This window comes from Lampetra fluviatilis, chromosome 43 (assembly GCF_964198595.1).
Source record: "Lampetra fluviatilis chromosome 43, kcLamFluv1.1, whole genome shotgun sequence".
NCBI classification, from domain to species: Eukaryota; Metazoa; Chordata; class Hyperoartia; order Petromyzontiformes; family Petromyzontidae; genus Lampetra; species Lampetra fluviatilis.
The window spans coordinates 6174332-6246420 of NC_136317.1; the positions used below are offsets into that span (position 1 = coordinate 6174332).

General features: G+C 52.5%; 1 protein-coding gene across 1 annotated transcript; it reads right to left on the reverse strand.

Moving 5' to 3' along the window:
* Nucleotides 1-21724: 21724 nt before the first annotated feature.
* On the reverse strand, nt 21725-59480 carry SHOX2 (SHOX homeobox 2). Its single transcript, XM_078876009.1, has 5 exons — nt 59156-59480; nt 29121-29320; nt 27125-27182; nt 23273-23382; nt 21725-22320 (listed from the first exon to the last, which is right to left on the reverse strand). Exons 1-5 carry the CDS (start codon nt 59478-59480, stop codon nt 22069-22071), a joined length of 945 nt encoding a protein of 314 aa, XP_078732135.1. The 3' UTR covers nt 21725-22068.
* Nucleotides 59481-72089: the final 12609 nt, after the last annotated feature.

The following is a 72089-nucleotide window of genomic DNA, read 5'->3' on the forward strand; positions in this document are numbered from 1 at the left end:
GGCACGGTATATGGTAAGGGATGGTAAAGCGTGGCACGGTATGGTAAGGGATGGTAAAGTGTGGCACGGTATGGTAAGGGATGGTAAAGTGTGGCACGGTATGGTAAGGGATGGTAAAGTGTGGCACGGTATGGTAAGGGATGGTAAAGTGTGGCACGGTATGGTAAGGGCTGGTAAAGTGTGGCACGGTATGGTAAGGGCTGGTAAAGTATGGCACGGTATGGTAAGGGATGGTAAAGTATGGCACGGTATGGTAAGGGCTGGTAAAGTATGGCACGGTATGGTAAGGGCTAAAGTATGGCACGGTATGGTAAGGGCTGGTAAAGTGTGGCACGGTATGGTAAGTGATGGTAAAGTGTGGCACGGTATGGTAAGGGCTGGTAAAGTGTAGCACGGTATGGTAAAAGATGGTAAAGCGTGGCACGGTATGGTAAGGGCTGGTAAAGTATGGCACGGTATGGTAAGGGCTGGTAAAGTATGGCACGGTATGGTAAGGGCTGGTAAAGTATGGCACGGTATGATAAGGGCTGGTAAAGTATGGCACGGTATGGTAAGGGCTGGTAAAGTATGGCACGGTATGGTAAGGGCTGGTAAAGTGTGGCACAGTGGGGGGGGGGGGGGGGGTGTAGGAGTGGGGGGGGGGGGGTGGAGTAGTGGGGGGGGGGGGGTAGAGGAGTGGGGGGGGGTGTAGGAGTGAAGTGGGGGGGGGGGGTGTATGAGTGGGGGGGGGGGTCTAGGAGTGGGGGGGTCTAGGAGTGGGGGAAGGTGTAGGAGTGGGGGGGGGGGGTGTAGGAGTGGGGGGGGGTGCTGTAGGAGTGGGGGTGGGGGGGTGTAGGAGTGGGGGGGGGGGTGTAGGAGTGGGGCGGGGGTGTAGGAGTGAGTGGGGGGGGGGGTGTACGAGTGGGGGGGGGGGATGTAGGAGTGGAGTGGGGGGTGATGGTTATTTTATGGCTATCGTGGGTGGCGGGAACAAGGGCGGCGTTAAATCCAATTGGGGCGGCAGGGGTTAAAGATTGCAGGGCTAACGCGCAGCGGAGTGATGGATCAGCGAACGCTCTGTCACTTCTGTTAATGTAACCGCTGTGAATTATTCATACGGCCCGGTATGTTCTGACCGTCCGAGATATATACACATACACAGTTACACACACACATACACAGTGACACACACACATACACAGTCATATACACACACACATACACAGTTACACACACACACATACACAGTGACACACACAGTGATACACACACATACACAGTGACACACACACATACATACACAGTTACACACATACACAGTGACACACATACACAGTTACACACACACATACACAGTGACACACACACATACATACACAGTTACACACACACACATACACAGTGACACACACACATACACAGTCATATACACACACATACATACACAGTTACACATACACAGTGACACACACAGTGATACACACACATACACAGTGACACACACACATACATACACAGTTACACACACACATACACAGTGACACACATACACAGTTACACACACACATAAACAGTGACACACACACATACACAGTTACACACACACATACACAGTTACACACATACACAGTTACACACATAACAACAACAACAACAACCGCCATTCGCCACTAAGTGGAGTAGACGTCACCACGACGCTTGTGCCAGGCCAAGTGCACCTTGAGGCCACGTTAAGTGTCGAACGCCCGCTGGCAGGAGGTCACGCGTACATACAAAGATCCCCCGTGTAGGCTTCACAGACTGTTGGGGCAAGTGCTATTAGCGAGCACCTATGAAGGCCGTCACGGCACACGTGGTGGTGGGTGGCCAGCACCACGCCCGGCCGCCTTTGTCTCCCCAGTGGCGATGTTTACACGGTGCTCATTTAAGGCCGAGTCGACCTACGGGAGACCCAGGACAGCTTCAGATAATCGTCACTTGGGCCTTGGCCGTGAGCACATCGCGCTAACCGCTGCACCACCTCCACACAAATACAAAGATAAAGATCCCACCGTTATAGCCTTCGCAGACTGTGGGGGCAAGTGCTGTCAGCGAGCGCCTCTGAACAAGCGCGCTCGGGGACACGCGGCTGTGTGCAGGCAGGTTGCTGCTGCTGCTGGTGGTGGTGGTGGTGGCGAGGCGCGGGGAGCAGCAGGAGAAGCAGTAGAAGCAGGAGGAGGAGCAGGAGGAGGAGGAGAAGCAGGAGGAGGGAGGGGGGGGCATGAGCAGCAGGAGTATCATTAGGAGCAGGTTAAGCTGCAATCGCCGGCGCAACAACGGCGTCACGTGACATCCGTGCGCGAAATGAATTGCCTCGGGGGGGAGGGGGGGGGGTAATTTCATTCCAGCCCCTCCCCCCTTAGCCGGCCCGACCCTAATGACTCCTCACTTCTAATGAAATTGCGGGGTCACGAGCAATAGCCAAGCGCGGCGCGCTTCCCTCCCTTCTCCCCCCTCCTCCACCCTCCTCCTCCCCCCTCCTCCTCCCTCCTCCTCCTCCCGCCGCCTCCTCACTCCTCCTCCTTCCCCTCCCTCCACCTCACCCTCCCCCTCCTTCCCCCTCCTCCCCCCCCCCTCTCCCTCCTCCTCCCCCCTCCTCCCGCCGCCTCCTCACTCCTCCTCCTCCCCCTCCCTCCACCTCACCCTCCACCTCCTCCTCCTCCCTTCTCCTCCCCCCTCCTCCCCCCTCCCTCCACCTCCCCCTCCTTCCCCTTCCTCCTCCTCCCTCTCCTCCCTCCTCCTCCTCCCCCCTCCTCCCCCCCTCCCCCCCCTACCTCCACCTCAGCCTCCACCTCCTGCTGCTGATGCTGCTCCTGGGTGGATTGAATCACGGCGCGCTGTGCGGTAAAGTCGTCCCAATTGGTGGAGGACGACTGTCCCTACACCCCTCTCCCCTACACCCCCCTCCCCCTACACCCCCTCCCCCTACACCCCCTCCCCCTACACCCCCTCCCCCTACACCCCTACCCCCCTACACCCCCTCCCCCTACACCCCATCCCCCTACACCCCTACCCCCCTCTTTCTCAAAGTGTCCCTGGCGTCCTGTCACCCCCCCCCCACCGGCTCCCTCCGCCCGACTCCCTCGCACGGCCCAGGCAAACGCAGCCAGCCGAGCTCACGCCGCATTTCGTGAAATATTCACGATCAGCACAGGCCCCCACAATCGCTTACACGCGACCCGTTCATTTCATCTCTGGTCCCGTGAAAGACACGTGGAGAGGGGAGAAAGAGAGAGAGAGAGATGGCGTGGGAGAGAGTGGTGGTGTTGGTGGTGGTGGTTTCATGTGTGGATCACGATGCGACAACACTCAACGCGTCCTCCCGGCGATCTTACCCTCCCCGCATTCGCGTGCCCGTCTCTCTGGGTGGGTGCTCCAGTGCGCGCGCTGCGACCCAGCGCTTTGGAGGCGAGGGTTGGTGGATCACGCAAAGAAGGGGCTTCCCAAACTCGAGTCCTCGTCGTTACCCCACCGCCACCACGCTTCGTCTATCCACGTTTTTCAATTTTACTCCGCAAATCGAAAACAACTTCACTTGTTCGCGCGGCACGCGCCCGATGGTTGGTAAACACGTCCCGATGGTGCAGGTTTCTCAAATTCCAACACTCCCATTCCACCTGCCCAGCACCATAAATGAGTGCAGCAAAGTTAGTCTATCGGCAGCTCAAGACAAAGGGTGAGTGGGTGAGTGAGTGAGTGTGTGATGTGGTGAGCTGCAGTGTGGTGAGTGAGTGGGTGAGTGAGTGAGTGTGTGAGTGATTGTGATGATGTGAACTGCAGTGTGGTGAGTGTGGGTGAGTGAGTGAGTGGGTGAGTGAGTGATGTGACCTGCAGTGTGGTGAGTGAGTGAGTGAGTGTGACGTTGTGAGCTGCAGTGTGGTGAGTGAGTGAGTGAGTGTGATGTGAGCTGCAGGGTGGTGAGTGAGTGAGTGGGTGAGTGAGTGATGTGACCTGCAGTGTGGTGAGTAAGTGAGTGTGATGTCATGAGCTGCAGTGTGGTGAGTGAATGAGTGAGTGTGATGTGAGCTGCAGTATGGTGAGTGTGTGAGTGTGATGTTGTACACGTGTACTTGTACACATTGTATACAATGCATTACGAGTGTGTGTGTGTCAAGTGTGTGGACACGCGCGCGCACCGGGGGTATAACAGTGCATCAAAGACAAAGACCCCCCGTGTAGCCTTAGCAGACTGATTGGGGCAAGTGCTGTCAGCGAGTAAGCAGCATCTATGAAGGGCGGCACGGCACACGAGGGGAGCCCCATGTGGCTGTGTGGGTGTGCACGCATGCATTGGGAGCGGTGGTGCAGCGGTTAGCGCGCCGCGCTGCATTCCCGACAGAGGCCCGAGTTCGATTCCCGCTCGGGGCTCACCAACACCAGTGATGATTATCTACACCTCTCGTGGGCCTTCCTAGGTCGACTTGGCATGAAAGGAGTACCTGGTGCGGTGTGTAAACATCGCCACCGGGGAGACAAAGGCGGTCGGGCGTGGTGCTGGCCACCCCACCCCCCTCGCGTGCAGTTCCGGCCTTCATAGCTGCTCGCTAACAGCACTTGCCCCTACAGTCTGTTAAGGCTTTACGGGGGATCTTTGTCTTTGTGTGTGTGGAGGTTGAGTGGCGTAAATCGCTGTGAGCAATGCCCCCACCCCCCGCCTTAGCCCCCCCCCCGCCTTAGCCCCCCCCCCCCGCCTTAGCCCCCCCCCCGCCTTAGCCCCCCCCCCGCCATAGCCCCCCCCCCCGCGCTGTAACCCAACGCGCTCCTAGCGGTGTCGCTTCCCGCAGCCTCACCCCCCCCCCGCGTCCACCACGGACAGCTACGCCCACCCCCCTCCACTCGTAACTCGTACAGCCCCTCCCTCCTACCCCTCCCTCCTACCCCTCACTCCTACCCCTCTCACCTACCCCTCCCTTCTACCCCTCACTCCTACCCCTCCCTCCTACCCCTCCCTCCTACCCCCCCTCACTCCTACCCCTCACTCCTACCCCTCCCTCCTACCCCTCCCTCCTACCCCTCCCTCCTACCCCTCACTCCTACCCCTCCCTCCTACCCCTTCCTCCTACCCCCCCTCACTCCTACCCCTCACTCCTACCCCTCCCTCCTACCCCTCACTCCTACCCCTCCCTCCTACCCCTCCCTCCTACCCCCCCTCACTCCTACCCCTCACTCCTACCCCTCCCTTCTACCCCTCCCTCCTACCCCCCTCACTCCTATCCCTCACTCCTACCCCTCCCTCCTACCTCTCCCTCCTACCCCTCCCTCCTACCCCTCCCTCTTACCCCCCTCTCACCTACCCCTCCCTCCTACCCCCCTCACTTCTACCCCTCCCTCCTACCCCTCACTCCTACCCCTCCCTCCTACCCCTCCCTCTTACCCCCCTCTCACCTACCCCTCCCTCCTATCCCCCTCACTCCTATCCCTCACTTCTACCCCTCCCTCCTACCTCTCCCTCCTACCCCTCCCTCCTACCCCTCCCTCTTACCCCTCTCACCTACCCCTCCCTCCTACCCCCCTCACTTCTACCCCTCCCTCCTACCCCTCACTCCTACCCCTCCCTCCTACCCCTCCCTCCTACCCCCCTAACTCCTACCCCTCCCTCCTACCCCTCCCTCCTACCCCTCCCTCCTACCCCTCCCTCCTACCCCCCTCACTCCTACCCCTCCCTCCTACCCCTCCCTCCTACCCCTCACTCCTACCCCTCCCTCCTACCCCCCTCACTCCTACCCCTCCCTCCTACCCCTCTCACCTACCCCTCTCACCTACCCCTCCCTCCTACCTCCCTCACTCCTACCCCTCCCTCCTACCCCTCCCCTCCACCCTACCCCCTCCCTCCTACCCCCTCTCCTACCCCTCTCACCTACCCTCCCTCCTACCCCCTCACTCCTACCCCTCCCTCCTACCCCTCCCTCCTACCCCTCTCACCTACCCCTCCCTCCTACCCCTCCCTCCTACCCCTCTCACCTACCCCTCCCTCCTACCCCTCCCTCCTACCCCCCTCACTCCTACCCCTCCCTCCTACCCCCCTCACTCCTACCCCTCCCTCCTACCCCTCCCTCCTACCCCCCTCACTCCTACCCCTCACTCCTACCCCTCCCTCCTACCCCTTCTCCTACCACACGCAGCCCCTGTGTCCACCCACATCGCGTTCTCATCTCCAACCTCATCCCTCCCCCCAATGCCCTCTCCATCCCTCCATTCCTCTAAAGCCACGTGACTCCCTTACTCCCTCAATTCCCCCTCTCTCCCACTCGTCTCGTATCCCTCCCTCGCTCTCTCTCCACATACCCCCTCTGTCCATCCCTCTCTCCCCACATACCCCCTCTGTCCATCCACCCCTCTCTCCCTTTCGACCCGTATCCCTCCCTCTCTCCACATACCCCCTCTGTCCATCCCTCTCTCCCTCCCCACATACCCCCTCTGCCCATCCACCCCTCTCTCCCTCTCGTCCCGTATCCCTCCCTCCCTCTCTCCCCACATACCCCCTCTGCCCATCCACCAATCTCTCCCTCTCGTCCCGTATCCCTCCCTCCCTCCCTCTCTCCACATACCCCCTCTGTCCATCCCTCTCTCCCTCCCCACATACCCCCTCTGCCCATCCACCCCTCTCTCCCTCTCGTCCCGTATCCCTCCCTCTCTCCCCACATACCCTCTCTGCCCATCCACCCATCTCTCCCTCTCGTCCCGTATCCCTCCCTCCCTCCCTCTCTCCACATACCCCCTCTGTCCCTCCCTCTCTCCCTCCCCCGTGCGAGGAAGGAGGAGGCTGCTGCGATTAAGAGTGATGTTCTGACACGGCTGTCCCGGCAGCCCCTAATTGAAATCGTGTAGCCGGGCTTGTAGCAAATTGCCGACGTGACAGATCTATCAGAGGACGCGTCCGCTCCGCCCAGGGGTGGGAGACGCGCGCCGCGCGGGGCCACGAGCCGAGGCCGGGAGGGCGCAACACACACACAGCCACCTACCTACACACACCTACACACTCACACACACCTACACACACCTACACACACAGCCACCTACCTACACACACAGCCGCCTACCTACACACACACACAATCACCTACCTACACACACCTACACACACAGCCACCTACCTACACACACACACACAATCACCTACCTACACACACCTACACACACAGCCACCTACCTACACACACACACAATCACCTACCTACACACACCTACACACACAGCCACCTACCTACACACACAGCCGCCTACCTACACACACACACACAATCACCTACCTACACACACCTACACACACAGCCACCTACCTACACACACACACAATCACCTACCTACACACACAGCCACCTACCTACACACACACACAATCACCTACCTACACACACCTACACACACAGCCACCTACCTACACACACAGCCGCCTACCTACACACACACACACAATCACCTACCTCCACACACCTACACACACCTACACACACAGTCACCTACCTACACACACACACAGTCACCTACCTACACACACACACAATCACCTACCTACACACACACAGTCACCTACCTACACACACAGCCGCCTACCTACACACACACACACACAGCCGCCTACCTACACACACACAGTCACCTACCTACACACACACACACACCTACACACACACGCACACACCCACACACACACACCTACACACCCACACCCACACACACACACAGCCGCCTACCTACACACACACACACAGCCACCTACCTACACACACAGCCGCCTACCTACACACACACCTACACACACACACACACACCCACACACACACACAGCCACCTTCCTACACACACACACACACAGTCACCTACCTACACACACCTACACACACACACAATCACCTACCTCCACACACACACACACACAGCCACCTACCTACACACACACAGCCACACACACAGCCACCTACCAACCTATCTACACACACACCTACCTACACACACACCTATCTACACACACACCTGAACACTCACACACACACAGCCACCTACCCACCTACCTACACACCCACACACAGTCACCTACCCACCTACCTACACACCCACACACACACACACACAGTCACCTACACACCTACCTACACACAACAACCGCCATTCGCCACTAAGTGGCGGTGACGTCACCACGACGCTTGTGCCAGGCCATGTGCACCCTGAGGCCACGTGAAGTGTCGAACGCCCGCTGGCAGGAGGTCACGGGGCAGACCCAGGTGCCACGGGTCGACTGACCGAGATGACCGAGACGAGTGGCTGATGCACCACCTGTGCCCCCTACTGTGCCAACTTGCTGTGCTTTAGCCACCCGGCGCTCCGCTCGTTGTTGTGAGCGTCGCTCCTCCGCCCTCCGTTGTTGTTGGAGGGCGACTGCCTCCAACTGCCCAGTAGCGTCCTTCACGAGCCTCCTCCACTGAGGCCGATCTTGACACCGCTGGTACCAGTCATCGGCAAGTCCACTCAGCTCCACGTCCTCCTGTACCACATCACTCCATCTCTTCTCTAGCCCGTGCCGCGCCCGTTTAGCCCCCTCGATCCGGCCGAACAAAAGCTGTTTAGGCATGCGGTGGCTGGGCATGCGGGCTACATGACCCAGCCAACGCAGCCTTGCCTGCCGGAGGAGCTCACTGATAGGACTTTGCCCAGATCTTTCAAGGACTTGTGAGCTCCTCACACAATCCAGCCTGGTTAAACCCAGGATGGATCGTAGGCAGGCCAGCCTAAATGTTTCCAACCGGCGAAGATGCTCCACTAGGGGGGTCCACGTTTCGCAAGCGTAGAGAAGGGAGGGAATGACCGTGGCCGAGAAGACCTGAAGCTTCGTGCGGAGCGACAGACCAGGTAGTTTCCACACAGCGTTACGCAACCGATGAAAAGATATTGCCGCTCGACTGATTCGGAGTGAGACCTCTGCTGATAAACTGGAGCCGGTCATAAGCACACTGCCCAGGTATGGGAAACTCTCCACTCTCTCCACAACTGCCCCATCACCGATTGGGAGTTGTGGGGGTGGAGTGCCAGATGGTATAAAATACCCAGGTAGGTGCTTAGTTTTGGTGGGGCTGATGGTAAGGCCCCACCTCCTAGTGGCACGCTCCAGTCTCAGCAGCAGCGTCTCCAACTCCTCTTCTGAATGAGCAGCTATTACCAAATCATCGGCATACATAACGTGGTTGACCAATAGGGAGCCATCCCTTGATCGCACCCGGGCGTCGATCAGCCTCCCATTATATCTGTACCAAATGGTAATTCCCCTGGTACAGCTATTGAAGGCTTCACGAACTACGCAGTCGAAATAGATGTTAAATAATGTGGGAGCCAGAGGACATCCCTGTCGCACCCCAAGGTGTACAGGGAAAGGCTCCGACTCCCGGCCACGTAGTTTTACCCGGGCCCGCTCACCATCATGAAGGTCCTTACACACCCACACAGCCACACACACCTACACACACAGCCACCTACCTACACACACAGCCGCCTACCTACACACACACACACAATCACCTACCTACACACACCTACACACCCACACACATACAGTCACCTACCCACCTACCTACACACACCTGGACACACACAGTCACCTACCAACATACCTACACACACACACATAGCCACACGCAGTCACCTACCCACGTGCCTACTCACACACCTGCACACACACACACAGTCACCTACCTACACACACACCTACCTACACACACACACAGTCACCTACCCACCTACCTGCACACTCACACACACACACAGTCACCTACCACAGCACCTACTCACACACACACACACAGTCACCTACCACAGCACCTACTCACACACCTACCGACTGATATTCCACAACGGCCGGAAACTTCATTTCCCACCCGACAATTCTCGTTTCCGAGTCGCTGGCTGGCTAGACTAGGCCTGCAGTAGGCACGCGACTCGTAAAACAAATCCATTGCGAGAGATATGATGGATGTGGTGTGCCGGGTGATACAGGCTTGGGTGAAGCTGAGTGCCGGATTATCCTAGGAGCAAAAGTAGCATATGCTTTCAAGCTATCAATTCCGGTTTAGTGATTCTGCACTTGCTCTATTACGATAGTACTATACTGCCTTCAACTTTTACGAACGACTGGGTGTTTAAGGTTAGCGATTTGTCGTATTATTTGGCTGTATAGCAAATGAAAAAATACAATTACTTTACTTCCCCCCCCCCCAGTCCCCTCTCATCCCTCCCACCAACCCCACTCACCCCAACCACCCATCACCACCACCTGACCTCACACAAACGCCTGCGGGGGTCAGAGGTCAGTTGTCAACTCGTCGCGACCCCTCAACCCAATCCCGTCGTCTCACCCCTCTCACCTCCGTGCACATCATCTGAGCTCCACTCCTCACCACTCAGCCGCAATGCCCTCACCTCAGCTCCACATCCTCACGCACCAAACCCCTCACCATCCACACACACTCTCACCTCGCCACTCACCACCACCCACCCACATCCTCTCACCTTTCCCCTCCGCCCACTGTTATCATTTGAGGCTGAGTCGACCTAGGGGAGGCCCAGGACCGGTTCAGATAATCATCACCGGTGTTGGGCCGTGAGTGAGAATCGAACCCGGGTCGCCTGGTTCGTAGCGCGGCGCGCGAACCACTACAACTACCGCTCCCCAACAAAGACGCACACACACAAAGACAAAGATCCCCCGTATAGCCTGTAACAGATGTAGGGGCAAGTGCTGTTAGCGAGCACCTATGAAGGCCGGCACGGTACACGAGGGGGTGGGTGGCCAGCACCACGCCCGGCCGCCTTTGTCTCCCCAGCGGCGATGTTTACACACCGCAACAGGTACTAATTTGAGGCTCAGTCGACCTAGGGGAGGCCCAGGCCCGGCTCAGATAACCGTCAGCGGTGTTGGGCCGTCAGCGGGAATCGAACCCGGGTCGCCTGGTTCGTAGCGCAGCGTAGCGCTACCCGCTACACTACACACGCCGACTTCAACAATGCACACCTCTCACTCCCTCCCTCTCTCTCTCGCAACAACCCACCCCCCCGTCTCTCTTCCCCAGCCCCCGTCTCCCCCCCCACCTCTCCAGCGCGACCCCCTGCGATGACAGATCACCCATCCCATGCAGGGCAGCACACGAGCGGCGCAGGGCTCGCCGCTAATCTCTTCGCTAATTCTCAATTACAGCAAAATGGAGCCATACATCACCGCGACACCACGATCGATGCGAACGTTATTTCCAATGGTCCTGACACCCCCACTCGCCCCCCCCACCCCTACATAGTAGAATACCCCTCCCCCCCTTCATCCACCCCCCCCCCCCACCACCGTCTCCTCCTGTCAGATGTCTTCATTTTATTATTTTAATAATATTATTATAATTACTACTACTGCAGCATTGCTACCCTGGTTGTTGTGGATGTGTGTGTGTGTTAGTTACGCCAACGGCACTTGTCCGGTCAGCCTGCTCAAGGCTATATGGGGATCTTTGTATGTGCACGTGTGTGTGTGTCTGTGTGTAGTACGGGGAGGGGTGGTGCAGTGGTTAGCGCTACGCTGCGCTACGAAACCCGGCGATCCGAGTTCGATTCCCGCTCACGGCCTACTCCGGTGACGAAAGATCTGAACCGGTCCCGGGCCTCCTCTAGGTCGACTCAGCCTCACATGAGTACCTCGCTAACAGCACTTGGCCCAACAGTATGTTAAGGCTATATGGGGGATATTTGTATATGCGTGTTCATGTTGCAAGGCAATATGTCTGTGTTTAGAATGTATCTGTGTGTGTAGTGTGTAGAGCTCCCTCCAGTAGTTGAGGCCCTTCCGCCAACAGTGGCGTGAGCGAGCAGTTGCAGGACTGCGCCTCTACCACAACCACCACCACATATTATTAATTAGGTGCTGGTGGTGGTGCCGGATGGTTTGGGGTTTTGTGGATTTAGTGGTGGTGTTTAATTGTGGTGGTGATGGTGGTGGTGATGGTGGTGGTGGAGGTGGTGGCGGAGCTGGTATCAGTGGTGTCAGTGGTGTCAGTGGTAGTGGCGGTGATGGTGGCGGTGATGGTGGTGGTGGTGTCAGTGGTTGTGGTGGTGATGGTGGTGGAGGTGGTGGTGGGGATGGAGGTGGTGGTGGTGATGGTGGTGGTGGGGATGGTGGTGGTGGTGGGGATGGAGGTAGTGGCGGTGATGGTGGTGGTGGAGGTGGGGGTGGAGGTGGTGATGGTGGTGGAGGTGGTGGTGGTGATGGTGGTGATGGTGGTGGTGGAGGTGATGGTGGTGGTGGTGGTAGTGATGGTGGTGGAGGTGGGTATGGGGGTGGTAGTAGCGGCCGTGGTCGTGGCGGCGTCTCGACAAATCCCCTAGGATTTCGGGTTTCTTCATTTTTTTTCTCTCCCCCCCAAAAAAACGTTGCGCCGTGATTCTGCGGGGAAACGCGGCAATTTGGGTTTCTATCGCCTCTCGCATGCTCCCAATTTCCCTTCCCGTAATGCGAGCAGCTCAGAGGGCGCCCGCAAAACCCTCCCCCTCCTCCTCCTCCTCCTCCACCCCCCTAACCACATCGACAGCCCCCCCCCCACCACCCCTCCACCGCTCTCCTCCCATCCCTGCGTATTAGTTGACACAATAAAAAAATGCCCGACTGCACCAACCCCCCCCCCTCCAAACCCCATTCCCCAGAGGCCACCTGTGACAGCTAAACCCGCTCGCTGTGTGCGCGTCGTGCGGTGAGAGAGAGAGAGAGATGGGGATGTGGGGGGGGTCATTCTCTCTCCTGTTCCTGCGACTTTTGCTGCCATAACGGCCCTGAGAGTCGCGCACAGGAGTCCGAGTGCGATGCCCGTCTCGAACGAACACCCATGGCGCTCCTCTCCCCGTTCACGACCCTGAGCCGACGGTGGAAATTCCACGTTTCTATGGCGGGGGCGAGGAACAGCAACGTAGTGCTTCAGCATCTGGTGATGGTGTAGTCTTGTTTTTGCCGTTGCGTAATGGGCAGAAGCTGCGTGGTTGTGTTTGTTTACAGTGTGTTTCCGTGCGCGGTTGTGCGACATTTTTGGTTTTCACGGCCTTCGCTGCCCCGTATGTTCGTGTGATCGTACGTTGAACTTCTTTCCCACCGTACGTAGCCATCCGTGCTCATCGGAGGTGCGGGGGAAGGACACAAATGATGATGGTGATGGTCGTCGGTGTTCCGTCGTGATGATAATGAGTTTGTCTCGCCAACTACAGGTTTCAGTAACAACGCGCGTGCTGTCAGGAGAAGGATGACGTCACAGGACCACCTGTGACGTCATCTCTTTATCCCGACGACGTTCAAAGATAGCTGACGAAGGGAACGCGTAAAGCGGTGGCTGTTTTATCGTTTCGCGGAAGCGTAACCCTTTTACGTCAACTTTCATCATTTTATATTTCATATACGTATGTGTTCGAACTCTCTATACGTATAAAAAAATATTCGGTGTTTTGTGCAGCGATGATATTTCGCATCGCCACGATACCACGATATTTCGTTTGGCCACGATACCACGATATTTCGCATCGCCACGATACCACGATATTTTGTATCGCCACGATACCACGATATTTCGTATCACCACGATACCACGATATTTCGTATCGCCACGATACCACGATATTTCGTATCGCCACGATACCACTATATTTCGTTTCGCCACGATTCCACAATATTTCGTATCGCCACGATACCACGATATTTCGTTTGGCCACGATACCACGATATTTCGCATCGCCACGATACCACGATTTTTCGCATCGCCACGATACCACGATGTTGCGCAAAGACGGCCGAGACTGTTGATCCAGGAGGCTACATCCTTCCATCGCACTGTGCCACCACATCGCGCTAAGCCCACTCGCTACAAGATACGAGTTGCGGGGGGGGGTGGTGTTGTCCGGGTTTGGGGGGGCCGAGGGTGGTGAGGGTGGGGGCGAGAGCGAGGGCGGTGGGGGGGGGGGTTCGCTTCTTGTATTAATTCAAACAAAATCGTTGCGTGTGTCCTTCCTGTAAGAGAGAGAGAGAGACCTCACAGCATTTGACGGCGGAGGGCGATCGATGGAGAATTCACATTGATCGCTCAGCTTCTGAAGGCTTCTCTTATAATCACACACAAGTGATACCACTGCATGCCCCCGCTGTGATGTGTGAGTGTGTGCGCGGTGCTGTTGCCGCGTGTGTGTGAACCCGTGTAACTGTGCCGGCATTCGTAGGTGATCGCGAACAGCACTTGCCCCCAATGACTGTGAAGGCTATACGGGGGAACTTTGTCATTGTGCATCTGCGGGTGAGTGTTTGGGTGAGTGTTTGTGTGAATGTTTGGGCGAGTGTTTGGGTGAGTGTTTGGGTGAGTGTTTGGGTGAATGTTTGGGTGAGTGTTTGTGTGAGTGTTTGGGTGAGTGTTTGGGTGAGTGTTTGGGTGAGTGTTTGGGTGAGTGTTTGGGTGAGTGTTTGTGGGAGTGTTTGGGTGAGTGTTTGGGTGAGTGTTTGGGTGAGTGTGTCCGTCTGCTGCTGTGTATATTTGTGGTTGGATCTGTGTGTGAGTGTAGGGAGCGGTGGTGCAGCGGTTAGCGTTACGCTGCGCTACAAACCCGCTGACCCGAGTTCGATTCCCGCTCACGGCCAACACCAGTGACGAGCTGGTCCGGTGCCTCCCCTAGATCGACTCGGCCTCAAATGAGTACCTGGTGCGATGTGTAAACATCGCCACTAGGGAGACAAAGACGGTCGGACGTAGTGTTGGCCACCCACCCCTTCGTGTGCCGTGCCGGCCTTCATAGGTGCTCGCGAACAGCACTTGCCCCTACAGTCTGTTGACGGCGACACGGGGGATCTTTGTCGTTGTCTATGTGTGTGAGTCTTTCTCTTTTCCACGAGTTCGTCTTTGTCGTCTATCATTGTGTCTACACGTATCTGAGTTGGATTCCCGCTCAATGACGACCTCCCAGAGGTCGACTCAGCCTCAAATGAGGACCCTGTTGCCGGGTGTAAAGTGTGAACATCAAGCCCAAGGGGAGACAAAGGCGGCCGGGCGTGGTTGTTGATCATCTACTCCCTCTTGCTCTTTAACAGCACTTGCCCCAACAGTCGGTTAAAGGCTATGGGGGGCGGGGGGGGGGGTATCTGTCTTTGTTGTTGTGTGTGTGACCAATGTTGCAGTGTCGTGTGGTTCGCGCGCCACGCTACGAACCCGGCCACCCGATTCTCAAGCACCGGGCCTTCATCGTCCCGTGGCGACTGCATCGGGCCTTCATCCAGCCGTGGGCTGACGTATCATGCCGGTGGGCTATGAATGTAACATTTTGTATCGTTCTATTTGTTTATGCGTCTATGAAGAATTCTAGATTTGAAGGTTTCGTGACTGCAAGGATTCACACTCGTAGGTTTTTTCGGTAAAGTCACGAAGGTAAAATAATAATAAGAAGAAAATAATAAGAAATGAAAATAACAAAACATTTTTTTATTATTTTTATTATTTTACATACGTGACTTTACCGAAAAAACCTAAGAGTATCCATGAAGAATGTGCGGTTATTTAAAATAAAATTAAAATATTTCACTTTCACTACAATTAAAAAACAACGACCACGCCTTGTCCGCATTTCGCTCTCCATCGCCGTGAACCGTGATCTACCCACTTGCTGGATGAAGGCCTCTTGCAACCGTGTGGGCCGTTGCAGGCTGCTCGACCACACTTCACCACAGCGGGCATCGCTGGGGCTCGTAGAGGTGGGCCCTTCCCGCACGACCGGATCACACATCGCTCGCCACTGACGCTCCATCTCCGCGGTGTACGTCTCCTGGGACGTCGCCTTTCCTTCTCTCGTCGCTGTCACTCCGCCCTTAGCCTCGACCCCGCCGAGCACCGACTGCTGATCCGAATCACAATTCCGGCCTCGGAGAAATCGAAACGTCCATCGGGCTGCACCCTACGGCGAACATTGCCCCATCAACTTTGATCTCGCCGGGCACAGCGAGTGCCTGGGGGCACCGTGCTCTGGCGAGACACGTGGTGGTGGTGGATGGGGGGGGGGAGGTGTCACAGAATCTCAGCGGTAGCTCTGTGATGTCCACTTCCGCGGGCCGTTCTGTAACAACACGACGGCGGGCGCTTCGTGTCGCGACGAGACGCCGATGGGGGGGGGGGAGAGGAGGGGATAGAGGGGAGGAGGGGAGGCGGTGACGGCGGAAATGACAAAAAATAGAGGAGAGAGAGAGAAAAGAGACCGTCTTTATTGTACATGTAAAACATTGAAAACGCAGTCCAATTCCATGGGTCACGCAAACAGAACGCGATCATGACGGACGTAGAAAAACCCCTCTCGAGCGATGCGCTGCGTGGGCTCAGCGCGCACGGTCATTGGCACAGCGGCGTCCCTCCAACATTGATTGATTGATTAACTAATTAATTGATGTATTTATTTATTTAATGTTTAACCGGCCACGTGTCTCGGCGGTAAAGCGAGCGGATCGCGATCGGACGGATGCGGGCTCACATCCTGGTTTGGTGGTGGAGGAGGGGGGGGTGGATGGTTGACTCAGCACATCATCCCCTACGGGGTCGATAAAATCGATGGTACCACTTTGTGGGCGAGTGAGCGGCGAGTTGTTCCAATGGCGAGACTCGACCCCCCGGCCATATGAACGTGGAATGTCCACCACTGCCTCAGCGCTGTAAACAATGCCTCAATGCTCATGTGATGCCACTGACGATTTGAATTAATGACACCGTGCCTGATGCGTGAAACTGGTCCCGTGTTGAATATCTTCTGTGCGGTGTGATTCTTGTTTCATTTGTCACGTATTACTTTTAATATTTCCTCCAAAGACAATAATTTACAACGCGCGTTGTATCTTTCCGCAACTCGTATATAATGAACACAAATGATAACACGTATTTACAGACTCACTACAGTATATAAATTCAGTATACAGTACTCTTATCCTGAGAGTGCTAGGCATTATTGTAGAATGGTTTTCCTCTCTCGCAGTCCTTCTGCTACGGCTGCTGTTGGTTTATGACATCGATCGTTGTTGCCTCTGTACGTGTGTGTGTATGTGTGTGTGTATGTGTGTGTGTATGTGTGTGTATGTTTGTGTAGGTGTGTGTGTATGTGTGTGTATGTGTGTGAATGTTTATGTGTGTGTATGTTTGTGTGTATGTGTGTGTGTATGTGTGTGTGTATGTGTGTGTATGTTTGTGAATGTTTGTGTGTGTGTATGTTTGTGTGTGTATGTTTGTGTGTGTATGTGTGTGTGTATGTTTGTGTGTGTATGTTTGTGTGTGTATGTGTGTGTATGTTTGTGTGTGTATGTGTATGTGTGTGTATGTTTGTGAATGTTTGTGTGTGTATGATTGTGTGTGTATGTTTGTGTATGTTTGTGTATGTTTGTGTGTGTGTATGTTTGTGTGTGTATGTTTGTGTGTGTATGTGTGTGTATGTTTGTGAATGTTTGTGTGTGTGTATGTTTGTGTGTGTATGTGTGTGTGTATGTTTGTGTGTTTGTGTGTGTGTATGTGTGTGTATGCCTGTGTGTATGTACGTGTATGTGTGTTAATGTTTATGTGTACGCCTGTGTGTATGTACGTGTGTGTATGTTTGTGTGTATGTGTGTGTATGTTTGTGTGTATGTGTGTATGTGTTTGAGTGTATGTTTGTGTGTATGCCTGTATGTACGTGTATGTATGTGAATGTTTGTGCGTTTGTTTGTGTGTATGTTTGTGTGTATGTACGTGTGTGTATGTTTATGTGTGTGTATGTGTGTGTCTGTGTGTATGTGTATGTGTGTATGTCTGTGTGTAAGTACGTGTGTGTATGTCTGTGTGTATGTGTGAATGTTGGTGTGTATGTGTGTATGTTTGTGTGTGTGTATGTATGTGTATGTGTGTGCTCGCTAACAGCACTTGCCCCTACAGTCTGTTAAGGCTAGACGGGGGATCTTTGTTGGGAGCGGTAGTGTAGTGGTTTAGCACGCTGCGCTACGAACCCGTAAATCCGGGTTCGATTCCCGCTCACGGCCAACGCTGGTGACGATTATCTCACCCGGTCCTGGACCTCCCCTAGGTCGACTCAGCCTCAAATTAGCACTCGGTGCCATGTGTAAAGATCGCCACTGGGGAGACAAAGGCGGCCGGGCGTGGTGTTGGCCACCCACCCCCTCGTGTGTCGTTCCGGCCTTCATAGGTGCTCGCTAACAGCACTTACCCCAACAGTCTGTTAGAGGCTATGGGGGAATCATTGTGTATCTTTGTGTGTTTGCGTATGTCTATGCGTGCGTATCTGTTTGTGTGCGTGTATTTGTGTGTATATGTGTGTGTGTTTGTGTACGTGACTATGCTGTGTGTACGTACGTTTTGGTGTCTTTGTGTTATGTACATAAACAAGTCCTCGTGATGGCAGCGACTTGTCGGTTACACGTCACGACGGTGCGCGAACAGCTTGGGATAATGAATTTGCTACATCGCTGATATCATCATCATCATGGTCGTCGTTGTCATCATCATGCCACGACTCATCATCGTCACAGCCAGGCCACGTGGTTCAGCGGTCGTGCGAGTGGCTAGCAAAGTGGAAAGTGGCGAGTTCACATCCTGGCTGGGTGGGTTGGGTGGGTTGGGTGTGGATAGTGGTGGGGGTTGACTAGGCCCATAATCACTCCGGGGGTCGATAAAACGGTACCGCTTTGTGGGGAAGTCAACAGTGGTTGTCCTGTGGGATGGACTCACCCCGTCATAGAAACGTGGAATTTATACCACTGCCTGGGGGCTGTGTAAACAGGAGATGAGCACCAAATGCCGCAATGCAAGGAGATCACTTTGACATCATCAATGAAATCGCACATGTTGACGTGTAGTGCTTTAAGCTTTTTATATATCAAACAAGAACAAAACTAAATTACTGGCAGTACTGAATTTCCTATGACGCATCATTTCTTTTTCAATATCATCATCATTATTATTTTCATGATCATCATAAAGAGTATTGTGGGCTTCATCCCCACAATGCATGATGCACATCATCATCATCACGATCATTATAAGGATCATCATCACCACCACGATGATTATCATCTCGACTGTCCTTACCGTCCGCTCTGTACGCGTTAAGTGCCACTGCCGTGTGCGCTAATTCCACAGTAGATTCGTACAACCGCACACGCGTTCAGAACGCTCGCGTGAACCGCGTTAACGATGTCCATTTCCCACGTATCTCTCAACACCACCCCCCCTCCCTCCCTCCTCCTCCGCGCGGGCCGCGAACTCGATGCGAGAGTGGAGAGGGTGACAATAACATCAGAGGCGCGATGAACGGTGTCCTTACCGAGGTCCGAATAAAGATCTCCATCCGATTGTTTTTGGGTGGTGGCGGATATCCGCGCAAGGACCGCACGCAGCGGGCTGCTGCTTCAGTGATTAGAATCTTTCCGCGGGCACAACACGTTTGGAGCGCGGCGTTGTTGGTGTTGTTGTTGTTGTTGTTGTCGACAAGGTTACAAACCAACCCCCCTCTAGTTCCCGATCAGCGCGGCCGCAGCAGGGGTCGACAACTGACGTCTCCGCAGACGCACGCGGCTCTTTGAGGAGCGGCATCGTGTCAAGGTCATTTATTGAGGACCACGCGCCGTCTCGTATTCACGTACATTGCGGCTCTTGACATTTTTTTTTACCGGATTTTAAAATAAATAAATACAAAACGGGCTCTTCTTGTTGTTATTTCGGTTGCCAACCCCTGGGCTAGAGGATGCTCGCAGTGACCGCGGAGCAAATCGCGTTTAGCGGTGCCGTCTCGAAGTGGTCGGGCCGTGTGAATGGAAGTCGCGGCCAGCCCACAATGTGTGGCTTTCCGCAACCCCCACCCCGATCACAGAGGGCATTGAGAGAGAGAGAGATAGTGGATCAGAGTGGGGTGGGGGTGGGCATCTGAATTCTGTAGACACATTCTTAACCCCGAAATCATCTCTCTACAGCCTCGTGCCAGGACAAACGTTAATCGCCATTGTCCGTAATTCATGAACAAGTCGTTGTATTGTTACGACCCTGAAATATATAATTGAGCAAGTTACAGTACAGTTAACAGGCGCTTTTGAGAGATATATTTGTATCTATACCCGCACATGATGTATGATGTAAATGCGTTTTTAGGTTCATATCACGACCACCCAATGGGGTGGGCAGGGGGTCTCGACATCCAGCAGTGGATTTGCAAAGGATCTGTACACTGTAGTTGTGCAGAGGGTCGTTGTCTGTGCTGAGCGCGGCAATCTCCCTCTGCCTGCTGTCAGCAGAGAAACCCAACGGAACGTAACATCTGCAATAAGCCGTGACATGTGTTTTGATTCTCACATCTCAAATAAATACGTGGCTTATGAAACAACAATGCTATTTTGACTTAAAGCTTTCGTGACTGCGGGGATTCATATTCTTTGGGTCTTTCGGTAAAGTCACGTAGATAGGTTCAAATTAATAAAAACATTTTTTTAACGAAAAGCTGTCTGCTTTTAGCAGCTTTCCCCCTAATGTTTTCCTCCCGATGACTATCGCTTGTGTTGTGATCGAAACGTCGTAGTTTTTTTTGTTTATTTTACTTGTATTCATTTGAACCTATTTACGTGACTTTACCAAAAGGCCCAAAGAAAACAATATTTTTATTAAAAAATGGAACGACAATTAGACACGTTTTAAAAAAAAGAGGAATATCTCGAAACGGTTACGGTAATAAACTAGCAACAATGTGATGAACTTTTTTTTGTCTATATATAGAAAAAAATATATATTATGGTCCTATCTGATGTTCAGTTTCATTCTGATTTGTGGCGAAATTTCCCACCTCCCCCACACCCCCCCCCCTTGACCCCCTCTTGACCCCCCCCTGCTCCCCCCGAGCCCCGCCCCCAGGAATGCGGCGCCATTATTGCGCAATAGCCGCAATATTTCGCCAAAATCAGAAAGGAACCCTCGCTCAGTAAACTTTCTGTGTTTCTAAAGAGAAAGAGAGCACAGTTTGACGTGAAAGCCACGATAAATATACATATTTTAAACAAAATAAAAAATAAATTTGGACCAAGATAAATTAACGGCGTTTGAGAGGCGCTGCTGGTCAGACTGTGTGGATGACATGCGTCACGGCCTACTGCTGCTGATGCTGCTGCTTAGAAAAAAAGTGTTCTTTAAATTATTAATCGACGCCGAACACGTACAACGAATTCAATAACTTAAAGTCATTCATACAGCGCTTATTTAATCGACGATCCGTCTCACTTCAATTTAATTGAACTAAGAAAGATAACAATGCGACAGCGAAGTGACATTAATTGTAGTCATTAGAGTAATAGTACAGATAAAAGTGCGTCGAGGCTTGGATAAAGTCTGAACTGCTTCGCGCGCGTCACGATCACCCCCCTCCCTCCCTCGTCACCCTCCCCTCCACCTCCCTCCCCTCCACTTCCTCCTCCCCATGCAGTCACTCTTGGGCAAGAAAGATCGAGATCACCATCACCATCATCATCCCGTGGATCAGAGTCGGGCTCAAAGTGGAAACGCGATAACCCTCTTGAGTCGAACGACACGTGGTACGTGTTCCGCACGACTTTGTCTGCGTGCAATGCATCGTAGGGGATATCGCACCGAATATCGTGAATGGAGTCCAACGTTTGTCCTTCGATTTGTGCCGTTCGTTACGCGTTCAACCTTTTGCGCATTCAACGGGGAGGTTGGGGGGGGGGCAGGGGTGACGTCGGAGTCAGCGACAAAATCACATTTGTGCCGAGTTCAGCCGGAGCGGAAATGTTCCTGACCACCTCATTCTACCTCCTCCATCATCACCACCACCACCACCACCTCATCTCCATCGCTACAAACGAACTCCAGCACGACTACTCCTGGCGTTCGGTGGCAGAACTCGGTGGGCGGTTGATCGGTGGCCCTTGATTGGTGACGGCTGATTGGTGGCCGTTGATCGGTGGGTGACGGCTGATTGGTGACGGCTGATTGGTGGGTGGCCGCTGAATCGTTGGTGGCCGAGGTCTGTCGTGCCGGCGGCCTCTTAGAGACCCAGGGCGGCCGCGTGCTTGCGAGCTTTGAGTCGCAGGTCGGCGATGCTCGAGTTCTTGGTACTCGTTTTAGCGGCCGCAGCGGCGGCGGCCACGGCCGAGGCGGAGTCGGCGATGCTGGCGAGGGAGGGCAGCCCGAAGGGAGGCGGCGGGAACATCATGTAGGGAGCGTGTGCGGCCAGGTGCGAGTGGAGGTGGTGGTGGGCATGGGCAGCCACTCCCTCCAATTGCAATTGCGCCTGTACCTTCATCAGGGGGGGGGGAGGGAGGAGGGAGAGAAGCGGTGGCAACGTTGTTGTTGTTGGCAGGCTGTAACTTTCGCACTGCTGTTCAAAGGAGGAAAATAAACCAAACTTCCTCCCTCCACGGTGATCTTTCATTCCCGTCGCGATGTCATCGCTGGAGGCGGCTGGATCGCTCGCACGCGGTCGCCTCCGCAACCCGTTGCGGAGCAATTGCGCGGTGCAACGTGGAACGACTTTTAATTTCAATTGTAAGAACGAGGGCGATAGCTTCCGCCAGCAGGGGCGTGAGCGAGCTATTGCAGGGCTGCGCCCTCACCTTGATGCGTGTCGATGTGTGTGAGTGTGGGGAGCGGTGGGTATAGTGGTTAGCGCCACGCTGCGCTACGAAACCGGCGTCCCGAGTTCGATTCCCGCTCACGGCGAACACCGGTGATGATTATTTGAACCGGTACTGGGCTTTCCTCAAGGTCGACTCAGCCTCAAATGAGTACCCGGTGTGGTTGTGTAAATATCGCCAATAGGGAGACAAAGGCGGTCGGGCGCGGTGCTGGCCACCCACCTCCTCGTGTGCCGTGCCGGCCTTCATAGGCGCTCGCTAACAGCACTTGCCCCAACAGTCTGTCAAGGCCACACGGGGGATCCTTGTCTTTGTGTTCCGTGTGTGTGTACACCTGTTCCGTGTGTGTGTACACGTGTTCTGTGTGTGTGTACACGTGTTCTGTGTGTGTGTGTACACGTGTTCTGTGTGTGTGTACACATGTTCTGTGTGTGTGTGATCCGTGTTCTGTGTGTGTGTGTGTACACGTGTGTGTGTACACGTGTTCTGTGTGTGTGTCTGTGTACACGTGTGTGTGTGTGTGTGTACACGTGTCACTGTGTGTGTACACGTGTTGTGTGTGTGTACACGTGTTCCGTGTGTGTGTGTACACGTGTTCCGTGTGTGTAGGGTTACCTGTTGGAAGGGCATTCTCAGAGCGCCCATGTTGACGTAGGGGGCCACGCGGCACGCCTCCAGGTGACTCGTGGTGCCGATCAGGACTCCTGGGCGACAGGCGGTAAACACTAATAATAATAAACAAATATATCACACACACACGCTCCCATTTGTTCATGCACGAGAACGTGGGTTCGGGCAGTAAACACGAATAATAATAAACAAATATATCACACACACACTCCCGTTTGTTCATGCAGGAGAACGTGGGTTCGATCCCGACGCCTGCTATATATTGGGAGTTTGTGTGTCTCTCTCTCTCGTCATCATCATCATCATCATCACGGTAAGTAGGAGATGTTAACTGCCTCTCCTGGTATACAGGAGGGTCGTGGGTTCGCTCCCGATCCTGACGCCTGCTACATTTTGGGAGTTTGCGTGTCCCTCTCTCTCTCGTCATCATCATCATCACGGTAGTTTGGAGATGTTAACTACCTCTCCTGGTATACAGGAGGGTCGTGGGTTCGATCCCGATCCTGACGCCTGCTATATATTGGGAGTTTGCGTGTCTCTCTCTCGTCATCATCATCATCATCACGGTGGCTAGGAGATGTTAACTCCTCCTGGTATACAGGAGGTCGTGGGTTCGAACCCGGCCCTGACGCCTGCTATATATTTGGAGTGTGCGTGTCTTTCTCTCTCTCATCATCATCACGGTAGGTAGGAGATGTTAACTCCCTCTCCTGGTATAGAGGAGGTCGTGGGTTCTCCGATTCTTTTCCTCCACGTTTAGCGTATTTCGCTGCTTTTAATTTACATATAATGACAAGCCACTTCGTTGGGTTATCATTTGTGGCGTGATCGCTTCTGAAAAGAGCCATATTGCTCGGTGGGCATTACCTGGTAAAATACACTTTCGTCAATAACAACAACAATACTGTGGCCTGAAAATTTAAAAAAATATATAACAGGCAACGTTTCGGGCAATGGTGCTTCATGGCACAGACAAAGGCCAGAGAGACGACGTGGATGAGTGGTAGAGACTGCATTCTACACCGTACGAAGATCTGATAGGAATAACATATTAATGTATTTTTCTCTCCCAATTTTTAAATTGGCATATTAATAGCTGCCTATTGGTAGCAGTTATTACGTGGTAGCTTTTTGCGTGGCGGTGATACTGACGATGCTCTTTAGGTACCCAGGAAAGCCTCGCTGAGTCCGAGGACTCGTTTTCAGGAAGGAGGGGGTCATTGCTACATTGCGATGTTAAATAACAGACCCCATTCATTCCATCACCAGTGAAGATTTGGTGGCGTCTGCGTGGGAGAAGCCGGGAGAAGCCCAGAGACAACCCAGTACCTCGCTGCTGCATGTGGGAGGGTTGTTTCAGTTTCCAGTTTCATTTATTCGGTATAAACCTGTGAGCCATGCGGCTCTTGACTCGGGTGCAACCGCAACAAACAAAAACATTAACATCTTAAAGTGACTACGAGCAACAGAAAAATTCAGGAAAAAACAGCAAAGTTTTGGGGTGGGGTGGGATGGGATAGACGCTAATCAGCGCCGTCACCTCCTGGCCACACCTCACAGTCACGGACCTACAACACCTGGCAAGCACCGGTACGGATCGTGTCCGAGCGAAAGCGATATCGTGGCAGCCGTGAAAAAATACTTGACAGGCGACCCGCGCGCCAAATGAATTATCAGCGATCACAATTAAAACGAAAACTCTTTTTTTATTTTATCAGGTAAAGCCGACCGACCGACCTATACAGTTTTTTTTCAGAAGCGACCTGGCCACAAATGACAGCTCAACGAAGTGGCTTATCATCATCATCACGTGGGAATGTATAGCAGCCATATACTCTAAGCGCGTGTTTAAAGACGTGGAGGGAAAAACCAGAGGACCCGGAGAAAAATCCGTGGGGAGAGCGTGCAAACTACAAATATACAGCAGGCGTCGGGTTTAGACTCGAACCCACGACCTCCTGCATACCGGGCGAGGGAGTTAACATCTAGAATATTTAGAGAATTTTGCTGATATAAATTTCCATGTGACAAGCCACTTTGTTGAGCTATCATTTGTGAGCAGGTCGCTTCTGAAGAAGCGAATAGTTCAGTGGCCTTTTACCTGGTTAGATAAAAAAACAGTTTAGTTGTATCTGTATATTTAAGTCATTTTCTTACCTTTCCTAAACTTTGCAATCCTATCGTGTATTTATTGTTTGTTTGTTGTAACGTTCTGATTCGCCCCTACCGGACAGCTTTAAAGTCAAGAGCTTCATAGCTCATCGGATTCCTCCAGTTTCAATAAATATTCTGAATACTGATCTCATCACCGAGGCGTCCCATTGGGAGATTAAGCGGGGGCGGGGCTCTAGGGGGCGGGGCTCGAGGGGGCGGGGCTCGAGGGGGCGGGGCTCGAGGGGGCGGAGCTTAAGGGGGCGGGGCTAGAGGGGGGAGGGGCTCGGGGGGGAGGGGCTCGGGGGGGAGGGGCTCTGGAGGGGGCGCTCAGGGGGGGGGGGGCCGTGGTGATGGAACGCATCCGGTTGACGTCGTAGCGATAGATTGGTGACGCAATTATTTATTTATTCATCAATCACCGTTTGGTGGCGAAAGGCATGCAGGGGCGCAGGGCGGAAGACGACTTCCGTGTCGGTGAAGATGTCTCGCACAAAGTCGGAGGCTTTCGCGACCAATATCCAGAACAAACGATGAGTGAAGCAACTGAGTAAAGTTTGGCTGCGAATCTTGACAATTAAGTTATAAGTGCTTCAGCACACCCGTGTTGGTCGGGTTTAACGACGCATTTATATATTTGCGCGATCTAACCCAGAGCAAAGGATGAAGATGTCTGTTTTCTCCCTCCCCCTCTCTCTCTCTTCGCTGTGAGTTCAATGCGGTAGTTAAACCACCTGGTGTAAAAGTGCGCCCTTCCAGTAGCCTTACACGAATAAACCCGTCGAGAAGCAAAAACACACAAACTGCACCACCGTTCTCAGTAGAGACGTGCCCGCAGGCACGAACAGACAGACAGACAGACACACACAGCACAGACACGAATACACAAACAGACACACAGATACACACAGCACAGGCACGAACACACACACACACACAGACACACAGACAAACAGACAGACACAGACAACACAAACAAACAGACAGACACAGACAACACAGACACACAGCACAGGCACGAACACACACAAACAGACAAAAACACAAACAGACACAGACAGACAGACACAGACAACACAGACAAACAAACAGACACATTCACACAGATACACAAAAGTAAAACTGACTGTCATGCAAATACCCGACACTACATACATACATACAAAGATCACCCGTATAGCCTTAACACACTGTTGGGGCAAGTGCTGCTCGCGGGCACCTATGAAGGCCAACACAGCACACACCGCACCAGGTACTCATTTGAGTCTGATTCGACCTAGGGGAGGTCCGGTTACACAGACACACACACACATATAGACACGCGCAGACACACAGACAAAGATCCCCCGTATAGCCGTAACATACTGTAGGGGCAAGTGCTGTTAGCGAGCACCTATATACAGACACACACACATATAGACACACGCGCAGACAAAGATAAAGATCCCCCGTATAGCCGTAACATACTGTAGGGGCAAGTGCTGTTAGCGAGCACCTATATATAGACACACATATATAGACACAACAACAACCGCCATTCGCCACTAAGTGGCGGTGACGTCACCACGACGCTTGTGCCAGGCCATGTGCACCTATATAGACACACGCACATATACACACACACATACACACACACACATACACACATAGACACACGCGCGCGCACACACACACACAGACAATTACCTTTATGCATCTGATTCTCCTGCTTCCTGCATTTGGCGCGCCTGTTCTGGAACCAGACCTGGGACACGCGCCACAAGAGTAGACAATGAACCCGCCTCGATCACCCCCCCCCTCAACTCCTCGCCCGCCTTAAATCAGATCGAATCAAACGCGCGCCCCTAAGTATCCGCGAATAAATAAATCAGACATTATCATGCGCGCTCGGGTTGGGCATATATCAATGCTGGCGCGGCATGCGGGCTTGTGTTAATCACACGAGATACTTTAATCAATAATGCATGCCGCTGCTGGCTTTATTGATGCCGACCGACCGCCTCATGCCGCGTACATTGAGCGATGCAATTTGAAAGCGCCTGACATTTACGCAGAGAGCGGCCGCGGTGTTCCCATTGTTGAGGCATTTCGGAGCCGACACGAGCGGGCAATGCTTCCGATTGAAGGGGGGTTAGGGGCCGGTGATGGCTCTTGAATTTTTTTGGTAATTTTTTTGGTAATTTTTTTTCTCGAACAATTTTTCGTTTTGTATTTTTGTTTGTTTCTTTGCCAGGTGTAAGGCCCGCTCGGAGCTAGGCGTAGCTTTTTTTTTTTAGAAGCGAACTGGTTGATCACAAATGGTGGTTGAACGAAGTGGCTTATCATTTATGGGGGAACATTTATCGCAACGCGCGGTGTTCATTCTAAATGTGGAGTGGGGGGGGGGGGAGACCCCAGGAGGACCCAGAGAAAAATTCACGCCACCACGGGGAGAGCGAAACATCCAGACTCCAAAATATACAGCAGCAGGTGTCAGGGTCGGGATCGGGATCGAACCCACGACCTCCTGCATACCAGGCGAGGTAGTTAACATCTCTCCACCGTGGCGAGGGGGTGGGCGTGATGGCGAGAGGCGGTGTTGTTAGTGGTGGTGGTGTTATTGGTGGTAGGTATGGCTTGTAGTAGTCATGGTGGTGCTAGTGATGGTGTTATCATGCAAGGTTGGTAGTCGGGTGTGAGTGGTGTTGCTAGCGGGCCTTCGCGAGTGACTGTCATGGGCCCTGCTGTCGGGAATTAAATGGGGCCGCTCTACAATTCCTCACCGCCCCCTTACCCCCCCCCCCCCATCCCTCCTCGACACTCTGGGCCCCGGCGCAGTTGCACTGCCTGCACACTCGACAGCTCCTCCACGGCACGGGGCATGACCTTCGTGAAACGTGATCACTCACTCGCTCCCATCCCCCTCTCATCCTCCCACCCCTCACGCACCCCCCCTCCACCCCCCTCCATCCCCCTCCACCCACCCCTTCCACCCCCACCCGCTAAAAGTTGATTAAAAATGTAAGAGTCGACGGTTGCTGCTGCTGCTGCTGATGATGATTGTCGCCGTGGCACAGCAGATATCCGAATAATTGTTGTTATTTGGTTGTTGTTGTTGTTGCTTGGTTGTTATTATTTTGAATAGCGGCTCGCTCCGATGGGAAATATTCGTTCGCGATGTATGATGGGAAAAACTCGCCATGATCATGGTGATGATGATCATGATTTAGGCGAAGATGCCGATGATGTTGCGTGATCGTGAACGCGCTTCGTGTAGCATTGCACGCAGCGTCGACGGTTATGATGATGATGGTGGTGGTGATGGTTCCATGCTTTTGCTACTGATGATAACTTTGAAGCTGCTGATGACAATGCTGTCGCTGCTAATGACCTTACACTACCAATGATGACACTGCTAATGGTAATTGCTGCTGCTGATAATGACGCTGATGCTGATGATGCTGATGATGATGCTAATGATAGTTGCTTCTGCTGCTGATGATGCTGATGATGCTGATTGATGCTGATAATGCTGATTAATCCTGATGATGCTGCTGCTGATGATGCTGATTGATGCTGGTGATGATGATAATGATGCTGATTATGATGATGCTGATGATAATGATGACGCTGACGATGATGCTGATGATGCTGATGATGATGATGATGACGCTGATGATGATGCTGATGATGCTGACTGTACCTGCACTCGAGCCTCGGACAGTCCGAGCCTCTGGCTCAGCTCCTCCCGCATGAACGCGTCGGGGTAGTGCGTCTCGTCGAATAGACGTTCCAGCTCATTGAGCTGCTCCAGGGTGAAGTTGGTGCGACTGCGGCGCTGCTTGAGCTTCGCTTGGCCCTCCTCCTCCTCGGCTCTCGACTCCTCCCGCCGCTCCTTCGAGTCTGAGAGAGAAGAGGGAGTGGGAGAGATGGGAGAGTGGGAGAGATGGGAGAGTGGGAGAGACGGGGGAGTGAGAGAGATGGGAGAGATGGGAGAGTGTAGGAGAGAGGCGATTCAGGGCGTGAAACGGGGAGATTGTAGGCGCGAGGGATGAGTGGAGTCCCCCCCCCACTCCACTTCCCTGCCTACGAGTGACGACGTCGGGGTGACTTTCACGTGCGAGTTGTGAGCCGCGCTGCGCCGAAATGTGTTTAGCAATGTTCCGTGTCGGGACTCGAACCACGTTGCCCGTGAGCTCAGTGGCGATGGAGTCCAGCGACGAGGCACCGTGCAAAGGCGCGGCCAAGTCAAGGGAGACTTTGCCTAAACCTCAACGGAAGCTGGGTAGTTGAACGCCTTACCCAGAATACGAGGTACTATCGGCTCAGGCTGAGAGGTGGTCAGGACAGGGCAGTACAGCAGCGAATTCGTGAATTTATCTGCGTGGATCTTTAAGTGTGTGTGTCTCTCTCTCTCTCTGGGTTTTGTTCTTGCAACTTCTCTTATCCCTCCCGTAAGAAAGCAAACGCCCAATTATTATTTGATGGAATTGGACAAATATCCCCAATGTGAGAGCGGGACACCCTCGTAAACATACGAGACTCATCCGGGGAGGTTATTTTTTTTACCTCTTCTTCTGAATAAATAAACAAGAGAAGCCGCGCGTATTATGTAACAACGAGCTATTGACCTCGATATTTCAAGAGCCACAAATGCACCGCGTGGAGAAAACGAGACACGGTGGCCCCCCTAATAAATAACTGGCCATGAAGCGGCACTGAAAGAGATGCAGATGCGCCGGACCCCCTGATGTCGACGGACACTACGAACAGCGATTGTACGATACAATCTGCCCCGTGCATTCCAACCGTGATGCTATCAGGTGAACGGTAGAGTAGCGGTTAGCGCTACGCTGCGCTACGAACCCGGCGACTCGAGTTCGATTCCCGCTCACGGCCCAACACCGGTGACGATCATCTGGGCCGGTATTGGGCCTCCCCTAGGTCGACTCAGCCTCAAATGAGTACCTGATGCAGTATGTGAACATCGCCACTGGGGATACAAAGGCGGTCGGGCGTGGCACTGACCACCTACCCCCTCGTGTACTGTTCCGGCCTTCATAGGTGCTCGCTAACAGCACTTGCCCCAACAGCATGTTAAGGCTATATGGGGGATCTTTGTCTTTGTGTGTGCGTCTTTGTTTGAGAGCGGTAGTTGTCGTGGTTCGTGCGCTGCGCTACGACCCTGGCCACCCGGGTTCGATTCCCACTCACGGCCAACACCGATGATGATTATCTGAACCGGTCCTGGGCCTCCCCTAGGTCGGCTCAGCCTCAAAAGATAATGCAACCGAGCAGGTGCATCAGCGGGTCGAGCAAGCGGAATCACAATCTGAAGGTTGCGAGTTCGCGCCCTCGTTTTGTGGGTTAACTCAGCCCATCATCCTTCCGGGACCGATAAAATAAAACTACCCCTTTGTAAGTTTTGTTAACAACGGTGCATCTCCTGTCGATAGACTCGCTCCTTACCAGAGGAATGTGGAATTGCCACCACTGAACTCTGCAGGCCTGGAATCAACGGATGATCATTTGAGCAGGACATTGCTTCCGCCTCTGCGTGCGTGTACTGCATTGTGTCTGCTGTCAATCTTTAATTGAAATGCAATCGTCTATTGATAATTAATCAGAAACTATCCCCAGCCACGGGGCGTCAATTAACATCAATGGGAGAACCACGTGATATCGCTCCAATTAAGTTATTGAATTAGAGTTAAACGCGTGTAATTTATAGCCCACTAATTAATAGACTGTTATCATTTCTCGATAAATCTTGACTTAAAGCTTTCGTGACTGCAGGCATTCATATTCTTTGGGTCTTTCGGTAAAGTCACGTGGATAGGTTCAAGTTAATAAAAAATAAAATAAGCAAAAAACTACGACGTTTCGATCGCAACCCATGGCACCTGGGTCTGTCCCTTGACCTCCTGCCAGCGGGCTTTCGACACTTCACGTGCCCTCAACGTGCACGTAGCCTGGCACAAGCGCCGTGATGACGTCACCTCCACTTAGTGGCGAATGGAGGTTGTTGTAGTTGTGTCTGGGGTGCGGTAGTGTAGCGGTGAGCGCGTTGCGCTACGAACCCGGCGACCCGAGTTCAATTCCCGCTCACGGCCAACATAGGTGACGAATTTCTGAAGCGGTAGCTGGGACTCCACTAGGTCGACTCAGCCCTAAGCGAGCACCGAATGCGTAAACATCAGCACTGGGGAGACAAAGGCGGCGGGCGTGGTGCTGGCCACCGACCCCCTCGTGTGCAGTGCCGGCTTTCATAGGTACTCGCTAACAGCACTTACCCCAACACTCGTTCAAGGCTACAAGGGGGATATTTGTCTTTCATGAACTGTGCGCGTGTCCACACACTTGCTGTGCATTGTATCAAATGTGTACGACATCACACTCACTCACCGCACTGCAGGTCACAACAACAGACTCGCTCACCCACTCGCCCACTCACCCACTCGTTCACCCACGCACTCACCTACTCACCCACCCACTCACCCACCTACTCACCCATCCGCTCGCTCGCTCACCCACCCACTCACCCACCTACTCATCCATCCACTCACCTACTCACCCACCCACCTCACTTCTAATTCTGCTCCTTTCCTCACTGCTCCACTGTGGGATGCCCTCTACCATCGTCATCACCATTCCTCTCCTCCCCACCAGCGCTCACCGTCACCTTGCTCAGAGTCGCGCTACACTCGTTATCGATTACAACTTTGATAACGGTGCCGTGTGTTGCAGGCCGCTCTGGCGGTTCGGGCCTCTGTCCGTATTTCTTTTAAATGTGGATTGAAAAAAATTTCTTGAGAACTGCTTTTGGTGGTTAGTTTGTTGTCCTTCCCTTGGCTACGTACGGTGCGAAAGACGTTCAACATGCGTACGTGTGTGTGTGTACGACACACGCAGTGAGTATTCAGATGATATACTTGATGTGGTGTGCCGGGTGAAAACATTTTCCGGAGTTCAGTCCTCAAGAGCTCCGACTGAAATAAATCCCTGATATAGAAATTGGGGAGCGGTAATGATCCACCAATCCTACCCTTCGGGATTATTCGATACATTGTCACGATTGCGTTTAATTACGTGCCATGAAGGACCATTGCCCGAAACGTCGCCAATATATTCCCCCCCTCCTCCCTTCTTAATGCCACGGTTATTGACGGATGTGATGTTTTTTGTTATTGTTGTTGTTAACAATTATGACCGAGATCAATTAAATTGTACATTTGAAACATTCCAATGCATCTTAATTCGCACGCGTGATTCTCCTTCACGAACTTGGTATGCGACAACTTGCAACCTGCACGCGTGCCGTGCTCATCCGCCCAGCGTTGTTGTAAATAGCAAATCCACTGACTCACTCTATTCGGAGAGGCGTCATCCAGCGAGTGATCATGGTGCATGATGATGATGTTGAAGATGATGATGATGACGACAAAGCAATCTCAATTTGTACTTTTTGTTTTTTTCAGTAAAGTCACGTAGGTAAAAAATAAAATAAATTAAGATGAAACAACGGAAATAAATAATTATTAATTTTACATTTAAACAAAAAAACTAGATTAAATAATTATTTAAGTTTGCTGTTCGCATTGAAATAAAAAGTAAATAAAAATTCAAAAAAGTTTTTACGTTAAATATTTATTTAATATAGTAGTTTTGATTGAAATGTAAATAATAAATGTAAATAATAAATAATAATTATTTAATTTAAATGAAATTTTTATTTCATTTCGTTTTTTTTATTTTAATTTATTTTATTTTTTACCTACGTGACTTTACCGAAAAAAACTAAAAATATGGATCCTTGCAGTCACGAAAACTTCAAATCTAGAATCAATCTCACTTTGACTTTGTGTGACGTCACGTGTCCACGGGAGATGGCTACGGCTGGGATACGCGTTCATCCAACGGTGGATTGACCCTGACTGATAACATAAATCTATCGCTAACCCTTCGTGGCATTTCCTCCTTCATCTGTCCCCCTCCCCCCACCCCGAATAACGTCGCCTACCGACTTCACGCCGTCACCAACACACTCAACGCGTTTCGTTTGCAGCGTCAACGACGCGACAAAGGCACAGGCGCAGCCCTGCCATCGCCTCGCCCACGCCCACGCCCCTGCTGTCGGAAAGGGTCTCCCACCTCGAGGTAGCTCCCACAGAGCTTCGCCAAGATTGTGTTCTCGGCCCGCTCTTCTCGCACCGGCTATAGACGTCTCGGGGGAAGACGACGGTCATGATGATCTATTCTTGCCCGTGGCAGCAGCGGTGCTGTTCTGGACATTGATGCGAATGTCGAGGGGTCTGCTGCTCATCCACGACGAAGAGGGGGTCTACAGGAGTTAGGAGTTTCGCAGACTTTACAGCGGTTTACTCTTCTTGGTACCCCGAGCGTGAAGAATAAGAATTGGCAGATACCCACACTTTACCTCACCGCACGTACCGGCTTGCTATGGGTGTTTGGAAACTCTGCAACGACCATTTGTTTCCAGTGGCGCGCCGTGAGATTGAACCTGACCGGCGACACTCGGGGCTGCGAGGCCAGAGTGCTGCCCATCCACGGCGACGTCGTGGAAGTCCACAGACAGAATGGCCATCGTTATTGACGAAGCCTTCCCGCACATGATGTATGTATGTTGAACTTCTTTCGCACTGTATGAAGCACGGTTGGCTACGTACGGCCGCGAAAGAAGTTCAGTTCAACACACGTGGTGGTGATGATGATGGTGTTGGCGGTATGGACATGTCATCAACACCAAACTGAGGGCCTGGGTTTGACGTGGCACACGATTCGTAACTCACAAGAAATTATAATATTTTAATTTTAAAGCTATAAACTATTCTTTGGGTCTTTCGGTAAAGTCACGTAGATAGGTTCCAAGAAAATAACAACACCTACAAATAACATAACAGAACCTATCTACGTGACTTTACCGAAAGACCCAAAGAAGATTATTTTTTGCAGTCACGACAGCTTGAAGTCAAGATCTATCAACTTTTTTTAAATTTCAGCAGGTAAGGTCCTACCGAGCTATGTAGCTCTTCTTTCAGAAGCCACCTGCCTTATCACCCAACGAAGTGACTTATCATCACGTGAAAATGTACAGCAAACAATTACTCGCAACGCATGTTGGTTCTAAATGTGCAGGGGAAATCGGAGGACCCGGAGAAAAATCCACGCGACCACGGGGCGAAAACGCAAACTCCAAATATACAGCAGCAGGCGTCAGGGTCGGGATCGAACCCACGACCTCCTGTACACCAGGCGAGGTAGTTAACATCTCCTAGCCAGCACGGCGCCCCAACCACCTCAACATTTTGTTCCTGCACCTCGAAATGTACGCCAGTAATCACGATTATCCGTAAGTCTATGAGTCTCCACATGCAAATCTATCAGTGTATATGTACGCATATGAGTCTCTAAGTCTAACAGTAGCTATGCGAGTCTGAGTTTCTACGTAAGTCGATGGGTCTATCTGCAAGTCCATGAGTCTACACGGGGGGGGGTGACTTTAGTATTGTGTGTAGGCCGTGTAAGGACAACTGCTGTCATTGGTCTTTGTGTGTACGATGTGTATACATTATACATCTGCAGTATAAACACGTGGAGCGGTGGCGAAGTGGTTCAGCGCACGTGGCGACGAACCTGTTGTAGCGGCCTTCACAGCTGCTACGCACGCAGCACTTGCCCCAGACACTGACAAAGGGGCTTTGGAGGGATGGTGGAAGGGTCCTTTGTTCTACACGCCAAGACAAAGACCCCCCCACTAACAGCACTTGCCCCTGCGCTCTCTACTATTTGACGATCGACTGACTGCACGGGGAAAGTGCTCTCTACTACAGACTGTCGTGATATAGACTGTCACAGGGGTTAGGGGGACTGTCAGTTGTCTTTGCAGAGCCTGGAGGGGCAGGGTGAACACACACGCGCGTGTGTGTCTACAGACGCGGGGTTATTTTCGACATCAGATCCTTACCGCCCCCCCCCCCCCCTCGTTTAGCATCAGCGGTTGGGGCGGGGGGGTCCCTAGGGGAGTGAGGTATCCTGGTAACAAGGGTGTGTAGAAGGATGGACCCCCTCTAACCCACCCCCCCCCCCCCTAATACTCTATCATTGCGACTCTCCTCGCATTCCTGTGATATTCGTCGCGTTACTGCACTGGACAATGCATTGCCGGGCAAGCCACAGGCAGAATTGTTCCCAACGCGAAGCGCGACTCTGCTGCTGCTGATGATGATGGGAAACTGAATGTTGAAGCCTGTTTCAGAGTTGTGCTTGGACTGAACGGCTGAGTGGCTGGTGGTATGTGTCCAGAAAAAACCGATTACTTTTATTGTTATCGCGTGACGACTATCACGCTGCTGTGTGTACGTGTGTCCGTGTGCGTCTTTATGGCTGCAGGTGCTGTGTGTGTGTGTGTGGGAAGCGGTAGTGTAGCGGTTAGCGCGCTGCGCTACGAACTCGTGTCCCGTGCCGGCCTTCATAGGTGCTCGCTAACAGCACTTGCCCCAACAGTCTGCTCAGGCTATACGGGGGATCTTTGTCTTTGTAATCGTGTGTGTACTACGCGTGCGTGCTATGCGTGGATGCATTGTGAATGTTGTGATTGTGGGTATAATTGTGCGATTATTTTCACGCGCGTGCGCTGTGTGTGCAACTGAGATTGTGTGCGATGTGTGTGTGCAACTGAGATTGTGTGCGATGTGTGTGTGCAACTGAGATTGTGTGCGATGTGTGTGTGCAACTGAGATTGTGTGCGATGTGTGTGCAACTGAGATTGTGTGCGATGTGTGTGTGCAACTGAGATTGTGTGCGATGTGTGTGTGCAACTGAGATTGTGTGCGATGTGTGTGTGCAACTGAGATTGTGTGCGATGTGTGTGTGCAACTGAGATTGTGTGCGATGTGTGTGTGCAACTGAGATTGTGTGCGATGTGTGTGTGCAACTGAGATTGTGTGCGATGTGTGTGTGCAACTGAGATTGTGTGCGATGTGTGTGCAACTGAGATTGTGTGCGTTGTGTGTGTGCAACTGAGATTGTGTGCGATGTGTGTGCAACTGAGATTGTGTGCGATGTGTGTGTGCAACTGAGATTGTGTGCGATGTGTGTGTGCAACTGAGATTGTGTGTGATGTGTGTGTGCAACTGAGATTGTGTGCAATGTGTGTGCAACTGAGATTGTGTGCGATGTGTGTGTGCAACTGAGATTGTGTGCGATGTGTGTGCAACTGAGATTGTGTGCGATGTGTGTGCAACTGAGATTGTGTGCGATGTGTGTGTGCAACTGAGATTGTGTGCGATGTGTGTGCAACTGAGATTGTGCGCGATGTGTGTGTGCAACTGAGATTGTGTGCGATGTGTGTGTGCAACTGAGATTGTGTGCGATGTGTGTGCAACTGAGATTGTGTGCGATGTGTGTGCAACTGTGATTGTGTGCGATGTGTGTGTGCAACTGAGATTGTGTGCGATGTGTGTGCAACTGAGATTGTGTGCGATGTGTGTGCAACTGAGATTGCGATTTGTGTCTTTGTTCGTGAACAGCACTTGCCCCAAAAGTGTACGCGGCTACACGGACGATCTTTGTCTTGAGTGCCGTTGTTTGTTCTCTGTGTGTGTAGTAGTCGTGTGGCGGGGAGCTGTCGTGTAGTGGTTCGCCAACTGCGCTACGAATATGAGAATCCGAGTTCCATTACCGATCACGTCCAACTAACTCACCAACACCAGTGACGAATATCCGAACGGGTCCTGTGCCTCCCCCCTAGCTCGACCGCGGTGCGCTGTGTAAATATTGGCACGAGGGAGGTCAGGGCAAATAAACTGAATATTTAAAAACAACTAAATAATGTTACAAATCTACACTGAATTTAGCGATATTTTAAAAAATACGTAAAAATGAACAAGGCTAAGGAAGGCCGGAAGGTGACTTTACACAATTTAAGTGTACAACAAATATGATTTCTAGAAAACACAAATTACGCAATCAGGCAAATATAGAATCGACGGAGAAAACATCGCAACATTTAATGCAATGTTATAACAACGACAATGTTATAACAACAATGATAATTATACTCTGAATTTCGATTTAAAGCTTTCGTGACTGCAGGGATTCATCTTCTTGGTTCTTTCGGTAAAGTCACGTAGAAGGGAAATAATAAAATAATAAAAATAAAACATAATAAAATAATTCTCACGACGTTTCGGCCACAACGCAAGCAGCCGTCCTCAGGCGAAGGTCTGTAAGACCTGGTCTTCACCTGAGGACGGCTGCTTGCGTTGTGGCCGAAACGTCGTGAGAATTATTTTATTATGTTTTATTTTTATTATTTTATTATTTCCCTTATACGTGACTTTACCGAAAGAACCAAGAAAATTATACTTTACTTATGGTGCGCAATGAAACGTAAACAAATTGTCTTCACGCGGGCGAGTAGACACGAAATCTTAAACTACGCTGCGTGGTTCGTTTAATTGGGCACTCCACCCAGCCCCTCGAGTGCTGTGCGTCCTTAATATGAGCTCGCTAACAGCACATTGCCCCTAAACTGTGTCAGGTGAGTAGCTTGGGATGTACAACTAAATCACAGAGTGGTTGATATCCCAGCTTACCATCAAGATGGGATTATCAATGTATAAGTGCACATACATGGGGAGCGGTGGTGCAGCAGTTAGTGCTGCACCGCGCTCTGGATCCGGCCACCCGAGTTCGATTCCCGCTCACGGCCACCAACAATCAGTGGCGGATATCTGAACCAGTCCTGGGCCTCCCCTAGATCGACTCAGCCTCAATTCGAGTGCCTGGTGCGATGGATAAACATCGTCACTTGGGAGACAAAGGCGGCCGGGCGTGGTGCTGGCCTCACACCCCCTCGTGTGCCGTTCCGGCCTTGACTGGTTCTACCCCCTAACAGCACTTGCCTCAACAGTTTGTTAAGGCTACATGGGGGATCTTTGTTTTTTTTTAATGTACAGTATGCATGCACTTTCCATCCACTGCTGTATGAAGGCCTCCGACACGCCGTTTCGGTCATCGTACTTTTTTGACCATACTTCACCACTCTGGTAAGTGCAGGTTGGCGAATCGGGTAGTAGGAGACAGGGGGTTGCCCAGGAGCGCTCCAGACGTCACTCTGGACATGTGTGAGCAAGAGCTTCATAGATCATCGGATTCCTCCGGTATGAATCAATCTTCTGATTCACTCGCCACTGATTTTAGCCGGTAATTAAACTAACCACTGTGCCACCGCTCCACCCACTTTGTGTGTGTGGTTTATACAACACGTGTGTGTGTGTGGTTTATACAACACGTGTGTGTGTGTGATTTATACAACATATGTGTGTGTGTGTGGTTTATACAACATGTGTGTGTGTGTGCGTATGCTCGACGCAGCGTATAATGCATGTGGAATTCATAGGTGAATGTGTACATCTGTGTACACACCGTGCATCAATGTGGGTGCATATACGATTAGTGCATAGCCGTAATAATATTTAAATGGTTTACAAGTATATTAATATTCACGTTTAGTACGTTGTGCTTTAAAAGTAATTGAAAATAAGTGCTAACGTGTGCAAAGATGTACTGTATCATTTGTATGTGTGTGTGTCTATATATATAGAGACAAAGATAGCCCGTATAGACATGCAGACTTGGGGCAAGTGCTGTTAGCGAGCACCTATCACAAACACACACACTCATGCCCCCCCCTCCCTCCATCCCTCGCAACTATATAATTCCTCGTCGCAGCCATCTCTGAGACACACTTCAGCGGTTGTGCGTTCGCTACGTTGTCCCCACCTGAAGAAGGGCGCTTGTGTTGCGCCCGAAACGTCGTGATTTAATTGAGTTGTTTTCAGTTATTTGATTTGATTTTTGACCTACGTGACTTTACCGAAAAAACCAAAGAGTACACACACACTCCTTACGCATGCGTGCATGCACACCCGCACACCCGCACACACACAACTCTACTCTAATAGACATGCACACGCACTCTCTCTTTCTCTAACACACACACACGCACGCAAACTCATATGCGGGTAGTGCGAACGAATTCAGAATCAGCTGCAGGAATCCGTGCTGTTAGCGAGCACACATTTAAGGCTTGTTAGTACTGTCAAAGCATGATAATGACAACTTCTGTTGCATTTCGATTTAAAGCTTTCGTGACTGCAGGGATTCGTCTTCTTGGTTCTTTCGGTAAAGTCACGTAGAATGGAAATAATAAAATAATAAAAATAAAACATAATACAATACTTCTCACGAATTGTCTTCTCGACAGACCTGTTCTCCACCTGAGGACGGCTGCTTGCGTTGTGGCCGAAACGTCGGAAGAATTATTTTATTATGTTTTATTTTTATTATTTTATTATTTCCATTCTACGTGACTTCACCGAAAGAACCAAGAAGACTTATGTTGCACCCTGATTAATTAAATCCCCCAACCCCTCCCCCTCTCTCTCTTTGCGATCCGGTTAGGCTGTATGTGAAGAGACGCAACCGACAATGTAAACCATAAACTATTTATATTTTACCAGGTAAGGCCCCCACCGACCTGTACAGCTCTTTATTCAGAAGCGACCTGGCCACAAGTGATATCTCAACGAAGTGGCCTATGATTGTCATGTGGAAACGTACAGCAGCCAAATTTCTCTAAAAGCATCACGTTGTTTCTAACTGTGGAGGGAATCAAACCGGAGGACTCGGGAGAAAAATCCACACGACCATGGGGAGAGAGAGAGACACGCAAACTCCAAATATACAGCAACAGGCGTCAGGGTCGGGATCGAACCCACGACCTCATGTATACCAGGCGAGGTAGTTAACATCTCCTAGCCACCGTGATGATGATGATGAGAGAGAGAGACACGCAAACTCCAAATATACAGCAGCAGGCGTCAGGGTCGGGATCGAACCCACGCCCTCTTGCATACCAGCCGAGGTAGTTAACATCTCCTCGCCACTGCACGATTTCAGTTTGCGCCATGCATTAATAACCCGCGGCTTCGCGTCGCCCTTCAAGGCCCGCGTGTTGACCACAGCGGGGAACAGACCGCCCCACCCTCACGCTCATCGGGACAGTTCACCCGGCACTGGTTCACGCGAGGAACGCGATGAACGTCGCGGCCCTCGAGGTTCGCTTGCGCCCAACGAATGTCCCCGACTTGAAGAAGCGCTCCCAATCCGGTCCCCCAAAGAGCGTTGTTTGTTCGCGCGGTTGATGAGCGGTCGCTATCCAAACAACTCTTTCGTAAATCGTGTTTCGAGTAATGGTTGTAGCACGCCAATAATGATCGTAGTAGTCACAATAATAATAATAATAAATACGAAGCACGCGTTCTTGTGATGCCACATGCGCGTGGCACGCACCGTGGCACGCGCATGTTAATTCGCAGCCCCCCTCTTCAAACGGCGCCTGTGATGAATTTTTTAAAACTCCGTACATCACAGGAGGCAACGTCCACATCGCAATGAAGTGGGAATAGTAATGTTTCATTAACCTAGTTTTGTCCAAAACCCCGCGTGCACCCCCCCCCCACCTCCACTCCCTCACGGTTCGTCGAGAGCTCCTCCAGCACGACGGAGAGAATCGCACGGCTCCCCCCACAACCCCCCCTCCCGCCGATTGCTGCAATGATCGGCGGCGAGGAATCAAAAACCCCCGCAGCCACAGCCTGGTTCAACACAGACACCCCTAGGGCGGCATTCGACAATTGACACTGCGCGCGTCATTAAGTAAAAAACAAACCGAGATATATGATAGGCGACGTTTCGAGCAACGGCCCTTCTTCGTGGCACGTAAAATATGTGATGTGAAGAAGGGTTCATAGCGCCATGAAGAAGGCCCATTGCCCGGAACGTCACCTATGTTTTTTGTTATTGTACTATTTCAAGGCCAAACGGTGCTGTTATTGACGAGTGTGTTAAGTTGTTGTTCATTGCGCTTGTGTACCACGGCCAACGCAGCAGCAGCAGCAGCCGCAGTTGCTAGCCTAAAGAACAACACGGCCACGTGTTCAGTTCGCTTGAGCCGGTGGTCTCGACAAGGCTGAGGACATGTGGAAGGCTCGACTCTCACGCACACGCCTCGCACTGCTTTGGGACGTCCACGTGCTCGACCCTTTTATGAGTCGGCAGCCTCAACAACATCGTGCTCCACGCGTTCAGTTCGTTTTGCGCTGCCGGTCGAGACAACGCCGAGAGCGTTTGTCGCACGCAAAACTCGGCGGTCCCACGGCACGCGAATGCGAGGCGAGATGGGAGCAGCGGCGGCCGTCTCCCGCCGCCTGTGGTTCTGTGTCATCTCGGTGGGGCCGTCGGTGCGCTCCTCCGATGCGAACGGGCAGCGCTGTTGCAGACATGGCCACCGCACGTGATCACGTTGCGTTGCGTCACAGGCGTAGCACGTGTTGGCCCGATCTGCTCAACGGTGTCACCGTGCGTCGGAGGTGACAGCCGAAGTGCAAAAATGTTTTAGCGGAGTCGCTTTGTTTTGTCTGTTGATGGGCTCCAGGTTTGGAGCGCATTGTTTAATTTATTTTGGACGATTTGTGTTGAACACATTTTTTTAAATGGAAAATAAAAACAAACATCTCTGATACTTTCATTCGACATCGGAAAATCCGCTCGCTCGGAGCGACGCGCCGGTAAAGATAATGCGACCCCTTTGTTCAAAATGAAGTTTGCTGAAACGTGAACCGATATCTCGACGTTTCGTGACATTGCGGATTATTACATAAAAAATAAGAATAATTTATTTCTCGGTCACGGGCACAGCTCCACGCGTGGGGTTAATTCCAAGCTGCAGCGTTCGCTGCGCTGTGCGAGCAGAATTAACACGACACAATTGAACACATTCGTCAATAATAACAAACTGTGTGTGTCTATAGCCTCGAACCTGGAAAATAAATATAATAGGCAACGTTTCGCGCAATGGCCCTTCTCCATGGCATATTCATAACACATCAATATAAAAAATAAAGTGTTACCCGGGCGGCCTACATCCAACAGGGGATATAAAAAAAACTGTGGATGATGAAAAGGATAATATTGGTTGGTGATGATGATGATGATGCTAACTACAAAGCATCTGATGACTGTGCTGATGATGATAATATGATGCTTAAATGGGCCCGAACCTACGTAATGAAATCGCGTGATAATTATCATCACCATCATCATCAACATAATCATCAACAGATGACAAAGGAAGCTAAACAAAAGGCACAGTAGCCGCGCACTTTGTCCTTTACAAATTTCGCCGATTTATAAAATAAAACAAAATCTCTTGGACAATATCTCACACAGCATCGGCTAGCAGTAGCATCAGCAGCATCATCAGCAGCAGCATCATCAGCAACGCTCTCAATGTACCTCCCGTGTATAGACGCAGGCATAATGGCTCGAGCAGGAACCTCGTTATCCGAGCACCGATGGGACGTGAGTCATTATGCTCGCTTAATTTGCATCGCCTCCTAATTGCGTTACGCCTGGCCCTGGCCTAACACGCGGCCATAAAGGGATTAATTGAAAACGGCCCTCGGATGAAATATGTTGGACGTGCGATGCTCGTAAATTCGCGCGTAAAAAAACTTACATGGTAAATCACGCCGTGTGGTGTACGCAACGAAGACCCCCTACCACCACCCGCTCCCCCTGAGTTCCACGCGCGGATGCAGGTGTCCATTGCGTGCCGTGGTTGTGCTACGCGAAGGGGGGGGGAGCTGTGGCGCAAGTGGTGAGCGCACTGCGCCTACGAAACCCGTGACCGGCCCTCGGAGTTCGATTCACTCTGACGGTGGCGGCATCAGTGGCGATTATTTGAACCGGTTCTGGGCTTTGCCTAGGTCTGCTCGGCCTATAATGAGCATCACCCGGTGCGGTGTGTAAATGTGAACGCCGTGGGGAGACAAATGCGGCCGGGCGTGGTTCTTGTATTGCTTAGTGGTGGAAATATAGATTTTGTATATATGTATTTTATGCGTAAATATTTGGTGAATACATGCTCACGGATACACAATGCAAGCGTTTGCTCATGTCGAATACATTATAAAGAAAGAAATACGTACGTAAAATATGTGAGTAGAATATTCACGAAACGTGTACAAAAATAAAACGTGTGTATGTCTGTATGTATGTTGAACTTCTTTCGCACCGTACGTAGCCAATCACGCTAATCGGGCGTACATAATCTACACAATATAAAATATATACACACAGGCCCACACAATATAACATGTACTGTATGCACAGATAGGCATATACATCATATGATGATATTAAATCGATAAATTCGGACAAAATATACACACCAATTTAAATAATCATACACACACGTGTGTAACGTACATACATAAAATTCAGTCGAAACATACAGAATATCTCCATATATATATACCATAGACATGCGCGCACTAAATATACCACACAGACGGAAGACACACAAACATATAACAAACACACACATACAGGCAAATAACACAAATACACGCATCCACACACACACACGCATAAAATACTGAACCAACAAAAAAATCGAATGTACACAAAGCGACGACATAAACATTCACAATGCGCGTGAAATCCAGAATATTCATAATTTGCACGTAGCACGCATAAACGAAACACTCACACACACGCACTTCAAAATACAACACACACACGCGCACGCAAACGTAAACTACACACAAAATAATGTGTACACACGCACACGTCTTTAACAACAACCATATAAACACGCACAAAACACGAGCGTAAAGAATTCACGAGTACCACGCATGCGTAAGTGACACCGCAAATTGTGCACAGTACACGCATACGTACTTTGTATAAACACACACAACGCACAGGCATTGCAAGGAAAAAAGCCAGTACACACACACACACACAACAGACAGACACATTGACACACAACGAGCACACGCGCACACAATATAGTACAATAAAAAAACTAAACCATGAATATAGCCGTACACTTATATTGTACGTTGTTAATGATTATATATCGCGTCTGTATGTTGTGTGTGTGTGTGTGTGCGCGCGCTCTGCGTATACATCTGCGTGTGTGTGTGTCCGGTCCTGGGCCTCCCCTAGGTCGACTAAACCTGCAATGAGTACCTGGTGCGGTGTGTAAACATCGCCACTGGGGAGACAAAGGCGGTCGGGCGTGGTGCTGGCCACCCACCCCCTCGTGTACCGTTCCGGCCTTCATAGGTGCTCGCTAATAGCACTTGCCCCTACAGTATGTTAAGGCTATAGGGGGGATCTTTATCTTTGTTGTGTTCATTGTGTGTCGGGCTGAGCGCTACGAACCCGGCGAGACTCGGGATCGAGTCCCCCTCGCGGCCCACACCACGTGGCGATTATCTGAACCGGTCCTGGGCCTCCCCTAGGGTCGACTCGGCCTCAAATGGATCCCTGGTGCGGTGTGTGTAGGAAACATCGCCACTGGGGGAGACAAAGGCGGCCGGGCGTCATGTTGGCCCAGCCACCCTCTCGTGCGCCGTTTCGGCTTTCATAGGTGCTCGCTAACAGCACTTGCCCCAACAGTCTGTTACAGGCTATACGGGGGATCTTTGTCTTTGGGTGAGTTACTCACGAAAACCGTCACCTGGCGACGACTATCACCAACATCACCAGCACCACCATCAGCCATGTGAGACCCACTGCTGTGGAGAAGGCCCCATCAAAGACGCCGGGAGGGCCATAATCCCCTCCCGGGATCGATACTGAAATCATTGATACCTTTTTGGGCGGACGTCAACAGCGCCCCCAACATAGGAATGTGGAATTTCCAATACTGCCTGTGGCAGGGGCTCGGTAGCGGGAGGTGAGAAACGAAACACAAACCCTTACACCTGACTAGCAGACTATATATATAAAGACAAAGATCCCCCGTATAGCCCTGACAGACTTCTTGGGCAAGTGCTGTTAGCGAGCTCCTATGAAGGCCGGCACGGCACACGAGGGGTTGGGTGGCCAACACCACGCCCCGGCCGTCTTTGTCTCCCCAGTGGCGATATTTACACATCGCACTAGCTACTCATTTGAGGCTGAGCCGACCAAGGGGAGGCCCAGGACCGGCTGAAATAATCGTCACCGGTGGTGGCCTTGAGCGCGAGTCGAACCCGGGTCGCCGGGTTTCGTAGCGGAAGCGCCCTAACCGCTAGGCCACCGCCCCTCACTGTGTAAAGACGCGCGCGCACACGCGCGCACACGCGCACACACACAAGTGCACACACACGTGCACACACACACACGTGCACACACACACACGTGCACACAAGCACAAACACGCACACACACACACGCGCACACACACACGCACACACGCGCGCGCACACACACGCGCACACACACACACGTGCACACACGCGCACACACAAGCACAAACACGCACACACACGCACACACACACACACGCGCACACAGACACACACGCGCACACACACGTGCACACACGCGCGCACACACACACGCGCACACACACACGCACACACACACGCGCACAGACACACACGCGCACACACACACACGTGCACACACACACGCGCGCGATCGCACGCACAGGTCGCATGCTGAAATATCAGCCTCAGATTCATTGACAGAGAAATCCATTCACTGTGATCTCAGCTGGCAACGGCTCCGTGTCTTCACACAAATGTGTTTATTTTTTTATTTAAACACACGACCAGCGGATTTTAAAGGGAGTTGGTATCGGAGGAGTCAATGGTGATGTCTCAAGGAGAGTGGTAACGCGGGGGGGGGGGTTAGGTGAGACCTGAAGTCAGTTGGTGGTGGAAATGTAATAATTGCTGTGTCCTGTGAGTGCATGCATGCATGGCGTTCACCTTGCCGTGGATGCGCATTCGTAGCCCAGAATAATCCCCGTATATAATTGACTGTGTGTGTGTGTACCTGTGTGTGTGTGCGTAATTGAGTGTGTGTCAAGCGCGCTGCGCTACGAACCTGGAGACCAGAGTTCGATTCTCGCTCACGGCCAACACCACGTGACGATGATCTCAATCGGTCCTGGCCCCCCCCCCCCTCTAGGTCGACTCAGCCTCAAATAAGCAGCTGGCGCGGTGTGTAAACATCGCCACTAGGGAGACAAAGGCGGTCGGGCGCGGAGCTTGCTACCCACCCTCTTTGTCAAAGACAAAGCTCCCCCGTATAGCCTTAACGGACTGTTGGGGCAAGTGTTGTTAGCGAGCAGCACACGAGGGTGGAGGGGGGTAAGGGGGGGGGTTGTGGCCTGCACCACGCCCGGCCGCCTTTGTCGTACTTGTGCGCGCGTGTGTACCGGGAGCGGTGGCGCAGTCGTTAGCGCACCTCGCCACGACCCCGGCAACCTGAGTTCGATTCACGAATGCGCCAATACCATTAATGGCGACCGAGATCCGTCCCCCGATTCCGGCTCTCTCCTAGGTCGACTCAGCCTCAAACGAGAATTGTGTGCGTTGTTTAAACATCAGCAACCGGGGAGATAAATGCGGCAGGGATGTGTTGACAGCTACATCGGCTACTCGTGCGCCGTTCCAGCTATAATATTTGCTCGCTGACAGCACTTGGGCCAATAGCCTGTTAATGACTATACGAGGCATGGGTGCGTGCGTGATGTGGTTAGACACACACACACTGAACCGACAATGTAATCCCCATCGGTAACCCTCTTGTCGCCCTGTCAATAGCTTTCAACTGGCGCGGCGTGTTTACTCGTGGAATGAGACGCGCATCGCGACGGGACGTTGGCCAGAGAATCGGGGCACAAGCACTACTACTAGACAAACACACAGCCAAACAGACAAACACACACACACAGCCACACAGACACACAGCCAAACAGACACACACACACACACAGCCACACAGACAAACACACACACACAGCCAAACACACAAACACACACAGCCACACAGACACACACACAGACAAACACACATACAGCCAAACAGACAAACACACACAGCCACACAGACACACACACAGCCAAACAGACAGGCACACACACAGCCAAACACACAAACACACACAGCCACACAGACACACACACAGCCAAACAGACACACACACAAACACACACACACACAACCAAACAGACAAACACACACACAGCCAAACACACACACAGCCAAACAGACAAACACACACACACACACAGCCAAACACACACACAGCCAAACAGACAAACACACACACAGACACACACACAGACAAACACACACACACAAAGCCAAAGATCCCCCGTATAGCCTTAACAGACGTTTGGGGGGTGTGGGTAGCCAGCGCCACGTACAGGCCGCCTTTGTCTCCCAAGTGACGATGTTGACACATCGCACTAGGTACACGAATTGAGACTGAGTCGATCTAGGGGAGTCCCAGCACCAGGTTCATATAATCGTCACGAGTTGTTGGCGGCCGTCGTGAGTTGGACTCGAACTCGTGTCGCGGGTTCGCAGCGCAGCGGGACAACCACCACACTTCCGTTCCCCCGTACACACTGACAACATACACATACACGCGGCACACACAACAACAACAACCGCCATTCGCCACTAAGTGGCGGTGACGTCACCACGACGCTTGTGCCAGGCCATGTGCACCTTGAGGCCACGTGAAGTGTCGAACGCCCGCTGGCAGGAGGTCACGGGGCAGACCCAGGTGCCACGGGTCGACTGACCGAGATGACCGAGATGACTGGCTGATGCACCACCTGTGCCCCCTACTGTGCCAACTTGCTGTGCTTTAGCCACCCGGCGCTCCGCTCGTTGTTGTGAGCGTCGCTCCTCCGCCCTCCGTTGTTGTTGGAGGGCGACTGCCTCCAACTGCCCAGTAGCGTCCTTCACGAGCCTCCTCCACTGAGGCCGATCTTGACACCGCTGGTACCAGTCATCGGCAAGTCCACTCAGCTCCACGTCCTCCTGTACCACATCACTCCATCTCTTCTCTAGCCCGTGCCGCGCCCGTTTAGCCCCCTCGATCCGGCCGAACAAAAGCTGTTTAGGCATGCGGTGGCTGGGCATGCGGGCTACATGACCCAGCCAACGCAGCCTTGCCTGCCGGAGGAGCTCACTGATGGGACTTTGCCCAGATCTTTCAAGGACTTGTGAGCTCCTCACACAATCCAGCCTGGTCAAACCCAGGATGGATCGTAGGCAGGCCAGCCTAAATGTTTCCAACCGGCGAAGATGCTCCACTAGGGGGGTCCACGTTTCGCAAGCGTAGAGAAGGGAGGGAATGACCGTGGCCGAGAAGACCTGAAGCTTCGTGCGGAGCGACAGACCAGGTAGCTTCCACACAGCGTTACGCAACCGATGAAAAGATATTGCCGCTCGACTGATTCGGAGTGAGACCTCTGCTGATAAACTGGAGCTGGTCATGAGCACACTGCCCAGGTATGGGAAACTCTCTACTCTCTCCACAACTGCCCCATCACCGATTGGGAGTTGTGGGGGCGGAGTGCCCGATGGTACAAAATACCCAGGCAGGTGCTTAGTTTTGGTGGGGCTGATGGTAAGGCCCCACCATCAGCCCCACACACACACACACACAGACACACACACGGTCCATAGGACAGTCAGATAGAAACACACCCGGACAATCGATTGGAATGACACACACACACACACAGGCGTGACATCGCATGCAGCTAAATTATCAACAATCATTACACACTGAGAGCACGCGGTTGCATTATCTATAGTGGGCCGGTCACGTGGACAGTGTCGCAAGTGACACACTGCTCACAGCACTTGCCCCAGCCGTCTGTTAAGGCTATACGGGGGATCTTTGTTTTGACTGTGCAGTCATGATACGACACGAGTACGACACGTGACACACTCATAACATTTCAATTAATCAAATTGCAATCATAATAGCGGATGCAATCATTAGAGCTGACAGAATCACAACAGCTGATACAATCCACAATAGCAAATACAATCACAACAGCGGATACAATAACAACAGCTGATACAATCACAACAGCTGCCACAATCATAATAGCGAGTACACTCGCAAACAGCTGAGACAATCGCAGCCAAGAGCGACGGCTGTGTGCTTTCGTGATGAAAAATTATCGGCAATTTTTACGAACTTATTGGCGTGGCTGCTGCTGTTGCCTAATCGATGATGCACAAGCAAAGCCAACAACAACAACAGATCCTCAATACATTCGCAAAGAACACCGCGCGTGGCCTTCAAATGAAAAAAAAGAAACAAATGTATAATACGCGACGTTCCGAGCGATATCCCTTCTTAAATAGCACGTACACGACTTGTCTAACCGCAGCCTTCTACATAATACGTAAGCGGTGTATGTGCTGTTAAAAAGGGCAATTGCCCGAAACGTCGCATGTGATTCATTGATAATTTATGACCGCACAGTGTGATTGAAGAATGCGTTGCTTTTATTTACCATTAACATAAAATACGAGGAGCCGTGCGGGAAAAAAACCCCCATCAAATAAGATGCCATTTGTTGTTATCCTCACTTTCCGCAAAAAAAAAACTGGATTAAAGGCATTAAGGTAAGCTTTTGTGAACACAGCGAATCTGCGTTGCGAATAATAAACGCTAACGACGATGATGATGATGATACGAATAATAATAATAACAATATTCAAACAATTCATCTTGAGCGTGTGAGTTTAAAAAATGTCACGCGATGCCCGTTGGTCCTCGCACCGCGAGCAGCAACTGGTGAGGAGGCGTTATTATTGGTGAGCGGATCTGCAAGCTTCGCTGCTGATGAGACCCAGAAAGTCGAAACTGGTTACCGGAGCCCGTGTGCAAACGCAAATGCTGCTGGTCAAGCACAGACGTACGTTTTGTAGAATTCACATTTATTGATGGGAACCTATACGTAGACATATACAGAACGGAGTTAGATTAATTACTTTGTTGTTGTTTTTTTATCGGTAACATTGTTATTGTGGCTACTGGAAATATATTATCCGTTAGGTTTTTTTTTTATACAAACACGTTTGATGTGAATGCTGTAATCGTTTCCTGTACAGATGTTGACACACAGATCCCCCGGATAGCCTTTGACAGACTGCTGGGGCTCTTAGCGAATACGGGACACGAGCGAGTGGTGTGAAAAACACCACGCCCGGCCGCCTTTGTCTCTCCAGTAGTGATGTTTTACACACCACACGATAGATATCCACAGTTGATATTGGTCGTGAGCCGGAATTAAACACACACACAGACGTAAAGACACACACATGAACACACATTAACACAGACGTGAACACACACACACGCCTTAACATAGACACAAAGACGTGAACACACACACACACATGAACACACATACATACACACAGACGTGAACACACACACGTGAACACACATTAACACAGACGTGAACACACACACACGCGCCTTAACATAGACACAAAGACGTGAACACACACACACATGAACACACATACATACACACATACACACAGACGTGAACACACACACATGAACACACATACACATGGACGTGAACACACACACGCCTTAACATAAACACAAAGACGTGAACACACACACACGAACACACGTACACACACGTGAACACACATACACACAGATGTGAACACACACACGTGAGACATCTGCCTTGCACACACACACACATCTACCCTGCCCATTGTCGCGACCGTGTACAGACAGGATCATGTCTAACTAGTCTAACTAGTGTAACTAGTCTAACTAGCGTAACTAGCACTAACACCGATACTCGCTAACACGCGCGAATATCACGACGCGTTCCATTCAATAAAAATCGGCATTTGCGCAGGCGATGCACACATAGAGCAAAGATCCCCCGTTTAGCCCACGAAGGATGTTGAGCCCAGGGCCGGCTGGTGTTGTTGGCCGTGATCGGGAATCGAACTCGGTTGGGCCGAGTTCGTAGCGCAGCGTAGGGCGCTAACCACTACCCTACGGCTCGCGTGTGTGTGTGATATATTGTGGGGAGCGGTGGTGTAGCGGTTAGCGCTATGCTGCGCTACGAACCCGGCGTCCCGAGTTCGATTCCCGCTCACGGTCAACACCCAGTGACGATTATCTGGACCGGTCCTGGGCCTCCCCTAGGTCGACTCAGCCTCAAATGAGTACCCGGTGCGATGTGTAAACATCGCCAGTGTGGAGACAAAGGCGGCCGGGCGTGGTGTCGGCCACCCACCCCCTCGTGCGCCGTGCCGGCCTTCATAGGTGCTCGCAAACAGCACTCGCCTCAACCGTCTATTAAGGCTACACGGGGGAGCTTTGTCTTTAAATGTACACAAGACACGCACGCACGTGGACACTCACGCACGCGCACAGTCCAGCAAGCACACGGACGCATTCGTCTCTCGAGCGGCGTCATAACCCACGCACCCCAACCCCCCCTCACATCGGGCACCGCCGCTTCTCGCCACGCCTGTGCTCACGACCCTCGTGGCTTGTGGCTCGAGGTAGCAGCGGAGGGCTCCTCTCGCTGAGCCCGCGAGCTCAATGGAGCCGCGTGTGGAACTTCGAGGGCTGCTTCCTGACGCTGTCGATTTAAGGGCCCAAGTGTTCACCACAACGCGCATTTCGGCTTCTTGAAATTTGGAGCTGTTTTTTTGTTTACCGAATTCGAAACAACAATAACAACAACAACAAAAAAATCGTCGATTCTTGTTGTTGCTGTTGTTGTTTGGATTGCCGACCCGTGCTCTGGGTCAAACGCGACTGTGGTTCACACACAGTCGCGTTCAAATCCTGGTGGCAACCGGTCGATTTAAACGAGTGCCGCTTTGTGTGCGGAGGTCAACGCGTGGATTGTCCTTTGTTTTGGAGAAACTCGCTCTCCGTCATAGGAATGTGGAATTTCCACCACTGACAACATAGCTGTGAAGAGGAGATGGGCACTGCTCGTTTGAGCAAAAGGAAATCAGCAGCAGCAGTGAAGCTGCCGCGCCCGATTGAGATCGGATTTAATAATATGATGCCGTAAAAAAACACTCGACTATTATTTTGATTTCACCAGGTAAGGCCCACTGAACTGTGTAGCTCTTTATTTAGAAGCGACTTGCCCACAAATGATAGCTCAGCAAAGTGGCTTGTCATCGTGTGGACATTTATAACGGCGGCCAAACGCTCTAAACGCGCGACGTTGATTTGGAATATGGAGGGGAAAACCGGGAGGACCCGCAGAAAAATCCACGCGACCACGGGGAGAGAGAGACACCGCAAACTCCAAATCTACAACAGCAGGCGCCAGGGTCGGGATCGAACCTACGACCCTCCTACTTACCAGACGAGGCAGTTAACATCTCGATTCCAGCTCACGAACACCACGACTGCAATATGGGTGAAATAAGATGGGGTAAATTGGGGGCGGTGGATATTCATGTCAAGGTCTTTGTGTCTGAGCATTAACCAAGACAAAGACAAAGACCACCCCCGCCCCCCCCCCCCGTATAGCCTCAACAGCCGCTTGGGGCAAGAGCTGTTAGCGAGCAGAGCCATCACGACCGCCGCCACCATCCAGCAGAATTATAATAACATTGTGCGCACACACACACAACATTGTGTTCATCTACTGCGGATGAATGGGGTTCTGCACGACGTGCCAGCGGTCAGAGTGGTGAAGTATGGTCACCCCAGTCCCCTCACCCCCGCCCTACCCACACAGCTTGGCGAGGCCTCCATCCAGCAGTGGATTTATGATTGAACTGAGCACTATCCATAATCAGTGGCGATATGGAACGGGAGGCTATTGCAGTAGTCTCTGGCACTGTACGTCACGCGGGGGTTATACACGAAGTTGGGGTTGGAGCGGTGGGGGTTGGGTGACATCGAGAGTCTCGTATGGACGCGTGTCAGCACATGTACGCCCGTGCGAGCTCGCGTCTTCTGTGCCTCGATTCGCCGCTGCTAAATTAAAGCTGTGGAGCAATGAGCTCGGCCCCACGTTGCCCGGGGGGGGGGGGCGTGGGGAGACGTTCATGCAGCAGTGGATAGACCAAACGCGTTGCCCGATGATAATGACGATTGATAATTACGATGATGAAGATGATGAGATTAGGCAGCATTACCATTCGCTTTGTGCGGTTGAATGAACGGACGAACTAATGTCATGGCCAGACGACTCTGTACAACGCAGCGGTAGGTACCGTTCGGCCTTAATAGGTGCTCGTGAACACCTCTTGCCCCAATTGCCCGTGAGAGGCTACACGGGGGAGCTTTGGTTGGCGTCTCCGCGTTGTCGCGCTCCGAACCCGGCCCACCCGAGTTCGATTCGCGGGTGACAACATCAGCGGCGAGGAAATTTTTTCGAAGCGGATTTTTTGTGTTTGTTCATTCCCGCCGTGGTCCCCTTAGATCGACTCAGCCTTAACTCGAGTGGCTCCCTGCACTGGGTAACAACGGGAGCCGCTGGGATGGAAAGACGTCGTGTGCGTCGCGTTAGCCTGAACAGGCGCTCGCGAACAACACGGGCCATTACAGTCTAGAAATGTGCACTGCTATTCTGTGTCTTTGTGGTGATATTCACACGGTGTACGTACTATAAAGACAAAGAGCCCCCAGTATAGCCTTATTAGACTGTTGGGGCAAGTGCTGTTAGCGAGCATCTATTGAAGGCCGACACGGCACACGAGGGGGTGGGTGGCCACCACAACGTCCGGCCGCCTTTGTCTCCCCAGTGGCGATGTTTACACACCGCACTAGATACTAATTTCAGGCTGAGTCGACCTAGGGGAGGCCCGGGACTGGTTCAGATAATCGTCACCCGGTGTTGGCCGTGAGCGGGAATCGAACTCGGGTCGCCGGGTGTCGTAGCGCAGCATAGCGCAAACCACTACACTACCGTTCCCCCACAGTGCGTACTATATATATACACACACTCTGCACACTACATATCAGCGTAGCGCGTTTATATATATATCATAAAAAAAAACTTTGCAAAGCTCCACATCATGCTGCAGTAATGTATTTGAAATGTCGCTAAATACGCAGTATTGTTTCCATGTATTCGTGCACATATAGTGCGTTGGTTGTGTTAATCGCTGTAAGTCAGTACGTTGTGTGGACATACATCGCCAAGATTGTACATTCGCATATTTATGTCGGCCAAAATCCGTCGACTAACGTACGATTCCAATGTAAATATATTGACAGTCCTCCGGCAATCCACTGCTGGATGAAGGCTTCCCCACGCCGTCTCGAAGGCGAGCAGGAATTTTTCCAGGTTCGTGATTTCACTCGCCACTAATGTTAGCCGTGGCCGGGAATCGAACTCGGGTAGCCGGGATCGTTAGCGCAGCGCCCTAATCACTGCGCCACCACTCCGCGCACACACATACACACACACACATATACACACACGCACACACACATATACACACGCACACACACACACAGACGGACCTCTGGACGTGTATATATATTTAATCAGCAAAAGTAAACATATATAGAGTGCACACATACTGTAATATAGCGTAACATTTACATGTTTTTACGATCGTTAGCCACCCCCCACCCCCCCAAAAAAAAGTTCGAATGACGTTCGCTAGGAACATTTGTTCATAAGCAGAACATCCCCAGTCGGGTTTGCCTTTTGTTGCCAATCATCAGCATTGTAGCCGTGTAATCAAATGTCTCTATTGCTTTGCTTGGCGCTCCAGGCATCGCCGCTCCACCGACACAATGCGGACATGGTTGGAGTCGCTGTGTGTTGTGTGTGTGTGTGGTGTGTGTGTGGTGTGTGTATTGTGTGTGTGTGCGTGTGTGTACAGACGCCCAGGTCGCTACATTTCAAATGCTATAACGATTGTAATAAAATCATTGCAATGTTGAGAGTCGGTGGTTGAGTTAAAGGTGTTCTGTGCATGCGCGCGGGGAGCGGTAGTGTAGTGGTTAGCGCACTACGCTAAGAACCCGACGATCCGAGTTCCATTCCCGCTCACGGATATCTGAACCGGTCCTGGGCCTTCCCTAGGTCGACTCAGCCTGAAACGAGTACCTCGTGTCGTGCGTAAAACATCAACACTTTGGGGGGGGGGAGACAAAGGCGGCCAGGCGTGGTGATAACCACACCATCTTTGATAACAGCACCTTGCCCCAACGGTCAGTTAAGGCTACACGGGGGATCTTTGTACGTACAGAACGACCTCGGTGTTCGTCACGATAAGATCGGCCGATATTCTGTTTCCCTTCGACCCGGGCACTTACAGAGCCTTCAAAGATGCCCGTCACAAGCCACCGCAGTCGATACAAAGACAAAGATCACCCGCGTAGCCTTACACCGAATGTTGGGGCAAGATGTTGTGAGCGAGTAGCAGCACAACGCCCAGGCCGCCTTTGTATTCCCAATGCTGATATTTGCACACCGCACCAGTCCACATAAGGAAGCCCCCAGGAACGGTTCAGACAAACGCCACTCGTTGTTGGCCGTGAGCGGGAATCGAACTCGTGTCGGCAGGTTCGTAGCGCAGTGCGCTCACCGCTACGCTACCGTTCCCCACTACGTACACACACAGACAAAGGTACCCCGTATAGGCATATGAACCGTGGGGACAAGTGCTGTTAACACCTGTTTTGGTTTAAATCCCGCGCGAGGTGGTGGTGGTGGTGTAGCCAGAACCACACCCGGCCGCCTTTGTCTCTCCTGTTCTCGGTTTACATACCGCACGAGGCACACATTTTTTAAGGCTGAGTCTACCTAGGTGAGGCTAACGATTGGTTAAGATATTGATTGCCGATTATATTAACGGGAGCCAGGAATCGAACTTTGAGGGTCGTGTTCGTAGCGCAGTGTGCTAACCATTGCGCCACCACTCCCACCAGTCTACGCACACACAATGCGATCACGAGAAACATATCCGTATGTACATATATCACATATGCACACACATGAATGCATAGATAATTATCGGTGCATTACCAAACAAATTCAAAGACTCCCCGTATAGCCTGAGCAGACTGTTGGGGCAAGTGCTGTTAGCGAGCACCTATGAAGACCGGCACGGCACACGAGGTGGTGGGTGGCCAGCACCACGCTCCCGGCCGCCTTTGTCTCACCAGTGCTGATGTTTACACACCGCATCGGGTGCTAATTTTTTTTCATGCTTGTTGAACTTCTTTCGCGCCGTACGTAGCCGAGCGTGCTCATCGGAGAAAGGTCAGGGCCAGTTCAAATATTCGTCACTGATGTTTGGTCGTGAGCGGCGGAATCGAACTTGGGTCACCATCCGAATAGAAGTGGAGCGCACTAACCAAGACACCACCGCCCCAACTAATACACACACACACACACTTTCTTATACACACACATGCATTTTTAGAGACACGTACATAATACGTACGCACACACGCACCTCTATACATATAGATACACAGACAAACATATATTCACGTAGCGCAAATAAATACACACACACAAAAACACAGCGCAAAGATATATATATACACACACTTACACGCCTATATATGCACACAATTACAAACATACATGCATGTATAGACAAAGATCGCCCGGACAGGCGATTCAGGCTGGTGGGGCAAGTGCTTTTAGCGAGCACCTACGAAGGCCCGAATGGCACACGAGGGGGTGGGTGGCCAACACGACGCCCGACCGCCTTTGTCTCCCCAGTGGCGATGTTTACGCAGCGCACCAGCTACTCATTGCAAAGACAAATACACACACATCAACACTCAGACACAAAAGACAAAGAACACCCGTATAGCCTTAACAGACTGTAGGAGTAAGTGCTGTGTGGGTGGACAGCACCACGCCCGGTCGTCTTTGTCTCCCCAGTGACGATGTTTACACACCGCACCAGGTACTCATTTGAGGCTGAGTCGACCTAGGGGAGGCTCAGGAACGTTTCAAATGATAGTCGCTGGTGGCCGTGAGCGGGAATCGATACACATACACAGCGGCACGTACATGCACAAAGACACACACGCGCGTGCGCTTGTGTTTATAATATTAAGATCGCCAGACGCATGTTAAGCCGGCCTCGTCTGTGACAGAAAAGCAGACAGACAGTCAGGCGGTCAGGCAGGCAGGCAGTCATACAGTCAGGCAGTCATGTAGGCAGGCAGTCATACAGTCAGGCGGTTATATAGGCTGACAGCCATGCAGGCAGATAAGGCATACGTGCAGGCATATTGACAGCAATAGAGACAGACGGCCAGTCATACAGACAGTCATACAGACAGTCGCACAGACACACAGCAGTAGAGACAGACACACAGCCATAGAGACAGACAGACAGTCATACAGACAGTCGTACAGACAGACAGAAATAGACGTTCATTTATATATACAGACCGCCAAATACGCAGTCATGCAGACTGACGCTACATTCACTTTATGTGCACAACATATCGTGACATACGAGCGAGGAGACACAGATACACACGCGCCAAGTCCCTTGTGTATCTAGTATGCATGTACGTGTGTTGAACTTCTTTCGCACCGTACGTAACCAACCGTGCTAATCGGAGGTGCGGGTACATATCGACATCACGTGTTAATATTTTTCGTATCATTATTGTTGTTGTTGTTCAAACAGAGGGCAAGTCTCAGTCGGAGTCTGGACCATCTTGGGGGTCACACAGAGAGCGAGAGAGATATTGGGGGGGGGTGGGGGGGGGTGTGGAGGTTGCACGGAGCGATGTACATCAGCTCGTGTTCACGTGCTAGGCCGTGCCTGGGAGAGGCGTATCATCCAGCAGTGGATGGACCGCGGCTTACAATGAACGACGATGTTGAATGGCGAGTGAGATGTTTTATTTGCGGCAGTCACGTGGCAGGGGAGGGCGAGGACGTCGCGAGCTTGAACTTAGACTCGGTAATGTGGTGTCTGCTCTGCGTACTCGTACCGAGTTGGTCTGTGAATGTGCCAATGCGTTAATATTGATGTTAAACCACGGCGCCGAGTATGTGCTATCAATAATCAATCTACACGCGGCGTATACGCTGTGTTGATCTATTAAAGATGCAGCATGTATTCATGCACGTACACACACAATCAAATAGGTCGTGTTCAACCGTACAGATTGTTGGGGAAATTCGTTTCAGAGAACAGCTGTCAAGGACCGGCACGAACGGAGGGATGTGGGCATTACTACTCCCGGCCGCCTTTGTCTCTCCAGCACTGATCCTTTACACGCACTGCATCGGGTAACTCGTTTTGAGGCTGAGCTAACCTACAGGACGCGCAATATAGGTTCGCCACTGATGATGCTGCAACTACGGCACGGAATCGAACTTAGTTTGCCGGGTTCGCAGCGCAGCGCGCTAACCACTGCACCACCAACCTCACCCCCCCCCCCCCCACACACAAAGACACACACACACAAACACACACACACAAAGACACACACACACTCTCTCTCTTGAAACTATAACTAAAGTATCTCGCTCACCACCCCGGATCACCGCTAGATTTCCCCTCGCTCACACTCACCCACGAATACACTCACCACCACCACCACCCCCCCCTCTCCCATCCTCATTCGACATCGCCGTGCGAGTGCGATGCACGCGACGGACACGAGTGAGACAACGGACGGCGGAGTCGATGTGCACAGCACCGGCGAAGCAGGGACCACGGGAGAAGTCGCGGAACCACGCAGAACCCTCGAACCGGACCGAAACTTCGCGATTGGAGCGACATTCCCGTCGGCATCGCCTCGGAGTCGCAACGCGCGCGGGTTCAACTCCCCGCACGCCTCGCCCGACTCGCCTCTCTTACCGTCTCGGCCTTTGGAGACACCGAAGTCGCTGTCCTCCCTCTCGCTGTCTCCGTCCAGCCCTAACTCCTTGCTGCTGGGCGGGCGGGGCAGCATTGGCAGCCGCGGAGCCAAACCTGCCGACAGGGACCCCGCCATCGCATCTTCCCTCGCCGCCGCAGCAGCGGCAGCAGCGGCAGCAGCGGTCGCTACAATTTCGTCCGTGGCCATGCCGCTCCGAGCGCGAAGCGAGCCGCTCTCGAGGACTTCGCGGTAAGTAATTCCGTCCTTGCGGTCCTTCACTTTGCCCTCGAATGACTTTGAGACGAAGGCCGTGAGCTCCTCCATGCTCGGGATTTTCGACGGCAGGGAAGCGGCGAGCTCGGACGGGGCAGAGCGATGACGGAGGAAGATGCAGCTGCTGCTGCTGATGATGATGATTGTGTGAATCACACCGATGAGAGCAAATATTGTCCGTACAACGAAGCCTTCTGTCTGGTAAGATTTCTTTTTTTTTTTGCTACAAAACTACAAAATAAAGTGAGACATGTTTTTTTTTACAAAAATAATGCTCGTAAAATAATTTAAAAAAATAAGCCGCAATGAACTTGGCGCCTCTCTCTTTTTTTTAAGTACAAACAAACAAAAAACTGCGCTACGCGCGGCGCGAGTTGAAATTTCTTCGCGCCCTCGGCACAGCAACGTGGAGCTTGCTCCGCAGCCTTCTCCCGGCAATTAACGCGGCGGCGACGGCGGCAGGGGAGGGATGGACGGCAAAGAGAGAGTCTGGCTTTTTGTCGGTATCTTTCAGAAAGGAGGAGCGGGGGGGGGGGGGTTTGAGGCAATAGGGGAAATCTGTTACAACATTTCGCGGGGGGGGGGGGGGGGGTGGAAGAGGTGGGGGGGGGGAGAAGGAGGAGGAGAGGTGCTAAGCGAGGGGGGGGGAGATTAGCAGCAGCGGTAGCGGCAACAGCGGCGGCAGCAGAAAATGCTGCTCCAAAAAATGAGCCCGTTCCCCGCAAGTCGCGGTTGCTTATATAGGGCGCCGAGACGAAGAGACTCACGGCGCCCCGTGTGGGTTTGCCGACTCTGCGTGCGCGTGTCCGTGTCCGCGTGCGTGCGCGTGCGCGTGTCTGTCCGTGCGCGCCCGTACCGCAATTACCGAGCAGCTAATCGCTGGCCGCGTTGTGCATTACACCCTTATCGCCGTGTCATCGGCGCGAAGGGGTGGCTTGGCGGGTGTGTGGGTGGGTGGGTGGGTTGGGTGGGGACGGGCAGGAGGAAGGGATGGAGGGGGTGGGATGGGGAGAGGAGTTTAGTGGGGGGAAGGGAGTGGGTTGGTGAAGATGGGAGGGACGACTGGAGCTGTTGTGGGGAGGAGGCTGCGTGAGAGAGAGAGATGGAGAGAGGGAAGGAGGGAGGGAGGGAATGAGGGAGAGACGGAGGGAGGGATATGATGATGATGATGGAGGGAGAGGCAAGAGTGAGAATGGTGCCGGGTTGCCTGTGGATGGGGTCTGGGGGTGTGTGGGATGGGCTAGTGGCTGCCTTGTGTGGGAGGAGGTGGGTTGATGGTGGTGGTGGTGATGATGGGGGGACGTCGTCGTGGGAGAGAGAGCGGAGGAAGGAGGGGGAGGGGGGGCGGAGGACAGCACACACACACACACACTCTCTCGCACAAGGCGGCTACCCATTGGCCGCTCCGGCAATCCATCGCCCCATTTGACAAGAGCTTCTAATTAATTCAATTACATTGTATCCCTGTCGAGGGAACGAGCTACGGAGCGCCACGCGGAGGAGGAGGAGCAGCAGCAGCAGTAGCGATGATTCTCGAGATGGACAAGGGCCTCACGTCGAGCGCGCAACACACAGGACTCCTGCGGGCCGGGTTCGATTCCGGGACAAGTCACTGCTGCTGCTCTGTTTGCGAAGCGGCGCGCACGTGGGCGCGTGCGCGTGTGTCTGAGTGTGTGTGTGTCGGAGAGAGTGTGTGTGTGTGTCGGAGTGTGTGTGTCTCAGTGTGTGTCGGAAAGAGTGTGTGTGTGTCGGAGAGTGTGTGTGTCGGAGTGTGTGCGTGTGTCTCAGTGTGCGTATCTTTGTTTTTTGTGTCTGAGTGTGTGTCTGAGAGTGTGTGTCGGAGTGTGTGTGTCGGAGAGTGTGTGTGTGTATGTCTCAGTGTGCGTGTCTTTGTTTTTTGTGTCTGAGTGTGTGTGTGTATGTATGAGAGTGTGTGTGTCTGAGAGAGTGTGTGTATGAGAGTGTGTGTGTGTATGAGAGTGTGTGTGTGGGGAGCGCTAGTGTAGCGGTTAGCACCCTGCGCTGTGAAACCGGCGACCCAAGTTCGATTCCCGCTCACGGCCAACATCGGTGACGATTATCTGAACCGATCCTGAGCCTCTCCTAGGTCGACTCAGCCTCAAATGAGTACCTGGTGCGGTGCGTAAACATCGTCACTGGGGAGACAAAAACGACCGGGCGTGGTGCTGTCCACCCACACAGCACTTGCTCCTACAGTCTGTTAAGGCTATACGGGTGATCTTTGTCTTTTGTGTCTGAGTGTTGGTGTGTGTGTATTTGTCTTTGCGTGTCTTTGTTTGGCGGGTGGCAGATGTTTTTATTGTTGTTGTTGTTGAGTGTTGGTGTATGCATATTTGTCTTTGTGTGTGGGTGGTGTTGGCTACCCACCACCCCTCGTGTGCCTTAGATTTGTCCAAAACCGTCTGTCGGAGGCTAGACGCGGGATTTTTTTAATTCTCTGTGTTCGTGGGGAGCGGTGGCGCGGCTACGAATCCGGACAATTGAGTTCGATTCCCGCTCACGCTCAACGCCAGTGACGCTTACTTAGACCGGTCCTGGGCTCCCCCCCCCCCAACACTTTATTTAGACTCAGCCTCAAGTGAGTAGCTGGTGCTGCGGGTACACATCGCGACTGGGGAGACAAAAGCGGTCGTGCGTGGTGCTGGCCACCTAAACCCCCTCGTGGACCGTTCCGGCCTTTTTAACACGCAGTCGGCTTTCGCGACCAATATCATCCACGAGATAGGTTTTTTTGGGTTAGTTCGCGTAAATTTACGGGGATATTTCGCGTAAATTTCCGTAAATTTACGCGATCTTTCCCCGTAAATTTACGCGTAAATTCCCGTAAATTTACGAGATATAACCCCGCAAATTAACGTGATCTAACCCAGAGCACCTCTCTTATGGACGTTCCAGCCTTCTCAACGCTCTCGCTAACAGCACTTGCCCCAATAGTCTGTTAAGGCTACACGGGGGATCTTTGTAATTGCGCGTATCTCCACGCGTCTGTGCCCACGCGTGCTTTTTGTTGTTGTTGTCGTACGTGAGTGTTACCTTTTTGTTTTTAACACGCGCGTATATCGTGTACGCGTGTACGCGTGGCCCAGTGTATGTAAAGTAAATACAATGTGAATTGCACGCCCGTGTGTGTGTGTGCGAGCGAGTGTCTGTAGGCTGCGTCCGTGTGTCGATATTTTCGCGTGTGTGCACGCCACACTAAATGACACGTGTCATTGACACGGCTACCACGCTACACCCATGTGCTACGCGTGTGCGGGCATTGGTGCGTCTAAGCGTGCGAATCTGTGTATGCGTGTGCGCCTGTGTTTATGTATTTATATGTTAACAAGCACACGTGCATGCATTTGTACTCTATATGCGTGTTTGCGTGTTTCTCTGTGTACACTTGGATGCATACACTTTAATAATTTTGGTATTTGTAGATCTGTGTATTCATGTATACATGCATGTGTATATGCACATATACATACGTGTATATATGTAAATACTTGGGATCTTTTTGTATACAATTACAATGTGCACTTGTAAATACGTGTGTGCGTGTGTTTTGCGAGTGTGTCTACAAAAGCGGATAGGGAATGAGCGGTGGTGCTCTGGTTAGCGCAGTGCCCTATCAACCCGGCCACTGAAGTTGAATTCTCGGTCACGGCTCCCAACCGCATTGACCAGCGTGGTGAAGTATAGTCAAGCAGCCACCATGATAGACACAGCGTGGGGAGAACTTTACCCAGTGGTGGTTTAGAAAGTGCTGCGTGTTATTGTCATCATGAACGCAATGTGCGGATTCTAAGACGCATTCAACCCCCTGTAATGTATTGGCAAGTTTGGAACGCTTACGAATCGGCAGGTGTGGATGTGCGTGCATGTGTGTCTCTGTGTGTGTGTGACCGATTGCCCAGCCACCGCATGCCTAAACAGCTTTTGTTCGGCCGGATCGAGGGGGCTAAACGGGCGCGGCACGGGCTAGAGAAGAGATGGAGTGATGTGGTACAGGAGGACGTGGAGCTGAGTGGACTTGCCGATGACTGGTACCAGCGGTGTCAAGATCGGCCTCTGTGGAGGAGGCTCGTGAAGGACGCTACTGGGCAGTTGGAGGCAGTCGCCCTCCAACAACAACGGAGGGCGGAGGAGCGACGCTCACAACAACGAGCGGAGCGACGGGTGGCTAAAGCACAGCAAGTTGGTACAGTAGGGGGCACAGGTGGTGCATCAGCCAGTCATCTCGGTCATCTCGGTCAGTCGACCCGTGGCACCTGGGTCTGCCCCGTGACCTCCTGCCAGCGGGCGTTCGACACTTCACGTGGCCTCAAGGTGCACATGGCCTGGCACAAGCGTCGTGGTGACGTCACCGCCACTTAGTGGCGAATGGCGGTTGTTGTTGTGACCGATTCCTAGGTGCTACTCGCTAACGGCACTTGCCCCAACAGTCTGTAAAGGCCGTGGGGAGCGGTGGTGCAGCGGTTAGCGCGCCGCGCTACGAACCCGGCGATCCGGGTTCGATTCCCGCTCACGGCGATTATCTTAACAACCGGTAATGGGCCTCCCCTTAGGTTGACTCAGCCTCAAATGAGTGCCTGGTGAGGTGTGTACATATCGCCACCAGGGAGACAAAGGCGGCCGGGCGTGGTGCTGGCCCACCCACCCCCTCGCGTGCCGTGCCGCCCTTCGTAGGTGCTCGCTTGACCCAACAGTACGTTAAAGGCTGTACCGGGGATCTCTACAACTTAATTGACACCCGGGCACAGGTTTTTGATGAACACGATTTCCCCATCTTCGCGAGATTGATTCGGGTCGATAAAATAAGCTACCACTTCCTTAAAAAAAATTGCGTGCGGAGTGTCAAACGTGCGCCGTTCTATTTCGACAAACGCCGCCTCTCCCACCCCCGTCATAGGAACGGGGAATTTCCAGCACTGGCGAGCGCCGGTGCCTTTGTTCTCGTGTGCGCATCCGTTTCCGTCGAGCGCAGAGTGCGAGCGGCAGTAGAAGCCTGCTGGTCCACGCGAGGCAGACGCATGCCCTGTACCCCCCCCCACCCCACCTTATGTGCGTGTCTCATCTGCTGCATATGCCCGGCGGTAATGATCTCATTAGGGGGGGGCAACTTACTCGATCTCTCCGCTGGCCTCTCTACGGATGTGCTCTGTATAAGGGCCATTGCCAGAAACGTCGTCTTAACGTCTAATTTTTCTTCTTCTTCTTATTTTCATGTTTTTTTAAGGCCGTCGCGCTGTTGACGAATATTTCGCTTCGGCAATAAGTTGCGCGACCTCGTTGCTCGCCGGGTTGAAGTTGAGTCGCGCGGCTTCTCCCACGCGGGTTGCAGGCGACGGTGTCGCGCGATCTCGCTGAGCGGTTGCGTTGCGCAACCAATCGCTCCAAGTTGCACTTGGAGCTGCGGGGCCTTGATTTGGACGGAGATTGCGCGTGTCGCTCCGTGGGCGGCGCCGGGCAGAGCGGGCCGCAACAGGCACGGTCTCGACGCTCTCGCCAATCGACGGTGCCCGAGGCGACGTTCCGGCCGGGTGGCTCGGTAAGGGAGAGCGTCGCAAGTTCGCAAGGTCGCGAGTTCGATCGCTGATTTCGCGGGATCGACTCAGCCCATCGTCCCTCCTGGCTCCGGGAAATGAGCACCGCTTTTAAGGAGGTCAACAGCGGTTCTACTGTGGTTAAGACACGCCCCGGCCATAGGAACGTGGAATGTCCACCAATGGCTGCTAACGGGAGATGAGCACCGCCGCAATCTCATTCGGACAGGCAAACCGGACCACAAGTCTTCTTCATTGTCTGTGTTATGAAAAAGGGCCCATTGCCTGAAACGTTGACCATTGTCTCTGTCGTTCTCTTGGTTCCGTGTTCTTTGGTTTCATTTAAATTCGATCACCGGCGCAACCGCCAAGTCACGGAGAACGCGCCCCAGTCTGTCTCTTCTGGGAAGCTAAGCAAGGTTGTATTTTTGTTAGCCTGGTTACATGAAATTAACGTGAACACTTCACCTTGAATAATAATGATATTATCATAATAATAATTATTATGACCTAACGCTCACCGAGTCACCCCAGTAACTCTCTCACTCGCAGCCAATCGCCTCCTTATCGCTCTTCTATCGCGACCACCCTGGCCACTGACCCCACGACCTTCTGCTTGCTGATTCCTCCACCCAATGTTGAGGACTCGGTCGAGCACGCTGCGTCAGCCGCGCCGTGTTCAACCACCGCCACATTGCAGGTCACGACACCCACCCAACTCACCCACCCGCTCACCCACCCGCTCACTAACTCACCCACTCGCTCACCCACCTGCTCACCCACTCGCTCATCCACCCACCCGTTCACCCACCCACCCGCTCACCCACCCGCTCACCCACCCACTTGCTCACCCACCAGCCCGCTCACACACCCGCTCACCCGCCCACCCGCTCACCCACCCACCCTCTCACCCACCCACCCGATCACTAATTCACCCACCTGCTCACCCACCCGCTCACCCACCCGCTCACTCACCCGCTCACCCACCCGTCCGCTCACCCACCCACCTGCTCACCCACCCGCTCACCCACCCACTCACCCACCCACCCGCTCACCCACCCACTCACCCGCCCACCCGCTCACCCACCCGCTCACCCACCCACCCGATCACTAATTCACCCACCTGCTCACCCACCCGCTCACCCACCCGCTCACCCGCCCACCCGCTCACCCACCCACCCGCTCACCCACCCGCTCACCCACCCACCTGATCACTAATTCACCCACCTGCTCACCCACCCGCTCACCAACCCGCTCACCCACCCACCCGTCCGCTCACCCACCCCACCCGCTCACCCACCCACCCTCTCACCCACCCGCTCACCCACCCACCCGATCACTAATTCACCCACCTGCTCACCCACCCGCTCACCCACCCGCTCACTCACCCGCTCACCCACCCGTCCGCTCACCCACCCACCTGTTCACCCACCCGCTCACCCACCCACTCACCCACCCACCCGCTCACCCACCCACTCACCCGCCCACCCGCTCACCCACCCGCTCACCCACCCACCCGATCACTAATTCACCCACCTGCTCACCCACCCGCTCACCCACCCGCTCACCCGCCCACCCGCTCACCCACCCACCCGCTCACCCACCCGCTCACCCACCCACCCGATCACTAATTCACCCACCTGCTCACCCACCCGCTCACCAACCCGCTCACCCACCCACCCGTCCGCTCACCCACCCCACCCGCTCACCCACCCACCCACTCACCCACCCACCCACCCCACCCGCTCACCCACCCACTCACCCACCCACCCGCTCACCCACCCACTCACCCGCCCACCCGCTCACCCACCCACTCACCCACCCACCTGCTCAACCACCCCACCCAACTCGCTCGCTCACTGTAGACAGTTCGTATTACAATGTTAAGAGTGCTATCTGTCGTTGGCCGTTTGACATTTTTGATATTTGGACCTGTGCTCAGTAACTGCAATTGAATATACAGAGTGTGTGTATACATATATACACACAGAGTATATATATATATGCCTTCATATTTGTGTGCGTCTTTATTTCGACGGTGTGGTAGGCGAGGCGAGTGAATAACGCCGCGATTTGAAATCACATCTCAGCTTTCCGTCGGCTTTAACGTCACACTCCACGGGAGGGCAATTTACTCGGTTCACTGACGGCTACGACGACGATGACGATGAAGATGGTGTTTAGGAGCAGTGCGAGACTCGGAGCAACGTGGACCTAGGGACTGCTCGTGGCCATTCAGTGAAGCGGAACCTCGTTTCTGACGTCGTACGGTCCTACAACATCCCTCATTTTCACCACTCAAATTGAAAAGTTTTCTCAGTTGATTTTGTTTAACCCCCCCCCCGCCCGCCCCCCGGTGAGACGTCAAGTAGAACAGGATAGCGAGATGTTAACTGCCTCGCCTGGTATGCAGGAGGTCGTGGGTTCGATCCCGACCCTGACGCCTGCGGCTGTCTATTTGGAGTTTGCGTGTCTCTCTCATCATCATCACGGTGGCTAGGAGATGTTAACTACCTCGCCTGGTATACAGGAGGTCGTGGGTTCGATCCCGACCCTGACGCCTGCTGCTGTATATTTGGAGTTTTCTGCGGGGTCCTCCGGTTTTTCCATCCGCATTTCCAATCGACATCACACGCGTTTAGAGTATTTAGCTGTTACACATTTCCACACAAGCAAACTTCATTGCGCTATCATTTATGACCAGGTCGTTCCTGAAAATGAGCTGTATAGCTCAGTGGCCTAACCTTGTAAAAGTTTTTTTTATTCGTTAGTTAGTCTCATTTGCGAGGGCGACCCGGGGACTTAATTCCACCAGGAGGGGGCGATGATTGCCGCTCTGTTCATGGTCCAACAATAGTAAATTGGTGGGGTCACTTTTACATTTGGCAAATGTGTACTCTGCGATCGTGTGAGAGTCTCTGTGTGTGTATTCATCTCAGTCAGTCGACCCGTGGGACCTGCTGGGTCTTCCCCCCCCGTGACCTCCTGCCAGCGGGCGTTCGACACTTCACGTGGCCTCAACGTGCACGTAGCCTGGCACAAGCGAATGGCGAATGGCGGTTGTTGTTGTCGTGTGTGTGGGAGTCGGTGTGTGTGTTTGTGTGGGGAGGGTGGTGTTTGAGGTTAACGCTACGCTACGAACCTGGCGACCCGGGTTCGATTCCATCTCACGGCCACCAACACCAGTAACGATTATCTGAACCGGTCCTGGGCCTCCCCTGGGTCGACTCAGCCTCAAATGGGTACCTGGTGCGGTGTGTAAACATCGCCACTGGGGAGACAAAGGCGGCCGGGTGTGGTGTTCGTCACCCACCCCGTGCCGACCTTTATAGGTGCTCGCTAACAGCACTTGCTCCTACAGTCCGTTAAGGCTATACGGGGGATGTTTGTCTTTGTGTGTGAGTCGGTGTGTGTGTGGGGGAGCGGTCGTGTTGTAGCGGTTAGGCGCTGCGCTCTTCCCGATAACGCACGGAGCGCTGTGTCAACATCGGCACTGGGGGGGGGGGGGTGGGAAGACAAAGGCGGCAGGGCGTGGTGGCTCTAGCCGCAACGACCCTTCATGCGCCATGCCCGACTGACAAACGTGTTCAGAAACAACACTTGCCCCGACACACTGTGACGCCTACACCGTCGCCTTTGCCTTTGTGTGTGTGCGGTTGTGCAGTGGTTCGCGAGCTGCACGACGAACCGAGGCCACCCCGAGTTCCATTCCCGGCAAACATCAGTGGCGCGCTAAATGTGAGCCGGTCGTGGGCCTCCCCTAGGTCGACTCAGCCTCGTGCACCGCGTCCCGGCCTTAATAGGTGCTCGCACACAGCACTTGTCCCAACAGCCTCTCAAGTCTACACGGGGGATCTTTGTCTTTGTATTGTATCGTAACACTATGCTTGCATATGTACGTGAATACGTCGTTGTATATATGTGCGTCTGCTTGCGCGTGTGTGAGTGTGTACATGCGGGGAGCGGTGGTGCAGTGGTTAGCGCGCTGCGCTACGAACCCGGCGTCCCGGGTCCGATTTCCGCTCACGGCCAACACCAGTGACGATTTTCTAAACCGGTTTTCAGCCTCCCCTAGGTCTACTCAGCCTTAAATTAGTACCTGGTGCGATGTGTAAACACTCCCACTAGGGAGACAAAGGCGGCCGGGCGTAGTGCTAGCCACACACTCCCTCGTGGTGTTATTCCGGCTTTCATAGGTGCTCGCTAACAGCACTTGCCTCAACAGTCTGTTAAAGGCTATACGGGGGACCTTTGGCTTTGTACGCGTGGGGGTCGGTGGAGTGTTCTAGCGGTCAGCGCACGGCGCTATGAACTAGCGGCAACCCAAGTTCGGTTACCGCTCACGTCCAACATTTGTTGAAGAATATCTGAGACCGGACCTGGGCCTCCCCTAGGTAGGCTCAGCCTCAACTAAGTAACTCGAGCGGTGTTTAAGCTTCGGCCACCCACCCACCCCCTCGTGTGCCGTTGCATTCCAAGATTGGTGATCGCGAACAGCACTTGCCCTAACAATATGCTGAAGGCTATATGGGGGACCTTTGTCATTGTCAGCATGTGCGCACACGCGTGTATCGTGTATATATGTGCGTCTGCCTGTCTCTATGTGTAGTATGTGTCGGTGTGTGTGTGTGTGCCTACACGCGTGTGCTAAGACGTTCCATGAACAGGTAGCGCTGGGGAGACAAAGGCGGTCGAGCGTGGGTTCTCTTACTCCGTTCCCGCCTTCGTAGCTGCTCGATAATAGTCTGTGTAAGCTACACGGGGAATGTTTATTTGTGTTATGTATATATATGTGTGTGTATATTCACGTGTGCATATCTGTGTACATGGGTACGTTAATGGTGAACGGGGAGCGGTGGCAGAGTGGTTAGCGCACCGGCCGCTACGATCCCCGGCAACCCGAGTTCGATTCGCAGATTTCCGCGCGCGACCAATAAGAGTGGCGAATATCGGAAGCGGCCGTGGGCCTCCCCTAGGTAGACTCCGACTAAAAAAAAAAGCTCTATCCTCGTGTGGTGCTGGCCACCCACCTCCTCGCTTGTCTTAATAGGCGCCCGCTAAGACCACTTGCCCCACAAGTTTGTTGAATTCTAGATTTGAAGCTTTCGTGACTGCAAGGATTCATACTCTTAGTTCTTTCGGTAAAGTCACGTAGGTAAAAAATGAAATTAATAAAAATAAAACAATAAAATCACGACGTTTCGGAGGCAACACAAGTCTCCGTCATCAGGTGGGACCGTCACAGCTAGATTTACTAATCTTGATTTACTAATCTAGCTGTGACGATTTACTAATCTAGGTGTGACGGTCCCACCTAATGACGGAGACTTGTGTTGCCTCCGAAACGTCGTGATTTAATTGTTTTATTTTTATTAATTTTAATTTCATTTTTTACCTACGTAACTTTACCGAAAGAACTAAGAGTAAGTTTGTTGAAGGCTTCACGGGGAGGCGAGGACCGTATTTTGTCTTCGTTGTAAATATTTACTTGAACGTGTAGGGGTATCAGGAGCAGAATCTTTATTGAGACTTTGGGGAAGAATCCGATGAGCTATGAAGCTCTTTTTTTCACAGCTGCCCAGTGTGGGCGGGTCAACAAAGTTACAACAACGATGACAATTAAAAAAACAACAACGATGGGAGTGCAAAGTCGAGACAATTCCGTGTGCGTTCGACGCTCTCACACACACACAGACACAAAGACAAAGACCCCCCCCCCTCCGTATAGCCTTCATAGACTCTCGGGGCAAGTGCTGTAAGCGAGCACCTATGAAGGCCGGCACGGTACACACGGGTGTCCAGCACCACGCCCGGCCGCCTTTGTCTCCCTCGTTGTGATATTTACACATCGCACCCAGGGAACTCCCACACCGCTTCAGATATTCGTCACGGATTCGAACTCGGCTCGTCGTGGTTCGTTGCGCGGCGCGCTAACCACTACGCTCCCGTTCCCCAACGCACACACGCGCACACGTGCACGCACGCACACCACCCCCCCCCCCCCCCCATATCAAACAAACATTAATAAAATAACGATGGTGGTGGGCTATTTCATATGTTGACGCTCTTTCTCCCGCGTTTAATATTTAATGCCCGCGAATCAATGATCCTTTGATGTGCAGCATAAGACTGATAATTCATGACAAGTCTACACCCCACTGCCACCCCCCCCCACACCCGCCCCCCCCCAGCGCCAGCCAGCACGCGTTGACAGAGTGCAATGCGCTCTGGGCTGATGTTGTTATTCTATCGATTTTCCGCGTCCCTTGCAGACGTCATCACGCACGGACCACGCTTCTCTGTCTCGCGCGATGGAATGTGGTGTGCGTGTGTGTGTCGTGTGTGTGTGTCGTGTGTGTGTGTGGTGTGTACGTGTCGTGTGTGTGTGCGTGTCGCGCGTGTGTGTGTGCGTGTGGTGTGCGTGTGTGCGTGTGTGTGCGTGTGGTGTGCGTGTGTGCGTGTGTGTGCGTGTGTGCTTGTCATGTGTGTGTGTGCGTGTGTGCTTGTCGTGTGTGTCTGTCGTGTGTGTGTGCGTGTGCGTGTGTGCTTGTCGTGTGTGTGTGTGCGTGTCGTGTGTGCGTGTCGTGTGTGCGCGCGTGTGTGGGGAGCGGTAGTGTAGTGGTGAGCGCGCTGCGCTACGAAGCCGGTGACCCGGGTTTGATTCCCGCTCACGGCCAACACCGGTGATAGCGATTATCTTAACCGGTTCTGGGTCTCCCCTAGGTCGACTCAGCCTCAAATGAGTACCTGGCGCGGTGTGTAAACGTCTCCTGCCGGGCGTGGTGTTGGCCACCCACCCCCTCGTGTACCGTTCCGGCCTTCATAAGTGCTCGCTGACGGCACTTGCTCCAACAGTCTGTTGAAGCTATACCGGGGATTCTGTGTCTTTGTGTTTGTCTGCGTGTTTGCGTTCGTGCGCCACGTGTGTGTGTATCTGCGTGTCTCTGTGTGTACCCGCGTGGGTCTGTGTTCCTGTCCCTGCGTGTCGCTAGCCGTGCGTGGGGCCAAGTGGTGAGCGCGCTGCCTTACGAACTCGACTCGTGGCCGGGAGTGATAATTATCGAAACCATGTTCAGGTCGATCCAGCCTCGAGCGATGCGCTGCGTTAAAT

Excerpts from the sequence above, each read along its gene's own strand:
- SHOX2 (XM_078876009.1), bottom strand. The coding sequence starts at position 59,480 with ATGGAGGAGCTCACGGCCTTCGTCTCAAAGTCATTCGAGGGCAAAGTG. Across the intron at positions 29,321-59,155 it reads TGTCTCCAAAGGCCGAGACG|ACTCGAAGGAGCGGCGGGAG; the intron begins GTAAGAGAGGCG and ends CTTCTCTCTCAG. Across the intron at positions 22,321-23,272 it reads TGAGAATGCCCTTCCAACAG|GTACAGGCGCAATTGCAATT; the intron begins GTAACCCTACAC and ends CCCCTGATGAAG.